A 72,089-nucleotide genomic window follows, 5' to 3' on the forward strand; every position below is an offset into this window, starting at 1 on the left:
TAAAATTTAGTTCAGTTGAATATTAAGTTCCTTAGCAAATGTTTTATGTCTACGATACTTTAGCAAAATGCTTTCTTGACAACTCAGAGAGGAAAAATCTATCAACAGCCATCATCAACACTCAACAGCAAGGAATCTGCTTAGCACGTGGCTGCTTAACCAGTTTGGCACCCTCTTTTTTCCCCAAATGATTATTTTTCTGTTGTTTTGTCACACATGTAACCAGCCCTTAGCTGTATACTTGTAAGCACCATCTAGAGTTAACAGGAATACTAAATGTGACGGCCCAGGGCAAGGTCAAAGCAGTGTTTGCTTTTCTGTTTCCTTATCCCTTCTCCTTTAAGTCCCATACTTTCCCCCTATCAGCAAAGCCTGGTCATGCTGAAAAATGGACAACCAACTGGACAACACTGATCATTTGTTTTCCCTTCTTTACTTCCTGTAATTTCACCACTGTTACCAATTTCTAAATACCAAAAACTAAAACACTAAGTGAAAGTTTGAAGTGAAAGAAATTAGAAGGAAAAAACTCTGGCCATTCAATAGCTTGTCCAAGGTGTGTACTGGATTCCTAGAGAAGCAATGCATTATGTGAGAGGAACTGAGAGGTAGGGCACAATCGACCGCTCCAGTAAACAAAATTCCATCCTCGTCAAAAGCAACACAAGGTTTCAGCCAACCTCAAAGGACCCTCTCAGCAGTGCTCCTACGTACAGAGCAACTATGCGCTCATCAGTATTCATATTTTTTTTGTTCTCTCACAGACATTTGTGTTGAACAAACATCCATTTCTCCCAGCAGTAAGTGAGCTGGAATCCCCGCCGCCCAGCTCCAGAGGACATCAGACAGTGCCCTTTTATATGGCCAGAGCTGGGTGGACAGATGTGGCTTTGTTTTGGTGGACAGAGAAGTTCCCGCCATTGTGGTCTGCGACAATCATATTTTATTCAACAGGCTGCTGACTCTTTCGGACTGCAGGGGACATGATCTTCACCACCCGCTCTACAGACCACTTTGTCAGCGCGACAGCAGTTGGCCAGCTGGGACAGCCTCGCTTATTTCAGCTGACACACTCCACACGTGCGGCCAGAACCCTGCACCACTGGCTGGGTGTTGCGCTTGATACGGCCGCCGCGCGGGTTCATGGTGTCGTCATGGCTGTGTGTGGACAGGTTTAACTGTGCGCCAGTAGTAGGAGGCGGAAATGAAAAACCTGCGTCCCTGGCTTACATCACCCGGGTCAGTCCCTATGACGTCTCTGTGTGGTTGTGGCAAGGCTAAGGGCTGATGAATACTGCCGCCACATCACAGAGGATGCAGTGACTTTAGGAACTGATCTAAGGCATTTCTCCTATCATAAGGTCTAATCAATTATGTTATACTAAATGTAAAAGGAATAACAAATCTTTTATACATTATGCATGCCAAATGGTACAACCCTGTTTCCAATTAAGTTAGGACGCTATAAAATGTAAATAAAAACAGAATGAGATCATTTGCAAATCTCATAAACCTATATTTAGTTACAAAAATGGAAATCATACTAAATGTGGAAACTGACCAGTTTGTCTCTCTCATGTGAAATGATATGCTCATTTTGAATTTGATGCCAGCAACATGTCTCAAAAAAATGTGACAAGGGCAACAACAGGCAGGAAAAGTTGTGTACTGCTAAAAAAACACAAGGAGGAACATTGCCCAACTAATTGGGTTAACTGGCAGCGTGATTAGAAAAAGCATCCCAGAGTCTCTCAGAAGTAAAGATATGAAGATATTCATCACTCTGTAAAAATAATGCAAAAATATAAGAATAGAGCTCCTCAATGTGAAATTGTGAATACTTTGGAGATTTAACCATCTATAGTACATAATTTAATTTAATTTAAATTCAGAAATTCAATTCAATTATTCAGAAATCTTTGTAAACAAAGGACGTGGCTGCAAAACAGTATTGGATGGCGGTGATCTTCAACCTCAGATAGCACTGCATTACAAACAGACCTGTTTCTGTACAGAGAATGCAAAGAGAAGCCATATTTAGATATTATCTAGACATGCCGCCATCTTATGTGGGCCCAGGCTCTTAAGATGGACCGAGGCAAAGTAGAAAACTGTCCTGTAATTACCAATCAAAATGTGTAATTGTTTTTAAAAATCAGGGATTCTGCATATTCCAGGCTAGAAAGAGAGGGACCATCCAGCTTGCTCAAAAGCCAGCATTTATGGTATGAGGGAACATTAGTGCCTATGGCATGGGTAGGTGGCACATTTGGAAAGGCACAGTGAACACTAAATTATATAAATATATTCTGTGATCCAGATATCTTTTTCAGGGAAGACCTTGAATATTTCAGGAAGGTTATGTCTGACTGCATTCCAGAATCCAGGTGCTGAAATGGCATGCCTGCAGTCCAGACCTGTCCCATTGGGAACATCATGGAGAGAACATGATTATGAAGATACTGCTGAGCAGCTGAAATCCTTTATCAGGCAAGGATGGGACATTTCATTCTCAACATTTCTGTAACTGGTCTTGTTAATTCCCATACACAGGTCAAAGCATTGGGTTTATAGGGTTTACATGATTTGCAACTCATAGCATTCTGTTTTTATTTAAATTTTTACACAGAACCCAACGGGAAACAGGGTTGTTCATCATGGTAAAGCATAGTTACTTTATATAGTTTTGATGGATTCCAACTATCCCTTTCCACTGTTGCTGGTAGACTAAGAGCAAATTATGCCCGTCTCCTGTTTGCAGCTTGCGACAGCACTGAAATTGAGTTTTCAAAAAATAATGCTTTCAGTATCACCAAGGACGCTTGGGCCAGCCCATCATTAGCTCTACCCAACATGCAATACACCCACTAGTACTTAGCTCAACAGTGGCCTGACATTTGAAAATGTAATAGAGGGCCTTCACCCCCAGTCAGTAGAGGACGTCTACAGTGAATCACAGGGGAAATGCACACTTGTCATAGGCCCATTTTGTCACATGGTGCATCCAATAAAAGAAGACGAGGTGGACCATGCACTTGAAAACAGGCATAAAGTTTACTGAGTGCGCTCATTTAGTAAGAAATTTATTTCAATGTATCAGAAAATAATTGCAGTGTGTAACTCAGCTACACTTTTAAAAGCAAAACTCTAGTCTGATGCTGTTGGCATAATATTCAGTTTAAAACCGAGGCAAATTGCAAAATTATTAAGACAGGAATTATTTTAAGATTACATAGTGTACAACTGACATAAATGTATAGGGATTCTCCTCTGAAAACAAAAAAGTCTATTACAAAGATGAACATTATTACCATAATATTTTCTTCTGTGAAAAATACACCTATTAGTGAGATAAAATGTAGGTTTGTAAAGAAAACAGGAGTACAAAAGCAATGCACTTTTTATATCAGAGAAAATAGTTATGGTAATACAATTTATTACAATAAAATATAATAAAAAGCAGTATTAGAATTGCACCAACTCCATGTTCAGATGTATATCCTTTGTTAAAACAGAGTTTCTGAAGCACAAAAGGTATTTAATCTATATTAAGTAAAATTCATCTTTGAGAGAATGTACTGACAAAAAGCTTTCTTTACACAATGTACAGTATTATTTATAAATGTGGCACTCCATTGTAATAATGGATGTCTTACATATATATATTTTATGTATAGATCTACTCATTTACTAATCATCCCAACCTTTTTTTTTTAAAAGTTGCTGACATCTGATTGGAAGTGTTCAAAAGTCCTATGCAATTTTCTTTGTATCTAGTGCATGCTTATCAGTCCTGGTCCATCACAATTAAGCCAAAACGAAAACAAGAAAAAAACATTTGTGTGTACAAAATGTCAAACTAGAAGCAGCTTAGCTAGCTGTAAAACAAATAACGTAACAAGCTACGTTCAAATAACGTAACAAGCTATGTAGAAAATAACGTAACAAGCTACGTTCAAGAAGTGAAAGTCAGTCTGTGTGTTCTGTTTGTTTGTGCCGCATTTCTAGACGGCCTCTCCAAAAAAGAAAAAGCCAGGTCTGAACTGCTAAGAGCGCCGTCCCACTCATGCAACTCAACCCTGTTCTCCATCCGTGTCTAGTGCTTTAAAGGCAGGGAGCAGGGACGCTAATAGACCCCCACCCCATCCCACCCCACCATCCCAGTCGTCTGGCCCAGATCCCATCCAGAGGCCCATGGTCGCTTTTCCCTCCACCCCCTGCTGTCTTGGCTATAGGCAGGCCTGCTGCACCTGTGTCAGGAGCTCCCCAAAGCGGTCAAAGAGGCCCTCCACCCAGGCCCTGTTGCCGAGGCAGGTCTGCACCGTCTCCTCCTGCCCGAGGTCCTCCTCTCGAGAGCGCAGAGAAGTTATCTGCAAGGGAAGGAGGAGCAAAGCTATGACTACCTAGACTGCATACATACACATTTGAACAGATTCCTGTTGGCTGATTAAAGCATATTTCTATTAAAGGTGCATTCAGCGATCGTACGCAATTTCAAGCCCATAACACCTTTTTGTTATATTCAGCAAAGAAATCCATCACGACCGCTAGCTGCCCATTCTGTGAGTACACTGTAAAAACGGTCTCTGTAGGCAGCCCAGGCTCTGAAAACTGGAAACAAACAAAGTGGAGGCAGCCTGTCCCCAAAACAAAAATGAAACCCTGTGTAGTTTCTCTGGGAATACTGAAGGTAGGGGTGAGTTACCTCTCTGGCATGTTTTGTTTGGTCCTTGATTAAAAAATAATATGTGTTGTTTTGGACAAAAGTGTCTGCTAATACATTTAAATATAAACATAAACACAGACAAACACGACAAAAGCACAATCGCTGACTGCACCTTTAAGCAATCAAAAATGGAATTAGATGTTCTCTACACATTATTAACACTGCTGTTACGGAAAACCAACGTACAGGCGGCCATTGTATATCTGGGTGGACTGAATAACTGGACAAAGCTCGAGTCTACATAGTACTGATGGAATGGCATCCACTCTCAGTCCATACATAGTGTTCCCACAGATGCATGCGTGTTCAGTTTGTCACCAGGAGACCCTTAACCATTTTACAAACAAACATGTGGATGCATGTGGAAGCTGCTATTCTCTCTTACCTCATCCTTACACATAAGGTATGTATGGTACTTGTAGTGCTGAAGTGAGTGATAGAGAGAGAACCACTGTGTCTTGTGCTGATCCACTGTGTACTCCTATAAAAGAGACGAGAGAGGGGATAGAGTCAGTTCTCCACATTCATTAGTTTTCACTGAACTCTCTGTGAATTATACTGGTGAATTATAATAGTGAAAACAACTGACTGTGACATACAAGCCTGGACTGCTGATAAGATAACAAAAGATGGTTACCATCTAGAACAACATAAATAAGGAGAGGACAATGTGTACAGAGTACACCCCACACATTTACGTGTGGGGAAAATAAAGGTAGGAATTGCCATCTAGTGGTCAAGTTCTGAAGTGCTCTTTCCTGCCTTTAAGCAGTACAGCAATTTGATTTACCCCATGGCGTCAATTTTCAACATTTTTCAATATGCAGAGTTCCGTAAAAGCCTACTGGACAGCCCTGCACTTTGGACAATGCTGCTAAAGGGGTACCGAGTGCGTCACAAAGGAATAAAGGTCATGTTCCGGTACAGGGATATTACAGTATAGTTTACATCCCCCTTATAATCTACTGCATCATGTGTTCTGGAATCCTTCAAAACTGACCAAAAGTGGGTGTAAGGCATCGTTTCCCAACCTTGGGGCCGGGACCCCATGTGGGGTCGCCTGAAATTCAAATGGGGTTGGCTGAGATACTGGGTCTCACAATTGAACATTACATTGCAAAAAAATATACATAAATTAACCTTAAAATAAAATCATTAAAAAGCCCATGATATCCAGGTTAAGTAACAGATCATTCATTACAATCTAGCTAAGTAAAAATAAACTTAGACAGCGCGCATGAGACGTTTGATTGACGGAATTATGCTTGATCAATGTTCGAAACAAAGTAGCAAAACAACCAGGCACGCAAGGACATTTGGGGAAAATCAAAGTACCGCTCTCATCTGGATGTTACAGCAGAGATAAGTTGAGCTATCTCTCGCAATATGTGAATGATTGGGGTCGCCAACGTTTTGTGACATCAAAATAGGGTCACCTGCCAAAAAAGGTTGGGAACCACTGGTGTAAGGTGTACACATAATGGAAATCAGATCCTTTCCTTACCAATGGCAATTTGCTTGGGGATTTGGAAGGTTTCATCGTTTTCTTGTTGTAAGCCTTTCCACCTAGACGCACTTTAAAAGAAGGAGTCTCTCCATCTTTTTTCAGCTCCGTCACCACAGAGATCTCAGGAAAGCTGTCCAGGGCAGTCTGCAGGGACAACAGAGAGAAAAAGGTTGCAGAGTTGAGTCAAGCTTCCCATTCCATCACAGCCTTCTTCTCTTCACCCAATGAACATTTTAAACAATGAAACACACAAAGGAATTTACCACAGTGTGGAATTCTGTAGTTGTCTAGTAGGGGTCTAAGATGTGTTGTGTACAAATTGTATTCTAATGTATTCTTCTCAGTCTAGAACTTTCAATCATCAAAATCTGTATTGATATTATGGGGGTAATGTGTATATCAAAACTATGCCTAGGTACATGTAAGTCCCTCCTGTATTGTGTGATCTTGCTTTTTCAGGAATGCGTGCAAATATTTGCCTTGTCTAAATATTTCCTCACCTGCAAAAATCAAAACAAACCCTTTCAAGATCCTGCAGGGATAGGATGCCCTACATCATGGTACTGGACATACACATATGGTCCTAATCTGACATGAACACACACATGCACAGCATACACACACGCTGTCTACTCATATAGCCTCTATAACACTATTTACATATTGGAGGCACCTTTTTTTATTTATTAATTCAATAATTAATTCTCAGTTAAAGGTGCTCTAAGTGATGTTACACGGTTTTTAAGCCAAAACCTTTTTTGTTACATACAGAAAACATCACCTCACCATCCGCTAGCTGCCTGTGCCCTGAATACTCTGTTAAAAAAACGCGATCTCTGTGGACGGCCCAGGCTCCAAAAACAGCAACAAAAACAACCTGGTCCAGCCTGGACCATAAAAACATAAACTGTTTCAGCCAATTACGATGAGATGCACATTTAAGAGAGTTTTAATTGCACAGGAGGCAAGGTGAGGGAGTAGCGAGCTAGCTCTCTGTTTTGTCTGAATGTCAACAGAAGTGACGTTACCCAACATCGCTTAGAGCACCTTAAGACAGAGTTTCTTTAGTAGCAGTGTCTTTAGCAAACTGCATACATCAAGTCATAGAAAAATCTACCACAATGGTAAATTATTTGTAACCTTTTAAAATGACAACAATGTTTTTTAATTTCTAGTAGTGAAAACTCATTTTGCTGGTGGTATTCATTAATCTTCATTAACAACGGTCACAATAATCCATGTTGATTCTTCAAACAGCATTATATTGAACTATAAACACCCTATAAATGTATCTTAAAGTTAAACCCTAACTGATTCGCAGTATAATAGCTAATACTGAGTTAGAAATCACATCACTTAAATCTAAATTGGGGTAAGTAGACAATTATTTCAGTCCATCAATTGGGAAGCAAATTTAAGACTGATTTAAGCAATTCTTGTTCTTGTGACCAGTTTTTTTTTTTTTTTTTTATATATATTTTTTGGGCTTTTTATGCCTTTAATTATAGGACAGTGGAGATTGACAGGAAGTGAATGGGAGAGAGAGCAGGGGTGGGATCCGGAAAGGACCACGGGGCGGGAATCGAACCCGGGTCGCCGGCGTACAATGCAGGTGCCCCAGCCAGTTGCGCCACAGCTGGGGCCCTTGTGACCAGGTTTAATCCATCAGCAGGACACCTCTATAAAATTCGAATAACCTGATTATGAACCACTAACAGGTAAGGCTACCTTGAACAACTGTCCCATGCGCAGTTTGGGGAGTAATCTTCTTCTATTGTCTGTGATCATCCCATCCACTCTTTTCATGTGAGGCAGCAAAAGCTCATCTGATGAGGGTTAAAAAAAGACCAATTTTCAGTTCCAAGGTCATACATGTTTATATATGCAATTATAAATGAATTCATTTCACACAAACATGAATATTCCACAGCAAATATTTGTCATATTTATGCTGCTTTATGCAAAACTCTGAGGACAATTGAAGTGATTAATCATATTGTGATGTGATGTTGTGATGGGTCTCAGTCATTTAGCATCTTCCTGCTATACATAAAAAATGCAACGATTATATACTCATACATAACATCAGACGTACTGCTACTCTCATAATTAAACTTATGACAATGGCATGGTTCAGGATAGTCCAGGTTAATCTGTGGGTTTAACATGCTTGCGTGCTTTAGATTTCATCTCATTTCACACTCACCATTTTCACTCTCCAGAGTGATCATGAGCTCAGCATCCAGGGCCACACTGATGAGCAGCTCCACGTAGCTCCGGAACGTCTCCTTCATCATCCTGGTGTTGAGGAACCGAGAGGCGAACGGAATCGGAGGGGTGAACTCTGAAAAAGAGGAGAGTGACCCTAAGCAAGACAAAAAAAGCAGGCCAATCTGAACGTGTTACTTTCTTAATGTTAGTGGCTATCTACATAGTCTATATGTACAGACTACACATTATTTTAAGATACATAAGTGAAGATAAAAGCCAGATTTTCAGCAGGTGCTATTAGCAAAAGCAACATAGACTCCACTGAGCCACTGGTCTGACACCATAAGAAACTCATCCCCACACCCACGGGGGCATGTCACATCATAATGTCACTGCAAACATATTGCTGATTCGCTCATTGCCCGTCACTTCAAAAGTTGAAATTATTCTAACTGTGTTGTGCACCATTTTGCATTGCCAACGGTTATTTCGCCTGTAATTGCTGAATAACGCTAACATTTCATGGTCTTTCTTGGTAGTCATTTGCTGTCTGAATGGGCTTTAAAGGTCCTCACCATCATCTTCACTGAATGCCTCAGGAGAGGATGCGGAGGGAGAGGTGGCAAACGCCTCTTTCCACTTTTTCCTCTTCTTCGGCGGAGGCTCTGCCTTGGCCTTGGGCTGCTTTGGCCTGGGCCTGGAGAACGCCTTCAGTAAGGAGGGGTCAGACACAGCAGCAGGACCCATCCTGTGGGCAAGCAGGGCCTTCGTCTGAGAGCCTCTGTGAAGGAGCACGCGCAGCAACGTGTGTCAGAGCAACAGGTAGACAATGTAGCATACAGACACAGACTGTCACTACCACACACCGTCTTGTCTCTAGGGTGTGGTAGTAGTAGGTTTTGGTTTAATACCATGGCATCACCTATGGTTATTTCATGGCAAAATGTATTATAAAAATAATAGAACAATATAAAACAAAACAAACAAAAATGACAATGAATTGCAAGACTCTTTAAATCCACGTGCTATAAAATCTAGAACTTTTGTCATGGCTTGAAAGTGTGTGTGTTGAGGCACTGACTATATGCAAACTACAGATGGAACGACATGTTCAGAGTAGTACAGTACCTCATAGAGTGCATCGGCTTGCACCTTGGCTTCCTACTGCAGACCCGCACGTACTCTCTCTTGTTGACCGTGTCAAGGAACTTGACATACACTCTCCGATACATTGTCTTAGCATCTCCAAAGTACCCCAAGTACTAAAATCAAAACAAAAAATACATTTCAAGAGCCTCTCCCACATCATTATTTATTAAAAATAGAAAATATTTTAACCATAAAGGATTATTTCAAGTCTTATTTTCACAACATTTCTAATAAAAGAATAAAATTAAATGCAGTTACGACATAACACATCTTCTAATCCTTACTTTTCAACCAATAAAGATCTGCGTGAGTGCCTGAGTAGTACTAGGCTTAAATAAAATGTATGCTTAGTCAGTATTGTTGTATTAATATGTCATTGCTGGTTTTGGTTGGGCTCCACTCACACTGTTTGTGGCTGAAAACACTCGTCTTCCATCTCTCAGCTCGGGGATAAACTTCTGCAGCAGGGCCTTTTGTACTTTCCAGATGGCTGGAGGTTCCAGGCCCGTTTTCAACGTCACCTAGACCCAAACAAAAACAGAACATGCCACTGAGAAGATCAAACGCTGACACAGACAAAAGGGCTTACACTACAAAGTCACACAGACTGTGCCCATCCCATTCCGAGAGACTGAAGTGACTGGAATGATTCATTACTGTCTGATAGAACTCACCGCTAAAGCCATTTTTGGAGCATTCTAAGAGGATTGCACAACACATCTGTGAAATGCAGTCACTATTTAATATCTCCTAAAGCTGGTGCCTAATGCTGAAACCAATGGGTTGTTTGAAAGCTCTCTGTGGCTTAAGTCTCATGCTGATATTACTAAAAGGAAACAAATGTCTGCCAACAAAAAACAAAACAAAAACAAATCTAAACGAACACAGAGGGCAGACAAGGCAGATGGGGTCACGATTTCCCGAATATGAGAGTTTACCTTCAGGCTCTCAATGTCCTCATTTTTCACCACAAACTCGTCCCGCTCACGATACATCCCCTCGCCGCCACTGTCTGACAGCTCCTCGTCGGTCAGGCCCTCGATGGCAACGGTGACCAGCTGCACAGCCAACTGGTCAGGGGGGACGCCCTTAAGAAGTTCCTCTGTATTAAGTTCCTGCGGCGCCGCTGACTGCTGTTCCTGTGGCTTTACAGCTGATGACTGGGCACTCGTGCTCGTAGAGTGCTCCTGTTTTCCCACTGCACTTGTAGATCTATTGTCTGTGTGTGCGAGAATGTACAAAACTTCTATTATTATTAGATAATACAAAATACTTTTAATGAAATGCGAACATTACAAAGTACTCTGCACCAAGTTCAGTGAGGATATATTTGAACGGATAACTGATTTAATCTTTAGTCAAACTTAAATTGCCATTACTTGTCATTAACGGCCATTGTACGCAGCAAAATGATGAACAGAGATGTTATCAAAACCTTTTATACCTAATTTCTGTTTCTTGTCTGATTGCTCATCGAGACATGAGAGTGCAGAGCTGATGCTCTTCTGAAGGTCTTGGTTCCTTCCAGCTGCTTCATCCTCGTCGGACGAGAACGACGGAAGGGTTTCCAGGTTTTTGTGTAGCTCTTCATCCAGCCGCTTTGCTGAGCTCCCAGGGTGTGCACCCTGCGATATCATTGGAGCAGGGGGGTGTGGGAGTTTTGGCATAGCCAGTGGACAGGGGGGTCTCCTGGAGGATGTGGGGGGCTTCCTTGTGCGATTAGGGGTTCTGACTGGAGGAGAAGAATAATTCTGCTTTGGACCAGACTTGAGAAAATCTAGAAAGGACCCGATGAACCCAGTTTTGACCTCTGGTTGTTTTTCCTCAACTTCCCTTATCTTTTGACGCATCCTCTCCTGCTGTTGGTAGCTGTCAAGACAGCCCTCAGAGGCCGAGGGCGAACTCGTATCACTGCCTTTAGAGTTTTGACGCTTGGCTTGGCTGCTTCGTCTCTGAGACCTGGGCTGACCGTTTTCATCGTCAACGACCAGCTTGGAGGAACCTTTTGACCTATATTTTTTCTTTGGGAGACCATCAGCAATACATTCCACAAGACCATTTTCCATTTTGATGCCCATCCCTCCCTCAGAACAGGCCATATCTCTACCCTTGTGTAAGAGCCCTGATTGAGAACATTCCTGGCCAGCCAGGTGAAAGTTGGAAGGACCTCTACTGTCCATATTGCTATTTCCACTGGAGTTCAGAGATGCACCGTTCATGGGATTCCCAGCGTGCCCTTTGGGTAACATGCTTCTGTCAAGTGCCTCACGGACGACACCTCCTGCATTTCTGAGGACATTCGCTTCTTCACCAATTTCCTGTTGGGGGTTAATCATACCAGTGTTGTGTTGCATGTGTGAGTTTGCTAATGTAAATGCTTGATGCCCCCCGATTGCATCTTTGGGGTATCTATGAATGTCTGTTGTCAGTTGACTACCATTTACCGCCAGTGTCATAGACTGAGCGTTGGCCACAACTGTATGTTGCGATGAATAATTTGAAGATTCATGCCTGCTCTCATTTGACTGGTAGTGGCACTTGGAGTCTGTGGGGTTGGCTATTGAAGGCATGTCCCCTTCCGAGGAAGTGGCTTTCACGAAGTCTTGTGGGGTCACTCCACAGGCAGCCACCGTCGCGGCCAAAATGTCATCCACATTGGACAGGATGTTCCTCTCGTCTGCCAGCAGCATAGACTCGGGGAAGCAGATGGAGCTGAGGGTAAAATGTTGCTTTGCATCCTGCTGGTTTGATTGGCTGAAACTATCTTTTGGTGACAGGTGCTGCTTGGAGGCCTCTCCCGTGTCAGATCCTTGGTGCAGTACAACCTGCTGCTGATTTTGGCTGTCCACACCAAGATTAATCCCATTATTCATATGGAGATACTGGACTGGCTGCATTTGGTTTGCCACTTTGGCCGAATTCTGTCCTGTCTGAGATGGCGCTTGCTGGAGGAAGATCATCTGGGAGGGTTCTAGAAGGATTTGTGCCCCAGGAACGCGGACAAACTGCGCTTGACCTTGTGGGGACTGACAATGATCTTGCTGTATTCTAATGGTCTGGGTCTGATGGTTCTGTTGCTGTGACGATGGCACCTTCAGCAGGAGAGTGTGCTGTTTGAGTTCCTCTGCGTTCATGGGGGCGTGGGAAGACTGCATTAATGTTGAACTGCTCTTTGGGTCAGGCGTTTGGGTCCTCACATTGGCACTGTTTATAAGTTGCCCATGTTGGTTCAGGGACCCCATTCTCCCATTTTTCATGGGTTCCATGTTGGAGATCCCCATCACCTGATCCTCAGTTCGGGAATTGCTCCGAATGACACTCTGGGTGTTGTGTCTGTCGTCCATTTTGGAGACCACATACACCACGTTGTTCTGCGCTCCAACCTCGCCACTTGCCATGTGTGAGGATGTCTCCAGAGAGGCCTGCTGCAACGCTTGCACATCCTGAATCGGAAGCTCTCCACAATCCTCTTTGGAAGTGAGAAAGGAGTTCTCGTCTGGTTTGCCTTTGCCATATGCTGGCTTTAATTCCACTGAGGGTCTGTTGTTCTGTAAGGCTTGGGCATGAGAGGCCGTGGAAGAGGGCGGCGACTGAACCGGCAGCATGTACTTCTGAGGCTGCTGTAACAGTGCATCCTCTGCTTTACCACTGGGGGCAGGCTGTATGAGGCCGCAGTCCTGGGAGGAGTTTGAGTTTGGTAAACTTGAAGTGTGGTTGGAGGAGAACGAAGAGCTTTGAGTCACAGATTGTCCTGTCGCGTAGCTCTGTGAGGAACTGGCAGTAGCTGGCCCTTGGGCATAGTAGCTAACACTTGGCAGACCCTGAGAGAGGCTGGAGGAGTAGTTCTGAGAGGGGTTACCTATGCAGAGTCCCTGCACCTGGGCATCAAACCCTTCACTGTGCGCCACTGAGGGCAGTGCCTGCTGTTGTGGACTGGGAGAGCAAACTAATGACTGGCTGACAGACGTCACGTCATTCGTCTGGCTAGCAAACGAAGACAGCGTCTTGTAAATGGAAGGCAGTTTCTCCGTCTGACTGGAAGAGAAGGCCTGTGAATGGCTGATGGTGCTGGAGAGGGCTTGGGATGTGATGTAGGTCTGTGAGGGGCTGATGGACATCAGGCTGGGCAGCTGGGTGGATGTGAACGGCTGAGAGTGGGTGGCGATCACAGAGCTCTGCTTCGACAAAGGAGATGAGTAGCTCTGCTGTTGAATGTCGGGCGAGTCCGTCTGTGGCTGGGGTTCAGCCACCGGACCGTCGGCAGGGTGTGGGGTGATTTTGGAAGCGCAGTCTTTAGCTTTCGCTCCGGAGGCGGGTGAAAACCCAGGGGATGAAGGGTAGGCCTGAGATTGCGACAATGCGGGTTGAGATGCTATTTTTTGCTGTGCTCCACCGTTGAGTGAGTGAGCCGAGTCTCCAGCAGGGTTGCAGGGCACGGGGGTTTGGCGTGAAGGCTCTTGCTGGAAGGACACATCGCTCTCGCCAGCCAGGTAGCCCTGTAAAGAATGCTGCCCGCCGCCAGGCAGCTGCTCCTGACCTGACTGGGCGCTGGAAGGCCGCTGGTGGTGCTTGATCACACTACATTCACGCTGAAGTGCTCTCTCAATGGAGCCCGAGAAAACCGGGGCGCCGTAAGGCTGGGGGGCCTGCTGGGGGTTCCCAAGGGCCGAATGCAGCAGGCTGAACTGAGGTTGCAGGAGGTGTGGGGCAGACTCCTGGGCCGAGCGATATGTGGAGGACTGGGGAGGGAGGCCAGCTCCCCCTAACGAGGAGCCGCCGAGGCGATCGAAGGCCAGAACGGTAGGCACAGTACCTTGGGAAGATTTGATTTGGATGAGGGGGTCAGTGGAGGGCAGCAGGCCGTTGGAAGAGCTATAAGTGACATCCTGCACGGTCAGTGAGGGCGTGGTGGTGTAGCTGCGGGAGGGGAAGGCAGTGGGATGCTGGTAGGAGGAGAGGGCTGCGGTGGGGAACGTTCCAGATGAAGACAAGGCTCCAGTGAGAAACAGTTCTGTAGTTGAGGAGTTTGCAGCTATTAATGAAACACACACACAAACACAATCAACAAGCAATACATTATATAAACATCAACACTTCAATATTGTAGTATTATGTGTATAAATGTGTATAAATGTGTATATTGTGTGTATAAAAGAAAACAAGTTATATGTGAAAGTAAAACAGTTCTATGTCTGCACAGACAATAAACCACAGAACAAGTCATCCCAACATGCATGGTATAATAAGTAAACAACAAACTAGACTTCCTCAATATACCTGTCTGCCATGAGGGAGTCCTAAACTGGGGAAGGAGAGAAGCAGTAACAGGTCCAGCCTGAAGGCTTCGGGACTCGATGGCAGGAAGAAAGTTCATGACCGAGGATTCAGTAGTGTTACCACCAGAAGTATGCAAACTCGTTTCAAAGACCCCAGACAGACCTAAATTGTCAAACAAAGACATAAAGAAAATGGTGAGAAACACACATTTCCATGTATTTCCATTGGAATTGCATGCTCAACTGCTTTGTTCTAACCTGCTGGATGGTGTGTGGTGGTGTAGGATGGGATTTGGCTGGAAGCATACGTTTGCCGCTGGAGAAGTTCCGACTCCAAGTGTGTGGCAGCATAACTGGAACTAATCAAAGAAAAACAAAACAAAATGTACACTGGTGTAATAGGTTTCAATCTGTATCCACATTCAACTTTTAGGCCTGTATGGAAAAAGTGCTTAAACAGCACTTAACTAAAACTTAATGTATCTACTTTTGGAAACAATAATGTCAATCTAATGTCTATCATGCCTCATCAAATGCCGATTATTGATTTTTAAGCTTTTTGATGGTGCATCCCTCTGCTACATAGCTGTTTCCATGAGGATCTGACCACAATAATAATATTCATGAAAAAAAAACTCCTAAAGCAATACATATCAAACGAGCATAATGTGCACAGCTTAATTAGGGTTGTGCCAACTTTCAACACAAAATCAGCTCCTTGTTTACAATTGAAAGAAGGGCTCCAAACCAAACCCCAAAGCCCATGAAGGAAGATGGTTGCTTGGTACATGTGGTAATAAAGGTGATGCAAATTGAAGACAGCATGTTAGCAACCACTTTTACTTATACATTAGGTCATGTAATTACAACTGCATAACTAGGGCCTTCCTATGAAACTGTGAATAGCTGTGGATGCAAAGCTGTGGATGCCACTGTTCATGGCCAGGACGTTCCCTAACCCATATGCTCATAAATATTCTGCTGCTACATGACATTTAAACAGCCCTGGGATTCATTGTGAATTAGCTTAATTATTAATGACGAGAAACCTGTGAAATATGAAGGTGAGGTTAGACTCTCTCTCTCTCTCTCTCTCTCTCTCTCTCTCTCTCTCTCTCTCATTAGTCTTGCTATCAGATAATAGATTTGTGTAATTTTAAAAATCTGTTGTGTTCACCAGTGCACAAACAGATGTTGATTAAAGGCGGTGAGAAGAACTGCTCTATTCCAAAAAGGCATGTTGGGGTGTGTGAGCGGAAGGGATGTAAAACTGCCCATTCAGTGATGAAGGATTCTGGACTAGCACTAGAACGATACGCCGTATTGCACTGTATAGTCCTAACATTTTCTAATCGTGTTATCTACAGTACATTCACAGTCCTAGCTTTGCACACACAATACATGCATGTATGCACCTAACTTAAAATTTGTATAAAATCTAAATTCTCTAAAAGTAGGGGAAACAACTGAATGACCCTGGGGCACTATATGACTTGTAGAACATTAGTCAGTGTACTATTACCAAGTAAATCCAACTCAAAACACAATAAGGCCTGTATTTAAAGAACCTTTTAAAGGCTTTTTTCATTTCCTAAAATTTGAGGAACCAGACTTGCATACACTGAGAGTGAAAGTGGAAAACCACAACCAGATGACGATCACTGACAGTAACAAGAGGAACACACTGTCTGGACAACAACTCAACACTATGTGTAGTAGGTCATTAAATTTTTTCACCTGTAAGCAAGCCCAAAGTTCTTTAATAAATTTCAACAGCAAATGGTGTACATGTTTGGACTAAATATGACCTACAATGCTGGGTCATTACGTGTCAAACCAGACAAAATACAGGAAAATGGTTGCTGCACCGCCTCAGATTTTGCTCAAAGTTTGTCTTTTTAGGTCCCAAAAACTAAGACCGGTGAAATATTTTGTTAAATTCCAATGTTTTCACTCATGATTTTTATATCATTTTTACACTCAGAAATGCCTTATCTTTGAGGCCATGTTTGGGCATTAATATATTGAAAAGTATTATTCCTGGAAGACAGACATGTTCTCAGTATGATTGGACCATTAAAAGTTTGTACTACTGTCTGTAAACTCAATTTTATTTTTATTAATATTGAGCTAATATTTGAGGCCTCTGCAACAAATGCACTTGATTTGAAGGATAAAACAAAGTGTGATTGCATTTTTTGGTAATGTTCATAGGACTAAAATGGCATGTTGGGTAGCTAGTAGGAACACAAAAAACAGTGTGGGAATAGCTCTGTTTATAGTCATTTTGTGTAGAAAGTGCCAATGATGTACCATGTTTTATTCATACATAAATACATTTACTTGGTTACATTGTATACCTGGGTGATTCTCCAACTATGGTACTTTTTGGACCTGAACATTTTCAGAAAATGAAACATTTTTAATTAAAATATTACTGGCATAATTTGTTTCCCCAGTATGCCTAGATACCTGCCCTGAAGTTGGCTGTGCTGATTTTTATGGAATAATATGTATTTTTTGACATTTTTCCAGACAATGGCAAAAGCAATGGTCATTTCCACAACCGAACAAAAACAAGCCAACCTGTCTACCTATCACTACCATGGAGACAGATGTGGAAAAGACGGTCGTGGAAATGACATTTTCCCACTTTCCCTCTAATATCTCAAGTTTGACTAGCCTGTTAGTGTTAGTTTTAGAGTTAGCATTAAATAATCTCAAATTACACCTAATGAAATTGTAAAAATCCAGAATTTTTCCCATCGGAATGAATTATGAGCGGTTCAGAAATGACGTACAATAAACATACTCGCGGTATTTCTCATATTTACCTTGATATATCTCCTATGTATTAACCTCTGCTGGGATCATTCTTTCATTCAGCCATGTGGATCCCTCTGGAGTGTCAGTTGCTATGGTTACTGAGTATACAAATCTAGAATACTGAGCCTGGGATTGCATTTTATGCAGAGGTGTGGAAATGACGGTGAACCCAAGGGACAAGTGTTTAACATGTTTAAAATATGCCAAATCGAAAAGAAATATAAAAACAAATAGTAGATTTGAATGAATTGGGTTATAATGCATACTTTCTGTTTGAATTTTAAATTATATCAGTATTAGATTTTAAGTGAGATAAGGTCGAAGACCCAAAGTCTGGCCTAGGGACAGAGGAAAAATAGTAAAAAACGCATATAAAATGTCTTATATTTTATAAAAAACAACATAATTGAACAATGATTTTTTATATATAGGTTCCCCTAAATATGTAGTAAAGGGGAAAAAAATAAAAAAGTGGAAATGTTTTTTATTTTTTTAAATATATGTCAAGGACAGAAAAAGTACCACAGTTGGAGAATCACCCACCTATGTGTTTTCATTCTTGGCCCAGAGGCAAAACAATGATTTTGACTCCATTTATCTATCTATGGTACAACATTGGCACTTTATACACTAAATGCCCATACACTGAGCTACTTTCATAGTTTTTCAAGTGCCTACAACCTACCCCATATACCGTTTTAATTATATGAAAATGAAATGACAGAAAAACACAACTTCCCCTTGTTTAATCCTTAAAATCTTCAAGCCCATTATATGTGGAGAGCTGAAATATCGGTACAACATTAATAAAATATAGTATGTAAAGAAAAAAAATAATGATTGACAAAAATAAGTTTATACTACCCTTAATCTCACTCTTTTTGCACTTTTTTCCAAAAAAGGGCCTTGTAGAAAATCAATGGGCATACAGTACAAACTTGTAATGGTTCAGTCATACTGAGAACATGTTTGTTTCCAGCCTACAAAGTTTGGGCTGCCTATGTATCATATGTTTTATTATTAATGCCCAAACATTGCTTCCCAGATAATGTGATTTTCAGGCTGTGAAATTAAAGTAATTTCAAGGGCTTAAAATAATATAAAGACATAGGTTTTGAACAGAAATATTTTACAGGCCATAGTTTTGCGACCCATTCTTGATATAGACAAGGTTTGAACAAAATCTGAGACGATGCAGCAAAAACCTTATCTGATGACACGGAAAGACCCATACTGCTTTCCCAAGTAGGCTTATTACTCATATCACTCAGACTACCTTGCCCAAAATGATTGGAGACATAATTCAGGTGTAGGATTCAGTATACCAACTGACTGGCATTTTATTGTTTTATTGTCAGAGAGAATAACCGTAAAATGACTGCACACACACATCTTTCTCAATTGTGTGGTATCAGAAACAACTTCATAGGCCTTACTTGTCACCTCTAACCTCAAAAACATTTGCTTAAGGACTTAGCAAAGTTCACAGGACACTGCATCAACCATGTACAGCATTTCAAAGGGATGCAGGGGTGAACATTCTTCTAGAGGGGGGTTCAGGGGGCAAATAACTGATCTAAATGGATGATATAGGCTCTATGTCCCAAATATTTTAATGGTCCTTATGACACCATGTTGCTGATGGGAATTTTGATTCTAATAAACAGAAAAAGTTTCAGGCTGTCTAATGGACTACATCCCATGAGTAGTAGTTGTTCACTTAGACAGACTAACACAACATTACTGCATACATTCTCCGATTCAGTTAGCCTCAGGAGGACTACTGTAAATAATCAATGTTTATAGCTTGATCATGGAAGGAGATTTGACACACAAAACAATAGCCTACAGCAAATCAAACTGTATTGTAGAGGACTATTCCGCCCTTGAAATATTACACATTTGGCATTTTGACAAACATACACAAGTAAATATAGAATGCCCAAGTAATGAGACTTGTACACACTGAGAATCAAGTTAAATATCAGATGTTGAGTAGGCTATTGAGAATTCAATGAATGATTTGAATTGTCCTCTGTTGGAATCAAGCTGCTGAGACCATTAGCAGACCATATGACAAAACTTTCAGGTCTGGAAAACTTTTTTCAGACACTATAAGCTAATCATTAAACAAATAGCCTATTTGGAGACATAACAGACAGGCTCATCTGTCACATAACGTTACATTTTGATACGGTAGCAGCCTACGAGTTACTGCAGGATGACAAGTAGGTCACGTTAAAAATGATTGAATCATATAAGCACTTTCAAATGTGCATCGCACGTTGCTTCGAATTAGCCGACTTCCATGTTGCTAAACCGCAAAGTTCATTGACTTTTGTTTAGTAAACTGTGGTTTGAGTGCACGACGGGAACAATACAGCACTTAAATTCGTACTCTTCGTGTGCACGATTAACAGTTTTTGACCAGGTATCCCGCATGACACGTCGCCCCATGTAACACTGATTATGTCTGTCATATTATCGGGAAACAATTTTCGAATAAACCAAACACATCGTTTAAAATAGTCTAGATATGCAGGAGGAGTAAATTGTAGTTAGACTGCCTACACTTAAGTCGTCTGCTTGCAACATAAACATCTCCATAAATCGAGAGAACGTGATCCTTGTTTTTCCAAATGCACACATAGGCTATGCAGATAATCCATTGTGCTTAATGGCAATTAACGTGCAACAGTGCAGTAGCCTACGCATTGTAGCCCAAGTGACGGCCAGTGTTTTGTAGATGTCTCGGATTCAGGAAAATAATACTCTACTGATACTTTGTTAAGTCCAAAACTATTTCAAATAAACAGTGAATTGTGTGGTAAAACGACGCGCGCTAACTTTAAAATGCCCGTCACGTTTATGTTTGTTATGCTAGGCCTTCCATCACCGGAATTTTCTTTGGAAGGTGACCCGCCCTCCCCTTCATCTCTTACCTTGGTTTAATGCATGCGGTGCTACGCTCGTAGGCCCAAGCTGCGGTCTGTGGTGGAGGGGCAAGCGAGTCTGCGAAGCTTGGAGTCGGGTAATTCCTGTCCATCATCCGGTCGAGATTGGGAGTGATGCACTTCCCCGATATAGCTTTGTGGAGTAGGCACACATTCAAGTAAGAGGCCGGTTGAAACAATCACATTTTCTCGATGCATACATCAGAGGCGCCGACGAGTTGAGATACCGGTGTATCTGCGGCAGTGACTTCTAGCGAGAGATTAATGTATGATGATTATCACTGTGCATGTCCCCTGAATCAAACATCGTCCTGGCTGTGCATGGTGGTACGGTACTTGGATCGGATCCTCATGTTGGTTTATTTCCCAAGATGCACTTCCGACTAGTTGGAGTTGGAAGTTTTCAGTCTTGATGCGTTCTTCAATGAGCATAGTGCATGTTTAGGTATACTTTTTACGCCGCGTGCATATAATTTAAAACTAGTCTAGGCCTATAAAAAACATTTGTATGAATGATTATCTGTATTAGGCTACATGTTACCTAGATTCTAAACATTTACATTTTGCATAATAAATATATTTGGTAATTTCTGCAATAACTCAAGACAGGTAGGCCAACAATATTAGATTCACCTTTGCTGTGCCACTTTTCATGCAAGCTTCTTTACATACCTCATTAGGCTACTATAAAATAGGCTGTTTATATTTTCAGATTAAATACATGGCCTAATTGTATTTCTTTCAATATAGAATTCTTAACTTTTAAAACATTGACATAAATCCTACTTTGGCTTTGTTATTGAAGTGCAGTTAACTTAGCCTATTGCCTAGCTCTTATGCTCTTGCAAACATGAGACAGGAAGTATAATAAAACTTAAAAAGTTTATTGTAAAACAATCACAGTATTAAGATGATATGGTAGCCTATGGGACAGAGTGACAGATACCTTCAGCTAGAACTAAGACATTCTAACCCTTGGTTTCTTGGCCATAGGCCTACACACTGAGGGATGATGAAATCACAAAGGTGTTTTGAAGTGTCAATATTCACAAGACAAATGTGTTCACCCTGGCAGAGCAAGACGTCCTGTAGCCAATTCTTAAATGAATCAAACTGTGCAGGTATAGACTGACATGCTGCACATCGTAAAAGTCTTTGTATGTCCACATCAGTGAAATAGGCCTAAGTTACAGCTCTTGTCTAGTCAGTGTGACAAACACATGACATCATTTTAGCTTCTTGTAGAAGCAAAAAGTTGAGGGCTATTTCCAAAAATATTTGCCAACATACAAATGATTAAATATACATACACATTCACATACTTTCCTGAAAAATACACATAAGGAATAAATAGCCTCTCACCAGATAAAAGTGCATAGACAACTTCAACTTTGATATCTATGTGTTTACCAGCAGTTTTCAGTTCGGTCAATGGTATGTTGACTGAGGTTTGGAAGTGAAGAATAATTCAAAGGTCAACACAATATTTCTTCTCATATTCCCTGTAGTGCTTTCTAGTAAAATTAATAAGTAATTTACTAATTGATGGTAAAGTTATGTTAACTGCCTTCCATACAACAGGTAAATACCACTACTGCAAACAGTGCTTAAAGACCATAATGGTCTGTTTGTGTTCAGCATAAAGCCTTCAAGTACTGAAAGTCAAGTGTTCTCTTCTTTGGAGCTTTAGTTTCAGAAAACAAATGTTTGTAAAGGTAAATAATTGTCCTCAGTTAAGTCAGTGTCAAACATACTCTATGTTGTCCATTTCCAAAAACATCCACTTCATATAAAATTATCACAGTTATACTGCCTTCCAAACATAGTTAATTTAAGTTACCTAGTCTCTTCATTCAGTCCCTAAAGTGCTATATTTCAAGCAAGCACCAAATATTTCATGTTTGCCAAAGAATGTTCCTTATGTGATTCAAACTGAAATCAATGGAAAACTAAAGCCAAATCTCACTCATCAATACAACAACCAAACATGAAATCAACAGCACAAAGCAGAACAAATGATCACATTGGATGCAAACTTGAAGCAGGTCACTCTGAAACCATGGAGCATCTATAACTCCAGCCATATGATTTCCTTCATAAAATCTTCCCCCAGAGTTCCTACAAATTGATGCTACCGTCGAATGGTGCCTGGCCTTGACCTATGGAGAGTCAAAAAGTGGCATTAATGAATGCTCAAAATACAAGACACATCTTAACATGCATTTTTACAAATGGATGTTATGACCACCAGAATGTCTTCTTTATAGCTACAGTTAATTAGCATATGTGAAAGATATACGGGTAGAGACAAATTGTGCAAACCATACCCTGGATATGGAGGAGGGGGAGCATCATGTGGTCCTGCGCCTGCTATTGCCTGCTCATAGGAGGGCAAGCCAGGGGCGTCCAGATCCTCTGGAGATCCTTGTGGCTGCATTGGCTGAAGAGAAATCTCCTCCAGTCTCCGAATGATCAGAGAGGCATTACTCCTCCTGGAGCGTGTGCGGTGAGGTCTGGTGGTGATAAGAAACATTACTAATACAGACTGCCACAGCAACATGGAGTACACAAACTACTGTCACTGAAAAAGGTCTTTATTTCTAAAGAAAACCACAATTTAATAATTTACTGTGGTAGTTACATAGCAGTTCATTAACAGTTATTTGAGAGTTTATTAGCGGGATAAATCCCTTTACATTAATAATCTTGTTTTCAAGGGGGTCCTTATTATGGCTGATATTTATTGAGGCGTATTTTTACTCCATGTTTTTGTGAGGCTACTCTATTCTGCTACCAAGAAACGGAATATATTTTGTGTGCACATGCACAACAAACAACACAGAACACGGCACACTGTCTCTAGAATAGAAAAGAAAGAGAATGGGCAGGCCCACAGATGCACAATACTGTGCAAGAGGATACAAATATCACTGTAGTTTGAATACCAGATGCCTCACACATCCTCATTTGCCCGAATCATGACAACAATGCCAAGAAAAACGCCTGTCTCATCTTTAACAGACACAGAGACTGACCTTTGAAGAATAAGCTATATCTGACACTGGCCAATGCAGGGACAAGATTCAAATGCACAAAAAGCATGATATGTACGGCTTGAAATAGATTGGCCAGCACAATCACAGGATCTCAACCATATTTAGCTGTTGTGTAAACAACCTGACTAAAGAAAGAACTCAAGCTAATTCAACCTGTGGTCACTCATCAGGCAAATTCACATGCTTCAGAGATCATGGGGTGACATTTCTGCAACAAATGATGGCAATAGTAAGAACCACTAATTGATGCAAATATGGGATTCATTGATGAAAGTGAAGATTAAAGCACAGAATCATTTCAAATGGAATTCATCATTTCTAACCATATGAATGTCTCAACTATAAATTTTCTCATTCATGCCAGTAATTTGATTAATGGAAAAAGTGACATTCTGATGTATTCTAAACTTTCAATCAATTGTTTAATAGTAGTAGTAGTAGTACTGACTTCACAATGGTTGGCATGAGTTCAGATCATGCACTATTAATTGGAGATGAAACAGACTAAATACTGGTTCAGTGATACATTCCCACAGGAGGAGGTGGATAGCATTGATAAGCTTTACAATAAAATGTATATGTTGCACCATGTGTCTGCAGTTTCAGTTCTCACCCTGGAGGTCCGCCACCGCCCTTGAACCTTCTCTGACAGGCATACCAGATGAGCAGGCACACTATAACAAGTGCAACTCCACCTGCTATGAGTCCCACCAATAATGCAGTCACGTCAAAGCGTGATGGATGTTGCTCCTGGCCTATCAGTATTAAACACAGTAATAAACAGAGATAACAGTGTGAGTCATTTCACAATTGAGACGGAAATAGCATTACCAAGGAACTAATCAAACCTTTAAGTATTTAATATTAAGACTTAAAATTCACAATGAACTTACACGTTAATGAGTGAGTGAATATCTGGTAATATCTGAACAGTTAAAAAAGTAACTACCCAAAAATACCAACATCAGACTTACCAGTGTATGCAGTCCAAAATGCATCCTGTAAAAGACACTGTATTAGAACTTTCACCCCATTCACAGGGCTTAAGCTTCTCAGAAAAGAAGGCTTGGTGTGCCGGATAAACCTGGTTCACAGGAGCTGTCTTACAGAACTGGAAAAAATACTCAACTGTATCTGGAATGTTTTCGAAGACCTCTCGTGCCTCCTCGTAATTACACACTTCCTCATTACATTCCCTCTCCAAATTACCAGGAGTAAAGATTTCAAAATCGAAACGATTAAGCAGCAGATGGCGCTTAAAGAATTTGTTTGCATTTTCCTCATCAACAAACACTGCGGAAAAATAACCATAGACAAAAATGCAAAAGATTAATCAATTAGCTATTAAAAACACGTAGCCTAGGCTACGTCATCAAATTAGCTTTCATGTAGCCTAGGATAACATATCATATCGCAGAACATAGAGGCCCATATGCAGCCTATTTACCTGTTTTGGAAATATCTTCAGTATCATGTGTGTGTTCCAACTTTTTCGTACATGCAGTCAGTCCATATGGCACAAGGTGGAAGAGTAGAAACCAAACTTTATACATCGCCATTCCACTGAAAAGCGAAACAATCCAACTTGACTTAGCTTGGCAAACAAGTTATTTTTGAAGCTCAAGTAGCCTACAAACACCCGCACAGTTTTATCAGGTGGGAGCCTACGCACTTTGACCTTTGATATTTAGGCTACTTTGTAACGTTACAGGTGAACTAAAACTAAAAAGGTAACAAGGTATCAAGTTTAGGCGTCACCTAAAAGCGCCAACCAATGTCTTAGTGTTGGGAAAGCAGTTAGATATAGCCTACCTGGAGAACATTAAATACATTGAGATGAAGACTACACTACTTGACAAACGCGAGTCATCTCAGCGTAGGTAAATAACCGCAGAAGTAGAAAGCCTTGATCATTGAACAGTAAAATCCAGGAAATGATTTCGGTTTCTGTGTTTGTCTCAACTTGCCACTCCTGTTTAGTCTACCTGGCTGCCAGACCCAATAAATCGATCGGATCACCTGGAAAGGACCATTTAAAAGCGAATGCCAGAGGGCGATGAATCAAGATGAATATGGTGGAAATCTTGAGTCAGTATCAGTTTCAGATTGATGGAGTAGTCGCTGGCCCTCGATGTAGAGACAAGTGCACATGACCCTCTGTCACTGATCTTGCCCTTTTGTTTTTAGTAAAACCACAAGAGGGCAACCTGTAACACGTTTCAATTGTATGTTTATGTAAATATCTCTGGAAATGAAAAGAAAACCTGTCAGTGTGTTGAGATATGTTGGGGAAAAATCTTTAACTGGACCTGTTGGTTCTGGTGTAAATTGTAAGCCTATTCAGGACTCAACTCTTTTGGTTTGGAAACACAGGAGATATGTATCCAGTGGAAAGACTGGCACATATAATGAAAAATGTTGTTTCCTTTAGATTGATATAGTATAGTATAGTATAGTACCCTTTACTGATCAATGGTCAATTTTCCAGCTACATTAAATTTCCCCAGAGTTCTGGAGATGTATTATTTTATTATGTTTGAGCAGATGTCCAAACATAAATTTCCCCATGCAATGTAACAACGATACAATTAAGTTAGTATTTTACATTTGTGTTGTTATTCCTGTTGTAGACATAAAACAAGATCTCCCTCATTCAGGAGATTAGCTCACTACATCTCACACAATGTAGCCCATTTATCAAATTATCACATGCCATTTTATTAATAGGACTACTTACCAGATGTGTTCATGGAAATCAAAGGTTGAAAGGTTAAAAGTTGAAAAGACTCAGGACAAATAAAAATTCTCCACTTAAACATGTTTACAGACTACCTTAATCATGTACAGAAACTACAAATCTGGTCAGATTTGCAGAGGTTGTGCAAGCTTTGGTAATGAGGCTATTTTTCAGTTCAGGACTTGAGAATCATTAAAAATAAAGACATGAGACGCAACCTACACAAACTGGTAGAATTACTGTATTGTCTGCTCAGATAAGCAGTGTATTGCTACTTCCAATCCGAGGTCACAGACCTTTCATCCAGATTACGAAATGGACTTGTCATTGCCAAGAGCTGGAGAATTTCAACCACACACTATCAGAGTGTGAACTGCTAACCTGGGCGTTGAGTGTTGCAGGAGAGAAGGGGGTGGTGTGTGCATACTAGTGTGTGGCGTCAGCAGTCAGATTGTTTTTTCAGAGTGTTTGTCATGCTCTTTTGTAATGGGTCTAAGCGCTGTGCGACATGTGCAGCAAAAATTGTCTTTACCTCACAGGGAAAGTTGGGTAGGAATTATGTAGACCAACTGGTCAATTTAATCAAGTGCTTTAGTTGAGGTTCAATTAATCTGACAATTGTTGTGATGAAATATAGCCTAGTGTTGTGTGTGAGTAGGCTTTGTTTGGACTTCAAACAAAGTGTTTGAGTTATTTTGCTAAAATCCTAGGCCATGGGTATGGGAAAGTTTACACAAGAGAAAACCTACTCCTTTTATGTGCATCAGTCTATTGCATATCTTAATGCACTATAGATTGATGTGCGAGATGAGACTTTTATGGACTGAGAAGTTAAACAGCAGCACATTATACTCACTACTACAGTGACATCTCTCACATACACAAAGAAAGCATGCATGTCTGGAATTCCATTCTGGCTGTATCCAAAGTGCATTTCACCCTAACTTTCTATTTGTCATCCCAATTCCACTTGTAATTACAGGGATTGCTGATATGAAATGTTAAATGTATACAGTTGTGCTTTCCTTGTTTCTGGAGATATGGACCAGGCAATGGAATGTTATCATATTAGTATCTTTTGTCTCATCATATTACGCAAAAAGCAGAGAAGAGCATGCTGAACTGACCTCCATAGTAACACTAGTACTACTGATTTAGACACATTTGTGCTTCATCAGATACATTCTCACAATTTTTGTGACTTATGTAGTTGATGAGAAAGCAACTTTTGTATACACAAATCAGTTATGGGGATGTGGGGTGTTACGACAGTATGTGTATCCCCCATAATAAGGGGCCATTGTCATAATTGCGCCTTCATTAGGATGAAACCTCTGCGCTTAATAGATCTTTAGGATTTCTGGGTGAAGGAGACAAATTGCTGCTCTGCATGTTATTATTTAGGGTTTTATCTTTGCAATAAACAGCATTTTTATTAGAAGATAAAAGGTACCCATCAGTGGGATATTTCAAAATGCAACAAGTGTATAATACCTGGGAAAACCCTAAGTTTGATACAAAAAACTAACAGGAAATGGTCTTCATTAACTTTTATTGTTGGATAAAAAAAATCGGTAGACACAGCTGATGTTTGGGTGGGTGAGGGGTTAGCTTAAGAGGAGGTGGAGAGGGCTTGAAGGCTGGTCTTCACGGTGGCCAGGTTTTGCTTCCAGGAGCTGAGGCTGTCATACAGCTGCTGCCACTGCTGCTTGCCAAAGGTGCGATGTGTACTGTGGCTGCAACATAGAACCCAAAAGTGAATGGTGTGAAAATAGACTTGAATTCAGATTTTCTCCATAAACAACTGTATACACCTCATTACACATACCTCATTACACATATTACATTGTAATTGAGTTTTTGGTCAGCTATTTCAAAAATGTGTGAAGAACACGAATGCATAATTGTAATCCTAATTGCTGAACTAGGACTTACCTCACAACAACTTTTCGCTGTGTCTGGTCAATTTTGCAATAAACCATCTTGGTCCGAACGGCTACAAACAATTACAAGTGCAAGTTATAAATGCAATGACCAGTGGACAGTTTGTACAACATATTTAACTTAAATTACTCTTTCAAATTCTTTAAATACAGGCATGAACATTACCATCAATGACAAAGGCCTCCACATCCTCAGCACCGATCTGCAGCTCTTGCTGCATGGTATCAAAGGAGATATCCTTAAACTCCACCGCCATACCCATGAAGGTGAGCAGACGCATCTTCGCCATGTTCTGATCATGTGACAGGCCTACAGAGACAGAGACCACGTTGTGAAAATTATCATCATTCAACAGGGCTGTAACTAACAGATATTTCCATACTCGACTGAAAAGCCCAAAGGTTTTATCTTCAAATGCATTGATTTGTCATGACACATGAAACATATTTGGTTTACGCTCATGGAGAAGTAAGTAAAGCAGAACAAATTAAGAGAAGCAAAAATCAGTGAATTTTGAAGCATTTCCTTACCAAAAGGACCCAAACTAATTAACAAAATAGTTGACAAGTGAAATAGGCTCTGCTAACTCTTCCATTTTGTCAATAGCAAACAAGATGAAGACATATACAACTGTAGGTATGTAAAAGGGAATTCAGTAAACATAAGCAAACAGAAACACTTGTGTACTATAAGCAAACGCTCCTTAAAGAGGATGCACATGATGTGTCTGTAGTATCTTTAGTATTGGTTTCATGATGAATTGCTCATCACTGTCCTTCCGTACTTCCCTTTAGAGGCTACACAAGTCACCCGACAAGTTCATTGACAGTGCACAAAAGTTCCCTTTTGACCACTATGAATCAGGAGAGAATGGGAGGGTCCACTGTTAATTAGCACTTCTGTCCCAGGCCTGGCGAAAACGCTCAGACTGCTGACACTCGCATTCCTGATGCCTGCCAGCCTGACGGCTCCATATATTAGCTACTCAGTCCACTGTGTCCGTTCCTGCACCCAACAGTTCCATTTACTTTGACCTGAACAGTCTGAGTGAGTCATGCTTTGACATCTCTTCAAATCTAGATCTAGTGAGCATTGGTGTTCATACAGATTATATACAGTAGTTAGGCACAGAAGATGTACTTACCGAGAGAATCGATGAAATCTTTATTGCTCTGGTAGAATTTCACATATGCTATAAGCTTTGCACTGACGAAAATGGTGAGCAGCTAAGAGAGACAGGAATAGTTAAGTAAATCAACAGCAACAACCTTGCATTTCTGCATCTGTGTGAGGCTACAGAAATGAAGCAAAATAGGCACTTTGGTACAACTCTCTATACTCACATCGTGGATGAGTTCCCCCTCCAGAAAGCGTACAGGTTTTAGAGCCAGGAGATGGTCGAACAGGAAGGTGTTTGGGTCTTTCAGAGCGCGGACAATGCACCTGGAGAGGAAGGAGGGCAGGATTTAATGCCACACATATAGCCGCTGAATGTGGATGCAAGCTGGCACAAGAGGATTTTGGCCCTACCTGTGAGCATCAACACGGGCTTGTGAGGCATTGTCCTCTGTGTAACTGCCTAAAAGTTCCACCATCACCTTGGCTGCAGCTTCACTGTAAGAGGTGAAACATAACAAGGGATTGAAGTGAGACATTCACATGATATTACCAGCTCATCCTTGTCAGACAGTAGATGAACAAACACAGGGTACCTCTTCTTGCAGTCCACCAGGGCTTCATAAACAAGCCTCAACATAGTGTGCTTCTTCTCTGTAGTCAGATTCCAGTCAATGATCCACTTCCGAACCTTGAGTTAAATAAATATATATAATAGGGAATGACTAAGAGAAGTATAATAATTGTTTTTTAGAATACAGGTAATTGTATGTTCTGGGGCCATATTCACAAAGCATTTTATCTTATCGTGAAGAGTACTCCTAAATCTCTAAACGTTTTTAACTAAAAGTTTTCTCTTAAACCTAGGGGTGGTGGTAGCTTAGTGGTTAAAGAGCTGGGCTAGCTTGCAGTAGCCAGAAAAGTTGTGGGTTCAATTCCCAGCTTCCACCGTTGTGCCCTTGAGCAAGGCACTTAACCCCCGAGTTGCTCCAGGGACAATGTAACACTGCCCTTGTAATATAATTGTCATATTTTGTTGTTGTCATATTGTCATAAGTCACTTTGGGAAAAAAGTGCTACAAAGTGACAACTTGAAAGATACTACAAAGTGAATACTTGTAGTAGGGAAAAATGCCATTTCACATGGGAAGCCCCATAATATGTATAAAATGTCTAAACTGTATAATGAAAATCAACACACCTGATCAAGTTCTGTTGGTATGAAGGCAATGGCATTGCAGGTTGCTGCCACCTTAATGAGTCCACAATACACAGTGTACCTCACTGGTGTGTTCTCGTCCATTCCATGGAACAGGTTACTGAGGCTAAGCAAAAACACAGCACATTTAACAATTAGGGCCCCATGTAGGTTACACCAATGCATACATTTTCAATTTTGTATCAAAGAAGCAAGTTTGTCACAGACTGGATAACAATGTGCATTCAGGACTCACAGCTGCATCCTGAGGGAAGGACGTTCTCCCTCACGGAACTTCACCAGCTTCTCACACAGGCTTTCAATTAAGGCCTCCTGTTTCTCAGTCTCCAAAATTAAGAGAAGAGAAACGATGCTGTTCATCACACTCTCCACATCTGTAACAGGAAGATAAGAGAAAGCCAAACTGAGAAAAGAAGAATGTGATAAGGGTACCTTGGTAGCCAAGAGGCTTATATGAGGCTCACACACACACACCCACTTGAGAGTTTTAAGGACTGATTTCCCTTCACTCATCCCATCACTCAACTGCTATTACAGGAGAGTGACATGTCAAACCAATGGCTGCCCTGAGACTGTTGAGTCAACAGCAGTACATACCTTTGTCATCATCCTTGAGGCAGACGTCGCAGGCTTCAATGATCTGGGCCAAGTCAACATGCAGCCCACCCTCGGAGTTTTCCTCTGAGATCTCAGCTCCTTTAGCCTTGATGTAAGCTCTTAGCTCAGACGCCTGGAAGCGCGATACAACAGCTTATTCACTCAGTGGCTATTTCACGTACCAGCTGGTTACATACTACATTAGCTAAATCGACACAACAAAGTCACAAAGTGGATAATACATATTTAACAACGACAACCGCATAGGCCATTTTAAACTCCACTCCACTGACACGAAGTATTGTTGTCTAAGGTGGGCCCTGTATGCTAAAATCTCCTAGCATTAGCGGTAAGCTAAGGCCTCTCCAGAGCTGTCTTGCTAATGGGTTAAGGGTGCTAACTGGCAAGCTAACGGTTCATTTAGGCTACTCGTGAAAATGGGTCATGATAACGTTAAATGTGGACAAAGAAATTGCTAAGGCTTTACCTGATCCTCCTCTGTTATGTCGATAAAAGCAGGGACACTCATTTTTATGTATTTTACCGAGCCCAGATGTAATCCACGCTCAACCCACGGCTCCACGACCGGAAAAGAGGTTGTGCCGACAGTAGAGATTGTATTTCCGGGTTATCATTTTAAAGTGCCAGTGATCTATTTTGTCTGTGCCTGAGGTCCCTTGAAGCAGTGTCTTAGGCCTACTGTCATAATTATGTTGATTTTTCCTAAGTAGGCTAAAAGCTGACACCAGTGTAGGCCATTCTCTTGCACAACCATAATTGTAAGTGAAAGCAACAGTATTTAACTATAACCCTGTTATTTGCAATATAGCTTAGTTTCCTGGTTCAGACATAACAGGCCATCCGAATAGGAACAGCTCAATCAATCAATCAGTCAATCAACCAATCAATCAAGAAAGTGTGCAAATAAATAAACAAACAAACAAACTACAGTGGTACATGATACGACCACCGCTGTTACAGTTTTTTCTGAATGCTTAAACCCTAACCGTGATTCTTATAGCACAACTATTAATACTTATAGCAAAACCACTCTCTGAGTTTGCAAAACTAAAAGTACAAACACTGCACTCAGTTTGCAATTTTGTAACACACACTTTGCAAAACTGTAGGTACAATTCATTGCACAGCACTCTTTTTGCAGAACTGTAAACACAACTCACTGCTTTACACTCAATTTCCAAATAATCAACACATCACAAAACTACACACATGTATGGCTATTATTTACACTATTTTGCCAACTGTCTGGCACACTGTCACATGTGAAAACTATTTTAGATAATTAGTTCACTTTGCAATCAGCCTAAGCACTATACATAAGTAAATTGCAAATAATTCCATAAGGCTACGAGAAATACAGCAGTGCATAAGTAAGGGATAATGTATAGAGCGCCGGTCATTATTGGGAAAGTAAGTCCCGACAGGGCGAACCGGACGGGTCTTGTTACGCCCTGAAGGGACTTATTTCCCCAATAATGACCGGAGTTCTATACATTATCCCGCTTATTACACGGCTACTTGCCAAACCGAAACAATAAACTCCCCACGATATGACTCGTTAGCCTACATAGCCTAGGCTATAGCCTATTTGTTACTGTCATCGTGGCTTTTGCTGAGAACTAGTTCGCAACAGCACAAGCTGAACTTGAATCAAACATTAGAACACAGCTGATCAACCGTCTGCTTTCACTTTTGAATGAAGTTCCAGTCCTTGCCTAGTGATATGAAAGACGTGAAATAGAAGCACAAAGCCCATTTTCCTTGACAGCGGTCTGTTATACTTAGCAGCGGTCTGTTATTGAGAATTAGCAGACCACCGAACGTTGGGAAGGCCCATTCAAGTGAATTAAGCATTCTGCAGCACTCTGAAGAGCCGTGTAATAATTGAGGATGAAACCACCTTCCAAAACATACACAATGTGAGCATTTCTGTATTATGTTGTGTAGGCTACTTGCCCGCAACAGAATCCGAAAGAAACAAATCTACAGAGTCCCTTTTGAAAGAAACAGTGAACGTGTAAAACAACTGTGAGAGTGATGGAGCTAGAGGCAGAAGCCATGGGTCATGTGCTGCTTTTTGTGGATGAGGTAGGTTTTACAGTAACTTCACTAAAACAAGGAGACGTGGCAGGAACATTACAAGGATACAAGGAAGATTATTGTCACATGCATATAGTTACTGGAAGTAAGAAATGCAGTGAAATTATGTCTGGTGTCAGCCTATTTGTGCATTTATGGGGGGGGGGGGGGGGTCAAATCAGATTCCAAAAATAATTCCGTGAAAATGCATGGATTCCAGTTGCTGCTACTGGAAGCAACTGAATCAATGCATTTCCACTGAATTATTTTTGGAATCTGATCCCTTATCATACCTGTTCGTTTGTACTCGTCGCTCGACTTCAAGATGGCGTCGAACGGTAATATTCCTTAAGGTACTGTCTGTATAAATCGTCTTGTAAATAAACTACCAGTGCTTTTTCAAAGTTCTCCATGTCTCGTTTTAAATGTCAAGGCCCTTGGAAGTCTACCAATAAAGTATGGAGCTACTTTGAGCCTCATAAATGGTGTAAACCGGTGATTCATTTGCATGGCTAGGCCGATGCCCGAGGTACCACAACGAAACACTGTGTTGGTAGCATTGGCTAACTAGCGCCAGATTTCTGAGTGCAGGGGACAAGCCAAGGTGAGCTATGAGACATACGTTCACACTCGGTATCATGTTTCAACACACTTTAGGTCAATATCACACCGGAATTCTCCTTTAAGCAAGGTTTATTAGCTTTTGCAAGAGAGCTACAATGTTTTGCTGATTTGGTGAGAGGTTTTCTTATTTGTGTGTAGAGTTTTGCAAAAATAGCCAATAGTTACAAAAAATGTGCTTAAGCAATCAGAAAAAACTGTAAGTCTTGATAAGCGACACAAAGCAATACAACAATATACACACTGTGAACTGCTTGAACTAGCCTACAAAACAAAATTTAAGAAGTTAAATGTACCAAATTGCACCATGGTGTTTGTGTGTGTGTGCCGGTGTGCAAACTTGGGTGCACTGCTTCACTAAGGTAAATGTGCAACAAATGACAGTATATACTTTTGTGACACCCAAATGTCCATCTGTTTTCATATTGTATATACTTACGTGTGTATGTGTTTGTGTTGATGTCAAAAAAGCCACATTATCCAATAATCTAACTTTGACAAAACCAATATGCTTCCCCAGTGCTGGTCATAATATACTGTTCTTACTGTAACTGTTTCTTGTCTTGACAACACGGCTTTCTTGTTATGTGCATCTTACCTTCTCAATAACCTGGCCCTAGCCAGATGGGTTAGCTCCGCTTAGCTTCGCCTAGCTTCATTCACATCCATCTGGAACCTCTTCCATTGAGAGTGATTTCTCCAACCAACTTTATGGTTTAGCCAATCAGGACGCAGGGCGGGAGTTTCATAGATGTGACATAGCGTAGAAGCGACTGTGAGACTGTTATCAGCGTCACGGGTTGGCTTCGATGAGAGTGGTTGAAGTAGCACGTCAATAGATGACGGACAAGTGGCTTATTCAATCATATGCAAGCATTTTTTGATTAGGTCCAGCCTTCTGAAGCAACACTTCAATGGATCGGTTCCAGATGGATGAGTGGAGCTAGGCGGAGCGAAATTCATCTGGCTAGGGCCAGGTTACCTTCTCAATGCATCAAATTAACATTAGAGCCTAGAATAGACACAAGATATACCCTCACAAAGTAAAGGCCAAGGCGTTCGTCATTCTCAACCATATAGGCTATGGCACTTAGGGCAGTCACAACTTTTCTTTCTCTGTTTCATATCTGGACCATTGCTGTTAAGAAAAGAGGTCACTGCAAAATTTGGTAGGTTAAGGGAAGTCAACAAGTACCTTGGAATAAAGTAAGAGGACAGACAGTTCCTTTTGCCATTTTAGACAGTTGAAAATGTATCGAGTTGTTTGGGTCATGGGTGTGGTCTTTCAACACTGATGAAAACATTCCTCAAAGAATTCAGCAGAGACGCTACATTTAACTATAGTTATCAGATGAACTAAATTGTCTAGTTATGTTTTGTGTCCTTAGTGATGAATGCTTACTGAAGATGTGTAGTTCTGAGATTTATGCCTGTTATCTTTATGGTCCTCTTCAGTATTAGGTCATTGAGGGGATTCATGCGCGTTGTTTCACAGATGACTTGTTCGAGTGATAGATAACCTTAAACTATGTAGTGTCATAGAGGTTACACAGAGTTTAAAGTGTATGATTCACATAATTTGTCTGTCCTCCAGTGAGGCCAGGATTACGATTTGTATACCTCTCTGCCCTATTGTTAACTTTTTAACAATGACTATGACAACTAAGCCCTTATGAAAATTAACATGGTTTTACTATTGTTTTTTGGTTTCATGGGTTTTTGGGTAACCATGGTTTATCACTATAGTTCAGTGGTTCTCAAACTTTTTTTGTCATTCCCCACTTTGGAGGTGGGGGATTTTCAAGCCCCACCTGACCCCATCACCCTGGCAAAATGGTAACGTTAAAATATTATTTTTCCATTTTGGTTCCACGTTACGGTCCGCAGGATCTGATGTTTCATTGTCGGTCTGTTTATGACTCCTATGTTTGTGTGTGGCTATTTTGTTTTGAATCTATGATCTTCTTTGTCAAAAAAGAAAACTATGACCATGGTTTATCACTATAGTTGATAAAAAGTACCGTGCCCCATGTGAGGATCGAACTCACAACCTTCAAATTATGATGCGCTAATGAGGCTTCAGCTGCAGATGTTAGTACAGAGAGCTCATGGTTTATCACTTTAGTTGTATCATGGTTTCACTGCAGTTAACCCCTAACATTACCATGGTCATTAACCATGGTTTTCTTCAGAAGGTATAAACCATGGTTTTCCTCAGAAGGTATAAACCATGTTTTTTCCTAACCAAACTTTGTAACATCATCAACTGTTTAAAAAAAACATAGTAGTGGGGGCAAGGCCACTTGGCCTTCAGTTGGGCATATTTGGTGGGGGGCACAAAGGCCACATGTCAGGGCACCAAGGCCAAAGTTAACTATACAGTAGTAGGCTATAAAAATGATCAAAGTTGTATTTAGCCTATTCACTGCAGTAGACCTGCATCACTGTATGAAACATTACAAAAACATGAAACATGACATATTACATAGAACTGTAAATCATCTGATCAACTAATATTTACAGATATCTAGGCTATATACAACATTTATTTTATATTTGGCCTGTTATGAAATCATGTATTGAACAATTTAAGCACAGCTCAGCTTTAAGAAACTCAAATAGCCTAGATGCATGCTTAGCATTTTGTGATCATTAAGGCTACTTTCACAAACTCTTAGTCAGCTGTCCTCTGATTTACCAATATCTAGGCGATATTTGTAACATTTATTTTGTATTTGGCCCGTTATGAAATGATGTGGAACAATTTAAACACATTGTAAAACTTAAAGCCCAAATTTGGAGACATCCATGTCTCTTAACTGCAAATTCAGAACTGGATTACTCTGGAACGGCTAACTGTACAGGGGACTGCTTTACATCTTTGTGTTCGGTAAGGTCTCCTGTTTATTCTGATATATGGTTTGTCATGTGTTAAAAGAAGGGTTCATAAAGTATTCCACCGAGATGAATGGGTAGGGAGATCATGGGACGCAAAACCTTCAGTAGAATGTATGATTAAATTGAATTATATTATTTACTTTTCTCGCGAACCGTTCAACACAGCAATTGTCGGCTAACATCGTTTAAAAGCTGAGAAAAAGCTCTTTCATGTGATTCTTGTGATGTCTGTGTGATGAATAGGCTACTTCGCAAATAGTTCAACTGAGAATGGGTGAATTTGGACGCACTTTCTTTCTTGCGCTGTCACTTTCTCCACTGCGTAAAAAACTAAATTAATTTGCGCTGTGAATGCTAAGATTATTTTGACAGGCCACAGGCTAAATAAAAATCGCTATTACGCAAAGCAGAATATTGAAAGAAGGGGGCACCAAGGCCACCGTGGCCTGTAAACCTCTGATTTTCAAAGGGGCCTCACGGCCAACGCCGTGAAATTCCTACCCTGGTAGTTACACAGAATGTTAAAACCAGTGGTGCAATAGGGGAACCATTGTGGTACCAAAGCTAAGCAAAGTTGTTTTAAAAAGGCTACGTTGTTTGTTGCTGCTACCCACGTTATCTCCAGTGGTGACTGTTTAACTTACACAGATGCGCACACACAAGAATGAGCGCTCACACCACTACACCACACCACCTAATGCTATGCCTCTTTGATAATCAATACATTAAGAAATGTTTCCTATTCTGGGAAATGTTTAGGTTCTTTTTCTTTCGGCCGCGGTTCAATGATACCGTTTAATTGTGCCAGAAATGATCCGCGGACCAGTAATCGCCTCGTCGAGGAGGCCCTAACCCTGCAGATGATCATAGACAGAGAACGCATAGGCCTACTGTATGCTTTGGGTAAAGAACACTTTATGTCCAGTGTACACGGAGAATGACAGTGTCTTGGAGCGGCCGCACCCCCCGCAACTCCACTTCCAATGTCAATGATTCCGACAGATACGCCCGACACTTCTGCTTTTTATCTGGTGGTGGTGGAGTTGACCGGACATCTGAGGCTTCAGATGTTACCAATTTATCATCATCCATCGCGTCTGGCCTCTGAAAAAACTTTTAAGGCTAGTCTGCCTGGGCCTGGCCATGTTTGAACCGCCTCACTCATTTGTTCGTTGTTGGACGTTTTAAGCGTGCGCTTCCTATTTTTGAAATGCAGCATAGGCTATGCATGTTGTTTAATAGCTTACTTTTCAAACGGTAGAGCCTGTTCGTTTAAAAACATAGCCAGAGGACGTATAATATAGGCCATATTAAGGCTTATTCTCAAATTCAGATTGCGTTAGGGGACGGGATTATTAGCCAATTTCAATCGGACAATTTGACCGGAGAGATTTAATTTTGTCGGACATTTCATTTTTTTTCCGGCCAATGTCCGGTAATTACCGGACAACGGAAACCCTGGTACCATGGTAAAACCATAGTAACTGCATTAAAACCAGAGGAAACCATAGTGAATTTTCGTAAGGGAGCAGACACCAATGCATTCCAATTAAACATAAAAGAGCTACACTCTAGGGGCATGGTAATGAGCCCCTATGTTTATGCCCCCAAAATGTAGCACTGTAGCTGTCTGTCTACTTAAGCTTTTGGCTGCAAGAACTCGAGCGAGAAAAACAGTGCAGAGTACGTACATGTAAGGGAATAATATATAGTAATATATATACTGTATACTATACTCCATATTTAACTATAGTTAAATATGGAGTATGGTATACAGTATGTTCAGATAGTGCAGTATGAATACAGATATACAGTTAAATATGGAGTATGCTATAGTATTCAGTGAGGATACTACAACTAGGGGGGCCCCCTGAACCTGCTTGTTTGGGTACGGCGAGACCTGTGGCACTTACAGTTCTTGATGATGCTGTGCTCCTTTCGCAGACATCTCTCGCTCTAGACAGCCTCGATGGAGGGGAGTGAGGAACATGTGATGTGTTGGGCAGTTTTCACCACCCTCTGCTGTGCTTTCTGGTCAGAGACAGAGCGGTTGCCATACCATACTGTGACACAGTTGGTAAGGATGCTCTCGATGGTGCAGAGGTAGAAGTTCACCAGAATCTAAGGAGACAGATGGACCTTTAGTCTCCTCTCAACGCTGGTGAGCCTTCTTTATCAGGGTAGAGGTGTTGAGGGTCCAAGAGAGGTCCTCGGAGATGTGGACTGCACACCCAGAAACTTGAAGCTGGTGACACGCTCAACCTCCATCCCGTTGATAAGGATGGGGGTGTGTGTGTGTTTCTGTAGTCCACAATGAGCTCCTTGGTCTGTTTGGTGTTGAGAGCCAGGTTATTGTCGGTGCACCTCGCTGGTGCACCTCGCGGATAGGCCGACTCATTGTTTTTGCTGATGAATCCAATCACCGTTGTATCGTATGCAAACATAATGATGTTTGAACCATGTACAGGTGTGCAGTCATAGGTAAAGAAGGAGTAAAGGAGAGGACTCAGTACACAACTCTGTGGAATGCTGGTGTTCAGGGTGAGGGTTGAGAAGGTGGTGCAGAGGGAGGTATGGATGAAAATATGTTACAAAACATATTTGTCTTAAACATGTGTGGAATTTTCATGGTGGTTTCTATTATATCTACATTTTCAACTGTGCCTCTGCTTATTTTATTTACCTAGCGCTTCACCTAAAATGACCCACAACTGTTTAAACTAGATGTACCGCAGAGCGGTACAAAATATGACCGCCGCCCAGTCCAGCACATTTTTTCCACAAAAATAAATCACGCTGAAAGGCCTATATGATTCTAACTGTATCACTAAATTGCATTATCCACACTCAATTCTCACTGATATCTGCTAGACAACAAGTACCAAAACATGATTAGTTCATAGATTTCACATGTAAAATTCATTTCATACAACCCCACCTCCATCTTGCCTGTTCATAATTTTGAGAAATTCTTGAATTGTGTGCATGTACTAGCCTGGCGAGCCAGACCCACATTAACATGTAGGGTCTGGACACTCACCGTTCGCAGTGCTCAGCCTGGGGCGGGATAATCAGTTGTCTTTCAAATTCCCTCTGCACGCAATAGGACAGCGGCAGCGCTATGAGTCCCATGCGTTTCCCACCAGCGGAGCTAGTTGGCTAGTTCAAACGTTTGCCAACTTAATTAAAGCTTAACTCGTGTCACACTGTTCGCCAACAGCAACATCCATCTTATTTGTTTTCAAGTAGCAGGGAATTCAAGCCAAACCGTTGCAACTCTGCCATCAATCATTATGTTAAGCCCACCTAACGACTCTATACACGATTTCATTGGCCCGGAGAAGTTTCGATATCTGGAGCTCACAAGCCAACGGAGAGTTGCTAGACTAGCCCTGGCAGCAAATGTAATTTGCTGCCGCTAGGGGCGCGTCTAGATTTCTAGGCTATGCATGTACATGTTTATGTTATGTGTGTGTGTGTGTGTGTGTGTGTGTGTGCGTGCTTGTGTGTGTGCCTGTGTATGTGCCTGTGCATGCAAGCGTACATATGTCTACTGTGTGAGTATGTGTCATACGTATGATTACTGTGAATGTATGTGTGTGTGTGTGTATCTGTTTGTGCACATGGGTGCACATGAAATGGGTTAACATGACCCCTGGAGGCAAACGTACGGAAAAAAATGGTCATCCTAGTCCCTACGGTTCTCAAGTTATTCACAGAGAACTGTGTCTGCCCTACCCTCCTTTCGGGGGGTCCAGTCCAGCGGGGGGGCTACAGATCAAAACGAAAAACGACGGATCCATGCTATCCATGTGGGGTTTACATGCCCACCAAGTTTTGTGTACCCCGGTCTTTCAGTGTCCCGGGAATCCTTGTTGGTGTACGTCACTAAATGTACACATACATTATTTTATTGTAAGGCCCCCCATGAACGAAAATACACAAAACTTGGCATGCATTCGGAGGGTGTCATAATGATCCTACACTTTTAATTTCGTGCAGTTTTGACCTTGTCAGCCAGAGATATTGTGATGAAAACACCTAATTTTTTGCTTTTTAATTTTTAACTAGGTGGCGCTATACATGAAATAAGTGGTAATGGGATGGGTTGACATGCCCCCTTAAGACCAACATACATTAAAAAGGTGGACCTCCTAGGCCTTACGGTTCTCGAGATATTCACAGAAAACTGTCTCCGGCCACCTACAGGCCAGTTGGTGTATAGTAACATAAATTAATTTATTGTGTGGCCCCCCATGAACGGAATTCCACGAAACTTGGCGTGCATACAGAGGGTGTCATAATGATCCTACACTTCCAATTTTGTGCAGTTTTGACTATGTTAGGTCACAGATACCTGCGATTACAACACCTCATTTTTACTTTTTTGTGTTTAACTAGGTGGCGCTATAAATGAAATGAGTGGTTATGGAATGGGTTGACATGGCCCCTTGAGATCAACATACAAAAAAAATGGTCCTCCTAAACCCTACGGTTCTCGAGATATTCACAGAAAACTGTGTCTGCCCTACCCTCCTTTCGGGGTGTCCAGTCCAGCGGGGGGGCTACAGATCAAAACGAAAAACGATGGTTCCATGCTATCCATGTGGGGTTACATGCCCACCAAGCTTCGTGTACCCCGGTCTTTCAGTGTCCCGGGAATCATTGACGGAAATTTGGGCATGCGAAAAAAAAAAAAAAAATCTGACTAAACCTATATGACCGCTGCTTCGCTGCGCGGCGGTCATAATAATGCTTAATACAGTGGCACCTATCTCAGTCCTATGAGACACCCCCAAAAATGTGATGCCTTTGTCTAGCAGGTCCCTAAAAAGTTGTTATGCTACCTCTCAATTTCATCTGTGAGTCATAAGGAAGTAAATAGTGTGGAGGAGGGAAACATGTTATATGCGTTAATTCATGCCGGGCCGTGTACAATAACAATATCTTTCAAAAATCTGTTAGATATATGGTAGACCTAAAGATCATCAAAGGCGTGTAATATAAATGTTGTTGTTTGTAGGTTTTTATTATGACCGCCGCTAGCGAAGCGGTCATATAATGATTGTCAAAGTTTTTTTTTTTTTTTTTTTCGTCATCTACTTCCTGAATTTTTGGTCAACGATACCCGGGACACCGAAACACCAGGGCACATGAAATTTGGTGGGTATGTAGCCTCACTAGACTTTTACGGAAAAATTTTGTTTGGTCCCCGGGGGCCACTCCCCCTCCGTGCTGGGCCCCCTGAAACCCAAAAAAAGTTTTTCCTAAATAACTACCTGAACCGTGGCACCGAGGATTAAGAATTTTTTATGGCATGTTGGTCTCAAGGGCCCATATCAACCTAGCCCATAATCACTCATTTGTGATTTGCACCCCCCCGGTAAAAAATGTAAATGCAATATTCATTCATCATTCTGCTTTAATCGCCCCTCTCTTCAGTTAAGATGTTCAGAACTGCACCCAATTGTATGTGTATGATTAACCTGCCATTCTCTGGTGGTATGCCAAGTTTCTTAGAATTTCATACATGGTGGGGTCTAAAAAAATGTAAGTTATGTGTACATTTAGTGACTGTACACTCATTGGCCTGTAGATGGTGGTGCACACATATACACACGCACACACACACACAGGCACGCACATACTATCGGTATCGGCAATTACAACGGCCGATACATATACAAATTCAGTAGGATTAAAGGAAAACCAAATATTCATCATCATCATCGTCATGGCTGCATTTCCAGTATTGGCGATACATAGTCGTTTGTCCACCAAATGGCGCATCGTTGCAGTGAGACGTAATTTTGTTGGAAGTTAAGCTAAAGTGGGTTGGAAAAACAATGGATGCTTCCTACAAGGACTGTAGTTTACTGCAGAGAACGTCTAATAAGGATAGGACAATTTTCACATGTCTTCTTGAAGCCGAAATAAATCTGAGAATGTTTATCGGACATGCTTGGTTTTTACTGCAGGTACGTTAATCTTATAATATCAATAACTATAGGACCTAGGTACAATAATGTTACCGTTGGTAAGCATTGGTTGAGTGATGGAGGCCAATTTGATTGCATTTGTAGAAAACTATGCGGTTATACCAAGCAAATTGATAGCAAGACTAATTGTTTAATTTCGACTGTCATCTCATTTGCTTATGACCATAACCTAGGCTACTAACAGGAGCTAAGTGAGTTAGCCACAACACGTTCGCTACGTGATGTTTTTTTAATGGAAAATATATAGGCTACCTGAAAGATAACCTGTCTATGATGCATCCTAAACACTGGGCTGGGACATTTCTGCTCAAAGTCTCAAAAAGCATCTGAGTCAACGTATATTCCCAAACACCCATATAGGCTACTATATCATCTATTTTCATGTATGTATCCAGGGCAGGGCTGTACCTACACATATTTGTTGCACGTGCTACAAAAATCATTCTTTGCGATGGATGATTTAGTACCACCGTTACGTTACAGTTACACCGGTCCGATACAGTTTTGCCTATGGCTACCGCGAGACTGAGATGCTTTTTGTTTGTTCGAAGTGCGTGTTTAGGGTGTGAGAGGGGAGTCAATGTGCTTTGATTCCAGCTTGGTAGTTGTAGTCTATGCGATTAAAAAACACGTGTGTGAAGTATCTAAACAATGATAACGCTTTCATTATGGCTGCTTTAGCCACAGACCTTGAGCTACTGTACAGTGGGTTGGGTTCCATTTAGAAGTGTCCACTTCATTCGCGCTTTCCGTGATTAACACAGCTGCGTGAAATGTATTACTATTGATATGCAAAACGATTAACTTTTCAGCCTATTATTTGCACGAACAATAACGGACGGTAGCTCTTCAACTTGGCCCTTTAAAATGTGTATGAACAGTCTAGCAACGCATTTCATGAAGGCCCTTTTGGACATGTCAGTTATTTGCACCACTGGGTAAAACTACATTTTGTTTTAGACTACTGGTATTTAATTTGTGCATTGACAATAAAGCTGAATATCATATGAACTAGATGACTAAACTTATGCATATGTAGAAGAAGAAACATTCGCAAAAATCCATGATTTGACCTCTCTTCTAGAAAACTGCATGGAACTGACAGGGATTGTTTTGTTTAATAATAAATAAATACATAAATAAATACATGCTGCTACCTTCTGCTTTTCCCAAATACAATGTAGCTTACAGGTGTACCTTTCATCAGTCCAGTTGCAATGGATGGACTGTGATGAACTGCCCTACTTGTGATTGTTTAGAGATTTTAAAAGTTTTATAACAATGCTACAAATTTTTTGGCAAGTGCTACAAATCTACTCACCTTTGCAGCGCCAGTAGGCGACTTTGTGTGCGGCCCGCACACACACATTCCAAACAAGCTTACACAAAAGTTGGGGATGGAGTAGAAGATGGAGACAAATTCATTAATATGATTTATTTTCGCGGAATGGATGTACAGGACTGAGCGGCGGTCATATTTTGTACCGCTATGCGGTACATCTAGTGTCAGACAGATTGTAGAAGATAAATACAATAGACAAGATGCCGAATTAAAGATTTTCACTGTATCCTCCCAAAGACCAAAGCAACTTGTCAAATATTCCATTCATACAGCAGGTACAGTTTGTGGTATGCTTTACAGTGTGGCTCATTGACAGGGCCGGCTCCAGGCAGGGGCCAGAGAGGGCTAAGCCCACCCAAGCACTGTGTATTGCCCACCCAAAGCAACACAAGCTATAGGTATTACCTATTTTTTTGTTTTTGTGTTTTGTGTTTATGTACAATTTGATCAAATTTGACTGCTTTGCTATGTTGCCCACCCAACATTTCTACCAGTCCACCCAAATGTAGAGGCTAGAACCGGCCATGCTCATTGATGTTATCCATAGAACCTAGGCAGTGAGTACATGGTACCAAAATCTCCTTGTACTCATGTAATGTGTCTCTAAGGGAAATGCCAGTGTTGCTCTGAAACTTTCTTTCAGCTGATTAACAGTTACTGTCAGGCACCCCACCCACTCTTTCCTCACGCCAGACATTGGTTTTCTCCTTTTTAGTTCCTTAGTGATGGTTGTTAAGAGAAAGCCAGACAGTTGCACAAATCAATTTCCTGACTTATTGCAGTGCAGGAGGTGTGTAATGGAATACCTTGATAATAGTGTCTTCAGATGAGATACAGTACTATATTCACTTAGCAATACTAACTGTTGTACATTCATATTGGTGTCCAACAGCACCAGGTTTCCAACAGTGTGATTCCCACAGTGTTCTCCCATTACAATGACTGCTCTCATCTATCACCTGGGTCAGTGACCTCATCAGAAAGCGCCTTGCCTGAATGAATGTGTCCTGGGTGAGTGATGTCTAGGCTGAAGACCCAAAGGATTTTGGGAGGAGAGTGGCTCATGTTTTGGGGAGTGCAAGTAAAGATAATAGGAAGTCAACAATCTTGTGGTTTTAGTAATAAATAGTAAACAGGGACGTGCACAGAGATTTTGGGGGGCAAGGGCTCAAGTAATAGGCTAGCAAATGTCTGACAAACTGTTTATTACCCTCAGACTATATCATGTATTGATGAAGATCTATTGGCAAAGAACCAATAGCAGAATGAATAGGCCTAGTTATCGGGTAAGGAGCCTACAATCAAAATGATGCAGTTATTTTGCAGGACACTACAGGCATAACATTTCCCCATGTGGCTATTGGTCAGTTTTGAGATTTTGGTTTACTGTGTTCTTTCTATGGAAGCCCATTTCAACCACTTAAAAAATAGACATAAAGTGAAAATAATAAGAAAAAAGTAAAAATTTCGAGATTTAAAGTCAAAATAATGAAAAAAGTCAGATTTTTGTCATACAAAGTTGAAATAAACTGAGCAACATCCTAGTAGACAGCAGCATCACTTCCTGTGAGGCACTAGACTTATGACAATCAGCACAACTCCATGCACTTCAACCAACAAAGCCAAAATTTCATTGTTTGTAATATTTGTAAAATATTACACAAACCAACCTGTGTTCCTTCTGCTGTTATCCTAGGGGGATATATTTTAACGTTTAAAGGTTGTATCAGCGATGGCGGTGTAACTTCACTTCTGTTGATGTTCAAACAAAACAGAGAGCTAGCTCGCTACTCCCTCCCCCTCCCTCCCGTGCAATTTGATCTCTCCTGAATGAGCATCTCGTCGGTTATTGGTTGGAACACTTTATTTTGCTTTTGAGTGGTTGGCAACACTTGATGTCAGAAATTGTTTTTGTGTGAAGATCTCAGAGCCTAGGCTGCCTACAGAGATGCGTTTTTTTTACGGCCCACTTATGGGGTGGGCAGCTAGCGGATCGTTAGGACAGATTAGATGAAAGTGATCATTTATGTTTAGGCCTTTTTTGTGCCGGATACAACCTTTAAACACATCAATCTGGTGCACTTTGAAAAGAAATTTAGAGGTTAGACTTGCTTATTTTTATCTATGGATGGGAATATTTCTGCTGCAAACACAGGTGGAATAGTTATGATGATACTGCAATAAGTTTACAATCATGTGCTGAGTTTCACAGGTCAAGAATAGTGTATTTTAGCACTTCATTAAATTATGCAGAAGTGGTCACCTGTGTTGTCCAGCTAGTTAATCTAATTGTAATGTAATGACCATCTATACCTTTTTCAGGATCTGGGCTACCCATATCTTGGAAAGTATGATGTGATAATATTTGCATGTCTTGCTTTATATCAAGAAAATGATTTGTGTCTCATTATTGTTTTTCTTTCTATGTTTGCATTATGACAGTAGAAATATTCATAGCTGTGTAAGTGGGATTGTCTGGAATCTGGCAATATAAGAACCATGATGGTGGGATACTCTATGGCTAAGCAGTTTACAAAAATGTATGTACTGACATACATAGTTTAGAATACAATATACTGTAATTTCGTCCCAAAGTTGGAGACCATGTAGAAATTTGATGCAATTTTAAAACCAGATTACTTGGGAACCGCTTATTGGCATGCTTTATATCCTTGTATTCGGTAAGGTCTGCTGTTTATTGTGACAAAAGGCATTGCCATATGTTGAGTGAAGAGTTTGTGAGATTTCAACAAGGGTAATGGGTGTGCAGAGCTGTTTGCAGAATGCAAATATTTCATGAGCTTATATTTTGCTCGTTCACGTGATATGCTGTATGAGGAGTAGGTTACTCTGTGATAAATTTAGGTTAATTGAACCTGGACTTCAGATTTTACTGGGGCACAGCAGTTTAGTAGGCCTACTGGGGCAGGGGCCGAGTAAAAAGGGTCTAATAACGGCCCTGCTAAGGTAGAACAAAATCCCGGATGACTTGAAATTCCGGCCTCACACATTTTTTAGGTCTCAAAAAGAGGACATGTCTGGGGAAAAGAGTCACCTACTGGTCACCTACTAAAGGTGTGAGAGAGGGAGCTACATTTTAGCTATTATATTGTAGCCTAGCTCATTTAGGCTATACTTTAGCAGGATTTAAGTTCACTAGGCTACGTTTGTATTCGTCTTGGCAAGTAAGCTAGCCTGGGAACACCCAGTCCTTCACAATTGTATAATTGGGAGTGGGTCTAGAAAAGGTCCATTGACTTACGACTTCCAGCAGGGGCGTAACTAACAGTGAAATTAAACTTAAATTAGTACATTAAACTCTTACCAAATCGTTTCAAAAGTATAGCAATGTTGTAAATGAAGGTTTTAAATGCAGTTGTTTACTCAATTCCAAAGTACATACAAATACATGTCAATGCCGGTGTTCCAGTTTAGCTGGTGAGCAGGTTAACTTGTGATATTTGCATAAAATCCGTGAATATTCAACAAGACCCTGCCTACTTGTTAACACCGCTTTGCTCTGCCTCCGTCCTTCGAGTGCTGGAGATTCACATTTTCACAAAGCCACAGTGGTGACAGAATATGAAGCAAGATCTTGCCAAAAAAACACGCGGAAATTACCAGTTCATGTATAATGCATGTCTGCTTAAGCATCCACACAAAATGCTGTGCAAACAGGAAATGTGTCAAAGTAAAACAATAAAGGTTTTGTTGGGTTTCGAACATGAGTCTCACGGAGGCAAAATGTTAGATGAAGTCCGCACTAACCACTACACCACAGAGAGCATCTTCAGTCTAGTAGACAAGTCTACTAGCTGATGTTCATGTTAACCCTCTAACCGCCCATGTCGCAATATTACGACAAGCGTCATTACTGAATAAAACAGACGATAGACGCGAGTACAGTGTAAAATCTCATTTGTACTCTTGACCACTAGTTGGCAGACACCCAGAGCTTCGATTCAAGCTCAACTTTTTTTTTCAAAGTTTTCAGGAAGCTCGCGAAAACACGCGAGAAACACACAAAGAAGACGTGCATTTCCTCCATAACGCGGAAGCGATGCGGGCCTTAGTTTTGCACAAATTGAAGCAGAAATACACCAAATGTTGAAAAAAAAATTCACGTGTGATGAAGTCTTGGATCTGTTATTCACCTATTCTGATTCTGAAGGAGAATATCTGCCTTTTGGAGAATATGATCGATCGTCTATTGACTGATAGTCACGGTGCGTCTCTGAATGGAGGTACGTCTTTGCGACAGTGTCCACTAAGCATACCATGCTTATTTCGACCCTTTGCCCAACATAGCTGGAGGTGCCAGTGGCAATAATGATGATAGTGTCCGTAATGGACGTGGTATAGACAGCAGGGGTTGTAAAAATAGGGCTCTGAAGAACTACAAAGTCACCCGCGATATGGAACTGATTTGACCAGGCTACTTTATTGTATAGTAGCATAGGGTTTGTGATTATAGTAATAGTTTACTATTGTTGGTTTACATGTGACTGTATTCCTGTTCATTTGTTATGTCGGTGAAATGACAAAAAAATAAAGTATAACTGCTCAAATATGTTCAACATCTAGTATTTACTGAAATGTACATAATTCACGGTGGTTACCATCCAGTGACGTCATAATATGCAAATTAGATGAGTAAATTTACCCCCTTCATAAACTTCTGTTCATACTAAATGATTTTCACATTTACAGTAGGACTTTATCTCTGACCACTTGCAAGCCATGGCCTTTTGAAATTTTGATGTACAAATCCAATTTATTCTTTTTAAACCCTGGCGGCTAAAGGGTTAAAGCAACACCAAAGAGTTTTTTGTACCTTAAAATAATGTTTCCAAAATCGTTTCAGTGGTTCATCAACTTGTAACAGGGTGAACGGCACTTCTGCATTCGCTTCACAGCCCTCTATCGGCTATAACCGCACTATGTAAGTTTGCCAGATCGGGTAGCGGATCTGTAGTTCGATGGAATGAGACATAAGAAACTACAAATTTGACTTGCATCTGATGTCGCAAAACATCATACTTTCATAAATCGTGCAACATATTCTACCTTGTCTATGGACATCGTTATTTGCAAAGCCGGTGCTGGATAAACAGATAGCATGCGTGCGACAGAGGGAAAGTTTTTTGGTGTTGCTTTAACTGGTGATAGCCCATGACATGAGCAAACACAGTGAATGCATGCCTTGAATAATGCAGATGAATTTTGCCTCACCAGTAATTTTGCATCACAAACAGTAACAAACTAGCACATTGGTCCCCAAACTTTTTCTTCCGAGGGCCAGCTCACTATGCCTGGCTCTAAGAGAGGGCCAGAGATTCGGAGTATATTAGTAAACATAAATAGCTTAGTGCTGTGAACAACAGCAGTCTACCTTAGTTGAATATTCCATTACATTTAATCATAGGCTACTGCAATTTAATACCATTATTAGCTGTGTTTATATTGCCATCATGCCATATCAGTGTAAAATGTAGCTCAAATGAAATAATACTAATAAAAAGACTTTAACATTCCCAAAAGTATTAGCAGGGAGTCCCAAAATAAATTGTATCCAAAATGTGTGAACTCTGAACAAATAATTTGAAGTTCTCAAACTATGAGAGTTTTATGAAGTGCAGGCAAAAACATTTGAAATGACCACTTTCACTCACCTGATGAGAACTTGTGAATTTGTATGAACATTTGAACGAGTGAATAAAAAATAGAAATAATTATCCCAGAAAGTCCCAGAAATATGACTTGACTTAGTTAGTTATTTAAAATTAATTGATACACTTCTAGAATACTTTGAGCACTAATGCAGTCAGCATAGGCCTCTTGCAGTGTTTGCAGGTAGGCCTACGTTTCATTCCGTTTTCGATGGCAAACGCAAAACAGCGCCAAAACAGTTATAGTTTGACGATGTCGTACTCCCATGCGGGCCGGATCCTATATACCGCGGACGTGTTTTGGGGGGCCATCCAAAATGAGGTGGCGGGCCGTAGTTTGGGGACCACTGAACTAGCATGACCCCATCAGACATTGTTCGTTTTTTGTGCAGAAACACACATCGTGATTATAATGCGCAAAAATTATGAAGCTCATTTGTGGGCCTCGAACTGCTCACTAAAATGACAAGCTAGAAGCTACATACCCTGGCTAACCAGTTAAGCCACCAATTCGAGATTCATGTTTAATGTCATTTTGTGTATCTACAATAGCCTTCGGTCTTCCCATTAAATCAATGCGTATGTTGTCTTGTGACAGCTTCTTTGTTAATCGACCAAGATATTCGGTAACACTTTACTTGACAGGATCGACATAAGAGTGACATGACACGGTCATGAACACATAAACCTAACCCTAACCCTAACTTGTTATGACAAAAACCAAATGTCACTTCATAACAGAAGCGTTATTTCATATATTTTTCACATATGTTAACCTGGGTTAAGTTAGATTAAAAGTCCAATATATAGATACTAGAAATCGTGAAATATTTTCAGCTGTTTGTAGTGTAGTGGTATGGAAGATGTGGTAGCAATCTTCTCACCTCTTTTGTCAATGACATCCAAGGTTCAAATCCCAGCTAGATCTCAGGTTGTTTTGTTTGATTTTTTTCCGTTCATACAGTATGTGTCGTATTTGTGTAGATAATGTGTACATAAACTGGTGATGTTTTCAGCGATTTCCGTTATGTATCTATCTCACTTGCAAATACAATATCACTTGGGAGTACTTCGACTTAGCGTAGTAATATTAATTAACACCTAATTGTAGATCCCAGCCATGCTTTCCGCCGTTTGCAGCAAAGCAGAATTCTATGAAACATGAAATCACTATAATACTTCTGCTTGTTATCACAACCCTTCACAATGCATGTTATAACCATGCTTGTTCACAATCTGTCAGCTCAAACTAAAGCCAGCAGGGCAGGTTTTCTCTATTTAGGGAAATGACTGTGTGTGTGCCTCGGAGGGGGAGGAGGAGGCTGAGGGGTCGGCTGAACTCTGTGGTGGATAGGATCTACAATTAGGTGTTAATTAATATTACTATGCTAGTTCGAAGTACTCCCAAATGCTATTGAGCCACACATTGTAGTTCTCCTGTTTATTCGCTTGGAAAATCGCCACGTTTCATGTTGTGTGATCTTACACATTTTTATCAACTACTCGTGCAACTGTATTTAAGTAGGGAAAACGTGGATGTTTTTGATTACTGCTATCTTCCTCCCTCTATGGCTACGTCTGAGCCCGCTAGCATAGCAACATGCTAACACATTCGCGCCGTGCACCAGAGCGTTTGAGTGCACGTACCAACACGGGAGAGGTATGACTCAACTCGTGAAAGTTAAGGTAAGAACATATATTACTACTGACATTGGGTGGCGTGTTCCTTTAAGAAGTAGGCAGGGTCTTGTTGAATATTCACTGATTTTATGCAAATATCACCAGTTAACATGCTCACCAGCTAAACTGAAACACCGGATTAGCGATTGTATTTGCATGCCCCTGTTTTAGGGACATTGGAAACGGGCTTCAATGGCCTCTTGGCCAGACGGACCTGCAGAGCAAATTCCAAATTTGCCGAAAGGTCATATGGGTATTTCCCAGGATATAAGTAAGCTGTAGGTAGCCTACTTTAGTTACCCGTTCATCACCACTCACATCCACACAAACCAAGAAACACCACAGTAGACCTCTGTTCGCCTACAAAAAGGAACCATCTTTGACCATCTAAGGAGATACGTGTGTTAAAAGCGGTGGTGTCTAGAAGGGATACAGCTAAGGGTTAGGGTTAGGATTAGGGTTAGGTTACTTCCTGTCCTGATACTGTTTATTTCTATGGAGATTTCACTGGAGATTTCACTATCTGTTACGTGACTTCCGTTGTTAGCTGTATCCCATCTAGCCACAACCGTTAAAAGCCCTATGCAGGTCTGGTTATTCCTTCGCTGTTTCTGGGTTTTTGCCTGATTTGGGCTTGCATTTTTCACGACATAGCTCCCCCTGCAGCTTCGGTAGCAAGTGACTGCTACGCTAAACCCCCACTAGCTAGCAAGCTAGCCATCAAAAAACCAAGCTAAACACATACAGGGCTCACAATAAAGTGGTCGAGCAAACACATTGTTCAAGAGACTATCAAACCACATTACAAAAACGAAGTTCACCCAAGGGTAGGCTACTTACAATTTCAACAGCAACAAAGCCAAGTCGGCGTCCGTTTTGCAGTCTTCTTAGAAACTACAATCTGACTACATTTTGAGGCGCGATTGGATACTTCTGCTGAGTCATATCCGGATTTATCCGGTCCGGGTTCAGAAAGTTGCATATTCGTTTTTTCTGCGGAGAAGCGATAGAGGGAGACGAAGCACCCACCAAACAACCCAGAAAGTGTTGTAGAACCATCAGAACGACTCTCAACCTGCATAATTAAGGTAATTTTTGCTAAAATTGTTGCATAGGGCTTCTTTAATTGAAGCTAAGCAGCTATGGCAAGTTGCATTGCAAGTTAGCTCTGGGGTAGCAAAAATCAAAGGTTGCCGTCTTAACATAGACTACCGAAGGTCACAGTATCCACTAGAAGGCAGAGGGCAAAAGTGTATAGAGCAAAACGTCTGCATTTCTGATTTCTTCGTCCCCATGAGAGTTTATCAGGTGTGATAATTTAAAATCCCCATGTTATTTTCCCATAGGAAAAAACACAAGATACCGGATCTCCTTATATGGGCAAAGTTGATAGCTTTTTTGTAGGCTGAGCACTGAGAGGGGCTGCCTGTATGCCTGACATGACGCCTAGCTATGACTGCGTGTGCTCAGCGTTGCGCCAAGAGACGTGGACGGAGGGAGGTAGAGAGGGCACTGAACGCAACAAGTCTTTTTTTTTAAGTATATTTTTTGGGCTTTTTATGCCTTTAATTAGATAGGACAGTGGAGATTGACAGGAAGTGAGTGGGAGAGAGAGTCGGGGTGGGATCCAGAAAGGACCACGGGGCGGGAATCGAACCCGGGTCGCCGGCGTACGGTGCAGGTGCCCCAGCCAGTCGCGCCACTGCTGGGGCCAGAACGCAACAAGTCTAATCTCCTGACTTCATATTTAGGTTTTTAGTTAAATCAATAAACAGGAATATGTATAGTCATTTTTTAAATCACTTCAGAAAAAGGGCACTTTCTCTCCTGGAAGGAGAAGAGCAGGAGCTCAAGCCCCCTTTGATGTCTAAACAAATGTTTACTGGTTTATTGACCCTTTAGCAAATGACAGGTTCATGAAGACAATTGACACTATTTTGCTGGTACAGCAAAACATTAAGTAAACTGTCTATAAATTGTCATATAATCCTAAAACAGATTGTACATACAGTACATTTAATTTGACATTAAAGAGCTTTCTAATTTATTTATTTAGTCAGAAAAACAATTGGATTACAGCTTGGTTCAAGTAAAATCCTGAAACACAACAGAAGACCTGTGGTCCAAAACTCAATAGCATATTTAGGACATTAATGAGCCAAGTCATCCATCACTGTTAGGATGTAGGCATGTGAGATACCATAGCTGTAAATTTTCCCACAGAGGTATGTGCCCTCAGTTTTAAATTAACCAGAGGGACGAAAACGCATAGTGCCCAGGAATCCTTCCATTCAGAGGGGAACAACCATGTTCAGGGATGATGAATGACCTTCCCATTAGCGGAGAGTCTTGAAAGTTAACAGAAGCACTCATTGCATGGTCTTTTGAGCCATGTTTTGTTCATGGAAGTATACAAGCCATGCCAAACCGTTAAAATGACTATCACCTCACAAACTACAATTGACTGTGAACTCAAGCTGCCACACATGAAGTCAGACACACTGTAAAAAATAACATTACATCTTACTGCAGTAACACAAGTATACTTTACTTACTATAGGCTGAACTAGTGTTCTTACTAGAGTAACATTAGTAATGTGCCGAACTTGCATCAATGGGGTCTAAAACTTGAGATACACGAGTAAGCTTCACAACTCAGACCTGAGTAAACTGAACTCACGCAGTGCACACGCGCACAGTCAGCAGAGGGAGCATTCTGGATTCCACAGCCAACGGTCGGCAGTGTTACGGTGTGGCTGACTTTTGGGATGGGAGTGTAACACAGCTTCACCAGTGACTTTCTCTGTCCGGTAAGTTTACAGTATGTATTAATGTGTCAAATGTTTACAGTATAGGTTGAACTAACAGCATTTGTGCAAAACTGTACATTCGGTTTCATTAACAGCTGGGGTAATGTTAAGTTCAACTTGCTAAGTGGCCGATATATGCGCTAGCTGCTAACAGTTTGCAGCTAACTGATAGCAGCTATGCGAGTTAACATTGCCTCAGACCATGCAGAGCAGAAAACAAATATTCTAGGTATTCAAGCCCTTTGATATTTTTTGTTATCGAAGTTATGATGAAGTGGTGGCGCCTGGGGTCTAGAACTAGGCTGTATAAATTTGCCAATAGCAGTTGTCTTCATGAGCTCTTAATGACGTTTAGTTCTAACGTTTCTCATGAAACGCTTGCTAGCATGCTAAGTTGATTCAAAACGTGTAAAGATTAAACTGTGTATGGTTTACGTCGATATTCCTACTGTATTGATAAAACAATTAGGATAATTGGACTCATAACCTTACTGACTGAGAAAGCCATGGTCTTTTATCTAAAATCTTTCGTTGTGATTTAGCAAGAGGACTTAGGTTGCAGTGTGTGGAATTTAAACGAATGTGCCGTTATTGAGGTGCAAAATGGCGTCATATAATTCCAACCTATGATTGACATTTTAAATTCTATTGTGATAAATGTACTAGGCCTGAAGCAATAGAGAAAATTCAGTTGCCAAATCATAATATTTTTAGCTTAACAGTATTAATTAGGTCTCTGGAGAAATAATTTAAATGAACATTTAATGTGATAAACTTAATCAGCTGTTTTAGTTAAACATGGCCAATAGATGCATATTGATAATCATTTTGCCCTCTTTTTCTTTCTGCAGTTGGAAAGCTGAAAATGCAGAGCAATGAACTGGACATGTAAGTTGTGCTTGTTTGAATGTGAAGTCAGAGGTCAGTTGCTCAAACACTACAGATTGAAACATGAAGGTTACACCAGAATACGACCGAAAAAAATTGCAGAGGGTGGTGAAAACTGGCCAACGCATCACCGGTTCCTCACTCCCCTCCATCAAGGCCATCCAGGGCAAGTGATGCTTGCGTAAGGCGCGCAGCATCATCAAAGACTGTTCTCACCTCAACCACAGACTGTTCACCCCACTCCCCTCTGGGAGGCGTTACAGGTCTCTCTGCACCCGAACCAGCAGGTTCAGAGGAAGCTTCTTCCCTGCGGCTGTCACCCTACTGAACTCTAGCTCTGCATCCCGGTGACAACCAACCAACTAAGCCCCCGCCCGATGCCTCCTTGCCTGTGCCTGTTGAGGTGTCCACCATGACCATGGAAACCTTGACGGGGGACACCCACCCCCGCAGACAATTGCACTATTCTATCCCACCCATAGTGTTCTATTTATTTACAAATGTACATACTGTAATTACACTTATACATGGCATTTTCTACTGCTCTTCATACTATTCATCCTGCACATACACATATTTTTACTACTGTTATAATGTTACTGTTTCTGTACTACAGTACTGTTACCACACAGCACATAGCTGTATACTGTACATATATGTCTATATGGTTCATACCGAATATCCATATTTATTCTGCTAATACACTGCACATATTTATACCTAATTTATATTACTCTAAACCACCTTGTGTAAACCAACTGTATACTACTGTTTACACCGCATATTTCTTATCCTGTCTGTCTTTGTATATCACATTGCATTTTTCTGCTTTTTTTTCACTTCTAGTTAGACGCAAACTGCATTTTGTTGTCTTTGTACTTGTACTCTGCAAAATGACAATAAAGTTATCTAATCTAATAGTGCCAACTATTTGTGTACATTCTGCAAGTAAACTTTACTATCCAACATAAAGTACCCTTTACAACTCAAAGTAAGGGTAACTCATTTAACAGTAGTAAATACAACTTTGTTTTTAAGTAAGCTTTACTCGAGGGCATGAAGTAAACTTTACTAGTTGGAAGTAAGTAACCAGAACTTTAAAGTCTTAAGTAAGGATAACTTCTTCTAAGTAAGCATTACTTGTAGACATCAAGTAAACATAACTTGGAAGAGAAAAGTTTTGTTTACTTAACTTATTTAAGGCAACGAGTTTCCACCCTTTTTTCAAGTAACCATTACTTATTATTTTTTACAGTGCACAAGGGGTGCCATTCCTTCATTCTCTGCCTTTTTCTAGAACTTTTATTTTATTGCTTATTATGACTGTTGCTAGCGTAGCTTTTTCCCCCCATCAACTTCCTGAATCTTTGGTCAACGATTCCCAGGACACGAAACACCGGGGCACATGAAACTTGGTATGCATGTAGCCCACTAGACTTTTCCAGAAACTTTGTTTGGTCCCTGTGAGCCACTAAACAACTTAACCTGACATCTGAGGGTATGCCAGTTTCGTGGAATTTCAACCATGGGGGGCATAAAATAAATTAATTTGTGTGTGCATTTAATGACTGTACACCCATTGGCCTGTAGATGGTGGTGTTGAGAGAAGGGTTGCTGGTAGAGGATGATGAGGATGCATAACCACATCATTTCAGTCTAGATTCAGCATTTTAAGTCATAACACACCCTAGACTCATTCATTCTCATGGGTATGCTCTTCTTCACTTTCAAACACACACACACACACACACACACACGCACACACACATGCATGATGCACGCATACACACACACACGCATGCACACACACATACATCCACACGCATAGACCCACACATGGAGTAGGAGATGCAGACAAATTGACAAGTGTGATTTATTTTTGCGGAGAGGATTTACAGGACTGAGCGGCGGTCATATTTTGTACCACTATGCGGTACATCTAGTTTATTTAATCTTTTATATTTTTTCTTTTATTATTATTATTATTACTCTTGATGATCTCAGTTTCTGTATATTCTGTTAAGTTTTGTCCCTACATGACTCATGAGCTCAGAAAAAAATGAATATAAGAGAGATGTGTGTGTGTGTGTGTGTGTGTGTGTGTGTGTTTGAGAGTGAAAAAGAGCCTAAGAATAAATGAGTCTAGGGTGTGTTCTGACTTGAATAATGTGGTCATGCACATGGTTATTTTAACACACTGTGAAATGTGTTTAGCTCACTAAACCTGATTCAGAATTCACCTCACCTGCACCTTCACAAGTGCAATATTATAGCTCGACTCGGGGTGTTTAAGCATAGTGTTAAGAACAAACATACGTACATCTTTACAAGTGACATTGTTAGAGTACTAACATTGTTGGAGTACTAACTATATCCTATCCGAGTTTTTTTTAATCTCTTTTTATTCAAATATCTGTCACCATTTATTGCCACTAATCAATGAACTAATGAAAACGCATGAGGCATATGTCACTACAAATTCCCCTCACCAATTCACCTCATTTGCATCAGTTATAACCTCTCAATACTGATGTGGTGGAGATAGGCGGAAATAATGCATATTTCAAAATATAACAAAACATACAATATGATAACATCACAAAACATGCAATATGTTGGAATATAAGTCAATATGTTGGACAAGCAGAGTTGTACAAAAATATATAATGTAGGCTATAGTATAGTGGATACATCTTACAATATTGTATAAAGGATATATCTGTGTCTATATAAAAGGGTATATTGTATAAAGGATATATCTGTGTCTATATAAAAGGGTATATTGTATAAAGGATATATCTGTGTCTATATAAAAGGTTATAGTGTATAAAGGATATATCTGTATCTATATAAAAGGGTATGGTGTATAAAGTGTGTAAGTGTATGGTATGCCTCTGATGCCTGGGTGTGGCAGAGTGAAGATGCTGAGCACTTTTCTGGTAAATGTGCTGATCGCCTCGCCTCTCTGTGGAGTGACTCACCAGCACCTGCTGTGCATAGACATACGATGGCCAATGTGAGCAAAGGGAGTTGGAGTGGGGGAAAACCACAACAGGATTCCAGAAACACAGCCACAAATTGCACATCACCACTCTCACGGCCTTGATGTTGGAGAACACGTTCATTTATTTTCAACTCAACTGTCCACATCCAAGCATGTTTTGTTTCAACGATGAGAGGTCTCTCACATTCATGCTTCCTTTGGATAGATTTGTGCCTCACATTATAAAGACACAAGATGTTCTCAAGACCCTCACTGTCAGGAGATAAGTGGCTGGGGCTCTGATTTGTGTTTGTGCTCCATGAGTCCTTTCATCTGCTTCTAACAGTGTTCAGAACCAGCGATTATGAGAAGATAAGAACCTTTTGTCCGATGAACCGGGGCCAGATCCACAAGCTGCCATGAATAGATGGTGAGACTCAAGCGTCGTCTCGACAAGCAGGGCATAAATCTCGCCTCTGAAGGGAACACAACATTACGGCTCACAAAAAAATTAGCTTTTCCAGGACTGTCAGGCACAGTCGCTCACCACCATAACATACTTAGATGTGTTATCATTCACATTCATGCTTTTACCGGAATTGCCCGTTTTCCAACCAGTACAAATTCTCCCACATGCAGCTCAAGGACATATAGAAAGGCAAAGTGAAAGAAGACACCATGGGCTGGCTGTTTGACAGAAATGCTATCTACATCTTCTGAAGTGCAGCCAAACAGTTCTGAGTGCTATCTCCTATATTTGTATCATTTGCAAAGAAAATATGTTTTGGTGAAGTACTGTGTTGGATAGAATGTGTATCAGCAATTGTTTAATAGCACTGATGTTTACATTTGCAGTATGGTGATGTATAGGACACACACTGGTGTCTTTAGAAACCCTCTGTCTCCTCATTGCCCTGTTCACTTTCATGTTTGGGAAAAGGAGATAGTGTTTTGTCAGTAATCACCAGCTAGGGCAAGTTGTGTATTTCTGCTTAGGAAGAGCAAAAACGGATGTAGATAAACATTCCAGTGCCTGAATGACTTGGCTTTTCACATGAGTCTTGTTGTGCATTGCATGCAACTTAGATTAGTCTGTAGCTGATAATGTATGACTAAGATGACCACAAATCCTGTGCTGCTGATGAAGCTTAACTGGTTTATTTTCACACTCCATTGCATATGCGTTATCAGCCTGCCTTCTTGGCCATTTTATCATGATTGATATGATGTTACATATCTTTTAACGCTTAAACTCTAAAAAAGTTTAAAACAAATTGAAACAATATCTTCAGCATCTGTGAAAGAACCTTTGAATAACTCTTGGAGCGTCTGCCATGGATAAGTAGCATTGCCCTTTTCTCCTCTTCCTTCTGTAACAACGTTGTTGCTTTAAATCATGTGTTCGGTCATCAGAGAGTGGAAACTGATAAGGGGAATGGAATGGACAGCCGTCCCATCAGTTCTCACTATCATGGAGTCCGAAACAGTTCTCTTGTCTCCTCACACTGGAACCACTGATGTGTGGCCTATATGTCTTTAGGGGGAAAAGCAGTTATAGAACTGAATAATGTTGACATAAATATGACCTAAGACTGCTGGACTCGGAGCAATTATTTGGATGTCTGTGATCCTGAGGGATAAACCCTCTAATATCAGTTTAAGAATGAAAACAGGATTGTAAGGATCCTCACACAATTCTGATTCTCACAGAACTAATAGTGATTCATGTTGTTTCCAGAGATTTTAATCAGAATCATAATTAAAATGATAATTATTTAAAAAAAAAAACTACTTTAGAAACATGTCTGTTGGTTAATTATTTGATATATACAGATATTTCTATGAAGCAATCAAATCATTATAGTACGTAATATAACACACATAAACTTTCCATAACTAGTCCTCAAACTAATGAATTCAAAGTCAAGAACCCATGATGATGAATACTAAACAATGCGGAAAAAATCATACCGTATTATGAAATTCTATGAAATTGATAAGAGTAACTACTGCAAATCATATGTAGGAATTCATGCATTTCCATGTCTCATGCACAGCATCTGTAATTGTGAGTACTAGTAGAGGGTCTGGACTAAATATTACATTGAATGACATAGATGGTTTGATCACAATTTCTGACCACTCCTAAATTATATATCCAACAGTTCTTGTCAGTAAATGTGATGTGTCTTTTCCCTTTCTGCAGAGCTACTGACTGTAATTCCAGATGTGGCGAGGAGGAGAGCCCATTCAGAAATCTCACAGGGGCATTTGAGGGGAAACATCCCAGCTCCTGGGATCCCCCTAGTTGCTGTTTCACCCCTGAAGCTTGAGCTCAGCACAAATTGAGATAGAGCCTCCTTAACTGAATCCAGCAGATCACAGACCACGTATGTAGAGGATCAAGTGGACTCATTTCGGTAGTGCAAAGCATAGTTAAATAGCTGTCATCTCTACTCACTATAGTGGCCAATTTCAAACAAGCACAACATGACCATTTTCTGGGAGGAAAATGAAATAAGCTATAACCAGCCTGGATCACTGTTTACGTAGTCCTGCATGCCAATGCCTTGTGACTGAGTCAAGAGAGAAATAGATACATGATTACATTCACATTTCACCTCTGCATACCATATGGGAACATGTGTCTATGACCAAATCTGTTGGAATGACTGTACTGTTCTGGTAACTGAAGCTTTCTGATGAGGTCAAAGATGCTATGTCAGTTCAAGAGTTCAGTTCACCAACATGATCTGAACGGTGGTTGTTGGTATATTGTATGTATCGTCTGTCACATCAAGAGGCCTGACAACAGCAGAAATGTTGATGATACAGCAGGAAAAATGATGGATCATAAGAGGAGAAAGTTTCAAGGGCATACAACAGTGTTTGTTTTTATTGTAAGTGCCCAGTTTCACTACAATATAACCAATCGATTGCTGATTTGTGTTCTTTTTTAGTGGTATTTTAAATGGCAGAGACAAGTACTCCCGCTACTCATTAGGGTTTCAAATGTTCCAGATTTTCCTGAGAACTTGTGGCGAAGCTTCCAAATCTATGACAGGGCTTTCCCTGAGGAGAACAGGGGAGTGTTGCATCAGCCATGGGATACCTTTGGCTTAATAAAGAAAATGTCGGAACTGGTTGTGTTCCATGAAACCGAGGCAGTTTTGTTGGTTTGTTAGTTCCAGCACATGTTAATGTCATCATTTGCTTTACAGACTAATGAAAAAATAATAAGTCTCACAGTTGAGATACATTTGTCAGTGGCAGGGGCTTGACAAATGAGATCTGTGGTATATCAGATATATCAAATATATGAACAAGCAACAATCAATCTCTGACCAGCTCTATTGATAAGAGGCTCATTATAACAACTCAAAATAACGTCTACAGTCAGTTAATTATTATTAGGATATTTGACTTGGTCATCATGATAATCATGTTTAGTGCTCCTCATGAAATATTATATATTTATGCAAACTATTTTACAAACTCAAATGATCTGTGATATTATTTAATCAAATAAGATCTGTTCTATCATGATCCCTGTCATCAGCGTTTGTGTGTGAAGATGTACTGTTGACCCGTGGCCTCGTGTAATACACACCCACTTAAAGGGATTCAGCCAGTCTGTTGACATTACTTGTGAGGTCAGCCGGTGTTGCTTAAGCCCATAAGTAAAACTAAAGGACTCATCATTTCTCCACAGTCGCTGCAGACTCCTCCTCCTCCAAGCTTGGCTGTTGGGGCTGTATTAGACACTTCAGGGGAGCCTCCTGCAGATCCACACTCAGTAGGAAAGGACAGCCACTGCACTCCCACTCCTGCCCATCGTCCGCTCGGTTCTGTGGGGCTCGCCACTCCCTTGTGACTCTAGTGTGCGCTGCGTTCTTTTATCAGACCTCAGGTGGCGAAGACGCGCTTTTTATGGAAGACAAGGGAGACAGGACTTAAACAAAATTTAGATTTTTTTTTACGCAATTTTGGTTAAAAGAGTCTCTCTCTCCTCTGTTTAGCGTTGTTTGGCCACATATTCCTTCTTCTGAGGCCATTGTGTAGAACGTTCCTCAAATTTTTTGGAAAGCGCCATTTTCAGGACTGCGTGTCCTGTCTGTGTGTGTGTGTTTTTGGAGAAGACAGACGACTGTTTATCAATGCTGACAGAATCTAGTGGGCTGATGGGGTCAGACCTCCGAGACCTGGCTGCCTTGTTGCCCGCGGTGCCCACCCTGCCAGGTGGGGGTGGTGGTTGCTCGCTGCCCGTCGCTGGCACTCCCCAGTGGAGCCCCATGCTGGACTTCCACCCCAGCTCGCCCTATGGCTCCCTGCCCACCCACTCCCTCATCAAACAGGAGCCCGGCTGGGGGCCCACAGACCTCCACGAGGACCCCCACTGTGGCCTGGGAGCGTTTACCGTGCACTTCTCTGGGCAGCTGACAGGCCCGGGAGGCTACAGGCACGGGGCATTCACGGACACCCCCGGCAGCCAGGCGAGGATGTTTCCCAGTGGGTCCTACCTGCCAGGCTGTATGGAGAGCCCAGCAGCCCCTAAAAACCAGGGTAAGTCTCAGCGACCCATCACCTACTCTTCCTCACTGTCCAAAACACCAGAATAACTCTGTGTTACCCATGGCCGAGTCTTCCTTTGCGGACAATCATGCTCAACAAATGAAGGAGAAATTATTATGTGTGTATAAAGTGGGCTTTTATGGCTTTATTTCATGTGCTTGCAGTAACATTAATTGATTCAAGTCTCACATTAAGTTTTTAATACTTGTCAGCGTATTTGTGGTTCACAGCATGTACCCTCACTGAAGGAGAATGATGAGAAGATATTGCTGTGAAATTCTGTTCAACTCTTTAAAATGTATTTATTATTCTAATTTACTATCCCCTACATGCTGACCAATATTGAATGAGCCACAATTGAATAAATTATTTAAATATTCCCAAATCATCATCATATGTCTTTTAACTACAAAAATACACATTGACATTAGACATTATTATAGATTAGTTTTTATACTATCCATGGCTTTTACCAAGAAAAGAAACATTAAACAAATGTCATGTTTTAATGGACGGTGTGTAAATACTTAGTGATGTGTGTACTGTTTGACTGGATAACAAGAAGCTGTGCAAAACATGTCTTTTGATGCAGTTAATTTCTGTTAGGCCAAGTCAGGAAATGCTACTGCTGCAGTCTTCACACTGTAATGACCTCTTACAGAAATGAAATATTTGTATTTGGAGTGTTAGAGTGCATAATATGTTTTCATCATGCATTTACTATTGATAAAAACAATTGTAAGGCTCTGTACGAAGAAAAAATGTATGGTAATTATATTTTTATACTTATTTACTTTTCCTGAATGTTCCTCTCCTACGTTGTTTATTTGACAGTTCTTGATTTGGGTCAGTTACTTTCATAGCCACACAATGATTTAAACAACTAAGCAATAGTTATTTTTAGAGTTATTTTGGTTTTAATTTCCTGGACATGACAAAATCAGTGACTTACAACCTACTATTTGCTTAAGATTACTTAGCCATTTCCATTTACCCATGTTAAAGCTGCTTTTATCATGCTTTATGGGATTATCATAATTCTTCCTCAGTCTCCTGAGGATGTATTGAAGGGGGGATATGATGAGAGGTCAGTATGGATAAACAAACAAAACTTGACCGTTTTGTACTTGATTAAAGATCCTCAAGAAAATGGCTATGGAGGGCCAAGTAGAGGAAACAAGGGTGAAGTCCTAATGGCCAGCTGTGCTGAGTCAGGGTATAGCAATGACGTGCCAGGCCCAGAGACACAGACAGGGCTGAAAACTCTGCTCTTCCAGTACCACTAATCCCAGGGGTCACAGAAGCCAAGTCAGTGCTTCCCCTGAGATTATTCTCTTCTCACCTTCATTCGGAATTGGCTGCTGTGATGGAGAATTATTGTGAGAGATCATAAACTAAACTGTAACAGCAAATTACAATTTTGGACAGTTAACTGAATATCTTATATGGTGCGTGTCATGTCTACAGAAGTTTTGAGATCCATTCCCTTTTTGAGACAGGGGCAAACCTTAGACCTGACAAGCATATTATTTGGAGATTTCTCTAAATTTACATCTAAAATTATTGTTCTGTGGAAGCAAACTGGATGCCAACTTTCCACTGTCTCCACCATGCACCGTGAGCAGTAAATAACGCATTTCTGGGAGATGGATTCAGTGATCCAACCAGGGAATTAGGGATTCAGATGAAGAGAGTCTCAGCACTATTGGAAATAAGCATAGCTACCCTTTCCTCCTTCTGACCCAGGATACAGCACCATGGCCCTGGATGGTGTACCAGCGTATGGCCAGACTCGACCTCATCTCTCCCCACAGCCGCCCAGCCACACATTCAAACATGAAGACTCCATATCACCACCGACAACCATGGGTATGGACATAACATCATAAAGTATCTTTCATTCTCTCTCTCTCTCTCTCTCTCTCTCTCTCTCTGTCTTCTCTCTAATCAGATCCCTCTCTCCTTATACAATATCCTTAGCTTGTTGTGATTTGTATACATACATACATGCATGCATGTGTGTGTGTGTGTTTGTGTGTGCGTGTGGAGCTGTGTGTGTACACTTTCTCGAAGGGTATTGCACATCTGCAAGTGTGTGGGAGGGTGCACACAATTTATCACTGTGGAGTTAAACGTCCATTAACTTCCCCAAGATACTTGAGCCATTTGCTGTGAAGTCACACCGAGGTTAGGTTTTCAAATCAAGACAGTAAATGATGGCAGGTCTCCCTACACAAAGCCATGGGTGACTCGCACTGGTCACTTAGCTGGTGTAAATTTTGTGGAAATGTTCATTTGAGGAAGCGGCGTAGCGAGAGTCTGTTTGGAATGTTATGAGCCACCGGGGGCCAAGTTCCCCACATGAACCGCTGAGAGCGATGGAGGGAGCCTTCACTGGTGTTTTGAATCAGAGGGAAGAGGGACAGGTTTTATGGCACTGGTGGAGACCCTGCTGTTGTGATAACTTAACTAAAGCAAGAGGTTGCACTCTGTGCTTCGTGCTCTTCTAGGGCCCTCTGTTTGTGCTGTTGTAAAATGGCCTGTTTCACATGTAAACACTGCTAAACATCACACACTCCTGTGACCACATTGGGCCATCCAGGAGTGGAGAATTTACTGAGCTGGCCTGAATAAGGTCACTCACTGTAATATTTTATTGTCTTTGTTATCATGACATTCTGAATGAGATAAGCCGTCACAGAGGGTCATGGTTTATTACATGAATATCACCAACATCAGTTCAGTTACTCAACATAGCAGAAAGAGGCTGACTGATGACCTCTATTTCAGTGTGTGTAATTCTAACCAGTTTTGTTTGATCCTCCAGGAGAGCCTCAGTACTCGGCCCCACCACCTATGTATGGCTGCCACACAACCACCGACACCTGTGGAGGAAGTCCTGCTCTTCTCTTAAGAAACACATACAACAGGTACAGTTAACAGTGCACAACCATGTCTGTATACACACAACAAACAAACAAACAAACAACAAACAACATTTGCTGACGACAGAGTAGCTGCTTCAACCAAGTTATATGTCTATCTATCTGACTATCTCTCTAAGTGATGCTATATGCTATGGTATTCTACTGTATGTGTACTGCAGAAGCTGGGGATGGGGATGAGGTGGTCACCACCAACACAGGATGTCCCCTTAGCTGCACTGTATCAGACAGTGACCTTTGACCTTGAGCAGCACATGGGTGTTTCTGTTCAGCATATGCCAAACCTCAAACGGCCCGAATGTCTGGCTACGTATGAATGGGGGGATATTCAACGGATAACAAAAAGAGGAAGTGACTACAGTTAGGGAGGAAATTATTTTTTCCTTCAAAAACTTTAACAAAGTGGAATGCATGTTGGAGATCTGGCACGAATAGTTAAATCCTGACATTTCCTGTTTCACTATAACAGTATAGTTTTTTGATCATTGAAATCTAGTTATACTGTAATAAGAGATTTTTACACCTTCAACTGAAATGAGCAGACATATTGCTGCTTGAATTCACTTCAGTTGCTATTGTTATCTCAGGAAGCTGACCTGGCTGAACATAGACTTTGATTTTGCTTAGTATTTCTACTGGGACAGGACAGCACATCCCTGTCTGGCAGACAGTGGCTCTTCTCCATGGCTCCCCCAGCCTCTCCGTCGCATCCATCAGTGACTCCTGAGTGCAGCGGCAGTGCACTGATGGGTCCGCTCTGGACTGGATGGCCGGTGTAAATCCCCGCTAAGCCAGCAGTGCGCTGGGCTGTCTGCTCATAGGTTAAGAACCGAACAGCAGCCCTCAGCAGGCCAAAATAAACTCACAGTGATGTACTGCCCGCTTCCTCCAGAATTCCTCATCTCGGCCGGGCTTTCCCTAGAGAAACGCAGAGGCCGCCTGGAAACCCAGGAGGAGGAGAAGAGAGAGAGAGGAAGACTGTGATAAAAAAGAGTGAGAGGGAAGAGTGTGAGATGAGGTGAAGAGAGGGAGGAAAAGAGGAGAATAGAGGAGAGGTTAGTCCAAGAGAGTTGGGAGAGACGAGAACAGCATGGTATGATATAAAAACAATAACAAGGCCTTTCTCCATCCTGACTTTTCTGCAAATGAGCTTACATTCCATAAATACTGTTCCCACTTTGTTGTTGAGAGAGGGGGACACAGAGAACCCAAAATAACGGAACTGGCGTTGATAAGAGCAGATAGGCCAGCCCAGCTCGGCAGAAGCCCTCCACCTCATCTTAACTGAAACGCCTTGGCAGCAGGCAGTCGATGGGAACTCTCAAATCACATCGTCCCATCCCGCAGTTACGGCCTGGTACCAGCAGCGTCGGGTGGAGGTGAATGAATGAAAACAACTGCTGAGAGGAGGCTTAAATATCAAAACTGGAACATAGTTTACCCAGCGTCTAAATGGTCATCATCTCTCTGGCTGGGAAAGACTGCCCTGTAAGATAAATATGTCTTGGCCCAGGGGTGAGGTGCTAAATTAAATGGAGTCTTTCATAAGTTATGATCATTCTCAGTATGGCCCTCTGACAGCATAGAGACTTAATTGCAAAACTAGGGTGATTTAAAAACTTTTTCTTAATCCCCTGGAATTGCCGCTTCCTGCGTGTGCTTTACAAACATTATGCTGTCATTTTTTGGACATTTTTGAGTATTTAACAGATGGCTCTCAGAAGACTTCGAGTAAGTTTAGAATTAATAAGGAGTTGTCTTGCGCTCATAATCACTACCCCCCAACCCCACCCCTCCATCCCCCTCTTGAGAACAAACTGTCTCCATCCAAAATTTCCCCTCCTGTTGACACGGCCCAGCAGGGCTGACATCATGCCTCCACCACACGGTACCAGGCGCTGGGCTGCCGGGCACGGAGCGCTCCTAACTTATTGTGACATGGCAGGGCTGTGCTGATGCTCGGCTGTCTGAGGTGACTCCAGGGCTATGAGTTAGTGTAAGCATCTGCCACTCCGATAATGGACAGCCCAAAGATATTGTCTGGCTTTTGTGATATGTGTTTAGCACTTCATACTCTGAATTCCTTTGTGTGTAGAAACAAGGATGAAGTAATTTAGGAGAGGCCAATAAATAGAGAATACACAAAGCAAGCCTTGATATAATAGTGAAGTAAAACTCATGCAGTCATTTACTATGGTTAGTACTTTGTGTAATACAGTACAAATGCCATGCCAACAATGCAAACATTCAACTTGGTATGAACTCTGTTTCATATTATTTGTTTGTTTGACCCTGACAGTGATAATTTATACCAGATGGCCTCACAGCTTGATTGTGTCACCTGGAGTCCAATGAATGCGTTGACATCCAACATCAAGAGGTGGGTATTTGAACACTGTGTATATACATAAGCCAATTGTCTCTTCTGCATCATGTGCTGCAAATCAACCAGGATAAATGGTGCCAAGGTCAAGGTTATGCTGAGTCAGAAATCTCATATACTGTTACAAAGTATATATTACCTGTGCAGCAAGTTGCCTTGAATAAAAGGGTCGGTTTAAATAATAAAAAAAATGAATTGCTCATACCAGACAGACTGGTACTGGTGTTACAACACTGCCTGTTACTGGCACACTATATTTAGTAAGCTGTAAAGCAACATTTCTCAAACTTCCCTTTAGCTTTTCCAGAATCCACCCAAAAACGCCTTGGTTGTCGTCACGTATGACGCGCTGAACGTAGAATAGTCACAGAGTGACATCGCTGCCCACTGCATTTTTGTGCTGATGTGGCCGTGGTGGGTGACGGGCAGAGACAGAACCTATCTTGGCCTTCTTCCCAAGTTTATCACTCTGGAGTTGATTTCAGCAAGTACTCATGGAGAAATGTCCAGCACATTAAACTTGATGTGCTTATATATATTTCTGTCCCACTGCAAAGGTCTCTGCTCTCCCGAGTGTTCTTTTAAGTGGTCACACTCTGTTTGCCTTAGGTGAGGGGGGTGGGGGGGTTTCCTGTGATGTATTTCTGAAACAGTCTGTTGGCCTTGACCGCATTCAAAGACATAATGGCGGAAAGAGGTGTGTGTGTGGGGGGGGGGGGTTGTCTGTCCAGGGCAATGGAGGAAACAGATCACACAAAGAAGGATCAGGTCCAGTTACCCTCAAGTCAGTGGACTCGCAGGACAAACACTGTCCAGAATCCCCTTTCAAAGAGCTGCTTTGGACACCCACGCAGACTCACACGCACAAAGACAGTCACCCCTCCCACACACACACACACACACACACACACACACACACACACAAATAGTGATACATGTACCCAGAATGCATGGAACAAAACATAAAACAGAGATGATTAGTCAACTTATCTACAGTTTAACAAGAGTTTGGGTCTTTTCTCTGTCGGTGCCTGGACTGCTTGCCCCAGATGTGGCTTCTGACCCAGGCTGCGGTGTTGTGCTGGGGGCGGGGGGGTGGTATGCAGTGGTGGGGGATAGATAGTGGGGTACGTGGAGGCCTTGGGAGGGGGATGTTGGGGGGGGGTGGTGTGGGGTGGAAGGGGATGCATGCCAGAATATTTATGCTCGCTGTCGAGATAATCGCCATGGTTCCCAACCCCTCTCGCTCCCAGTTGCCATAACCACTGAGGTGTTTATCTCTTAAATGAATGAATGGATGAACTGCTTGATGACTGGTGTGTGCTAACCAGGACAAAGGGAGCTTTATGGTGTGGCAATCGTTCATCAGGTGCAACCTCCAAGCTCGTAACATCTCTGACCCTGAACTTCTTCTCTCCGGTCGTAATTTATTCTCCCCGTTCAACGCCAGAAACCTCCAGACAGAGAGAATTAAGATCTGTGCATGGATTTTAATTAATGGCACTGTTTTATACTATAATTCACAGCAACATCAATGTTGTGAATCATAAAACTCTAATAAATGCTTATAATTTGTGAGGGTATTATAGAAGTGCTAGTCAATCCTATGAGTTAGGTAAAAAGTGACTGAATTGAAACCACTCTGCATTTTTTACGCCACGGAGATAAGATGTTGCCATGCTGCAGTCACTTAGATGCTTTGTGTGCTGTGCTCTTTGACACTAATTGAAAGCAGGTCTGCTAGCTCTGTCCAATGTGAGAGGAGTAAACATGAGCACCTGTGAGACTGACTCTTGTGCCTCCTGTCTCTCCTCCATCTGTGTTATGGCGTAGCCAAGGCCCAGGATACGAGGCCGAGCCTGCCGCCTCCACTGCCCCCATGGTGTACAGCTGCAGCGCCCAGTATCACATCCACACACACGGCGTCTTCAGAGGGATCCAGGTTTGTACACACACACACACACACACACACACACACACACACACACACACACACACACACACACACACACACACACACACACACACACACACACACACACACACACACACACACAGTGTCTTCAGAGGGATCCAGGTTTATGTCGACACCCTCCTGCCTCCCTAACCACGTACTCTATACTCAGATACAAGGACATACATAGGTAAACACACACACAGACACACACACACACACACACACACACACACACACACACACACACACAGACACACACACACACACACACACACACACACACACAGACACACACACACACACACACACACACACACACACACACACACACAGACACACACACAGACACAGCGTCTTCAGAGGGATCCAGGTTCTTGTCGACACCCTCCTACCTCGTCCACCACATACTGTATACTCAAATACAAGGACATGCACACACACACACACACACACACACACACACACACACACACACACACACACACACACACACACACACACTCCTGTGTGCATCCATAAAGGCACAGAAACACAGAAACACACACAACCTTACGGATGGAGACATATGGTGCACCTGAAGGTCATTAACTCTCACTCCCCTGCTCCATACCAGCCTTGCCAAGTGTTGGTCTAAGGCTGGGAGACGCACGGGACATATGGTATGGCCAAAACAGTAACACACACACTCACACTCACACACACGATTCGCTCAGATCATGCATGGAAGAGTCTCGATAGCCCTCTTGGTTCAACAGCCTTTTCCACACTCACCTCATTCTCTCTCTCTCCAAAGAGCAGAATAACAAACGCCTGCCACATTGGACTCAACGACGCCATTTAATAAAACATGAGCGCGGCCAGAACAGTGGAGGTGTTTTTAAAAAGGGTTATGTCAGAGAGGGGGGGGGGGGCAGAGTAATCACCTCTCACTGAGTCCATTAGCAATAAAGATTGAGTTTCCATGCACGGTCCGAGCCCATGCAGATAAATCATCAGGGCTTAATGAATGTCCGTCAGTGACTTCGAAAGGAGAGATTCTCCAGGGGCCTTGCGTGGGATATTTACTCAAGTTCCTCCTCTCGTCTCTCCTCTGCTGTGGTGGCTGGCTTGGCACGTTAAATGTCAGGTAGACAGAGGGTGCTAGTATAAGTTGTAGAAATGGTTGCTTGGATCCTTTTTATGAACAAAAAAACCCCACAATGTGGACCATACACTATTTTGTCATTTCAGATGTACACAGGGGATGTGTTAAATTCCTAGTGCTACAGGTAGATATTTAGTAAAATGTCAAATGTGGTAATGTCTTCTCTTTAGGATGTTTGTCGGGTTCCAGGCATCACCCCCTCTATAGTAAAGCCACCAGAGAGCAACGAGAAAAGACCGTTTATGTGTAACCATCCAGGCTGCAACAAGAGATACTTCAAACTCTCACATCTCCAGATGCATGGGAGAAAGCACACAGGTAGGAACTACTCTCACAGGAGAATGCTAATGCTAATTCTTGCAGGAATATTTGGCTTATGCGTAGCTGCTAGCTCTTGCCTCTGCTCACCATTCCATGGGGACTCACAAAAGTAGCAGATGCCAGATTTCCTTTTGGTAAACCTTGTACTGGACCAAGTTCTTGGAAATGTGTCTGTGTTGTCTGTACTGGTGCATCGACAGTTGACGTTGGGAAATGTGATTCACAGTCCCTCAGTCACACACACACACACACACACACACACACACACACACACACAAACAGTTCACACTGCGGTCGAGGGTCAATGGGAGGCTGAGCTGTCATAGAGGCTCGACCACAGTGTGTGTGTGTGTGTGTGTGTGTGTGTGTGAGAGATCTTAGAGGTTCGACTGAGGTCACTCACTTTGTAGGCACATCTCAGAAATCACCTGATTACTCAGAGGCTTGTGCAACATGCTC

The 72,089-nt window shown here is 41.5% G+C and overlaps 4 protein-coding genes across 5 annotated transcripts in view; 1 reads left to right on the forward strand and 3 right to left on the reverse strand.

Moving 5' to 3' along the window:
• Window positions 1-3,046: 3,046 nt before the first annotated feature.
• Window positions 3,047-20,990, reverse strand: qser1 (glutamine and serine rich 1). The gene is made up of 13 exons (XM_076287887.1): window positions 20,638-20,990; window positions 15,128-15,228; window positions 14,871-15,032; window positions 11,038-14,625; window positions 10,532-10,812; window positions 9,998-10,114; window positions 9,573-9,706; window positions 9,020-9,225; window positions 8,440-8,577; window positions 7,962-8,059; window positions 6,231-6,377; window positions 5,112-5,207; window positions 3,047-4,370 (listed from the first exon to the last, which is right to left on the reverse strand). Exons 1-13 carry the CDS (start codon window positions 20,742-20,744, stop codon window positions 4,230-4,232), a joined length of 5,316 nt encoding a protein of 1,771 aa, XP_076144002.1. The 5' UTR covers window positions 20,745-20,990; the 3' UTR covers window positions 3,047-4,229.
• Window positions 20,991-21,512: 522 nt separating this feature from the next.
• prrg4 (proline rich Gla (G-carboxyglutamic acid) 4 (transmembrane)) lies at window positions 21,513-25,872 on the reverse strand. 2 transcript variants are annotated; one of them, XM_076287889.1, is made up of 7 exons: window positions 25,725-25,872; window positions 25,153-25,268; window positions 24,835-24,998; window positions 24,680-24,704; window positions 24,319-24,460; window positions 22,977-23,162; window positions 21,513-22,808 (listed from the first exon to the last, which is right to left on the reverse strand). In XM_076287889.1, the coding sequence occupies exons 1-7, from the start codon at window positions 25,736-25,738 to the stop codon at window positions 22,781-22,783; spliced, it is 675 nt and encodes a 224-aa protein (XP_076144004.1). In that variant the 5' UTR covers window positions 25,739-25,872; the 3' UTR covers window positions 21,513-22,780. The 2 variants fall into 2 exon arrangements, with proteins under 2 accessions (XP_076144004.1, XP_076144003.1); XM_076287888.1 differs by having other exon boundaries at window positions 25,518-25,872.
• A 2,105-nt stretch (window positions 25,873-27,977) lies between these two features.
• On the reverse strand, window positions 27,978-31,917 carry eif3m (eukaryotic translation initiation factor 3, subunit M). Its single transcript, XM_076287890.1, has 11 exons — window positions 31,806-31,917; window positions 31,319-31,451; window positions 30,957-31,095; window positions 30,704-30,827; window positions 30,099-30,193; window positions 29,917-30,000; window positions 29,730-29,829; window positions 29,531-29,612; window positions 28,552-28,695; window positions 28,378-28,438; window positions 27,978-28,178 (listed from the first exon to the last, which is right to left on the reverse strand). Exons 1-11 carry the CDS (start codon window positions 31,845-31,847, stop codon window positions 28,055-28,057), a joined length of 1,128 nt encoding a protein of 375 aa, XP_076144005.1. The 5' UTR covers window positions 31,848-31,917; the 3' UTR covers window positions 27,978-28,054.
• A 30,386-nt stretch (window positions 31,918-62,303) lies between these two features.
• The window catches only part of wt1b (WT1 transcription factor b), a 10,901-nt gene continuing 1,115 nt past the window's right edge, over window positions 62,304-72,089 (forward strand). Inside the window, exons 1-6 of the mRNA XM_076288239.1 lie at window positions 62,304-62,871; window positions 64,627-64,749; window positions 65,708-65,810; window positions 68,125-68,205; window positions 70,042-70,150; window positions 71,480-71,627. Of these exons, the coding sequence (XP_076144354.1) occupies window positions 62,466-62,871; window positions 64,627-64,749; window positions 65,708-65,810; window positions 68,125-68,205; window positions 70,042-70,150; window positions 71,480-71,627 (970 nt within the window). The 5' untranslated portion in view covers window positions 62,304-62,465. The remainder of the gene's footprint in view (window positions 62,872-64,626; window positions 64,750-65,707; window positions 65,811-68,124; window positions 68,206-70,041; window positions 70,151-71,479; window positions 71,628-72,089) is intronic.

This window comes from Alosa pseudoharengus, unplaced genomic scaffold, assembly GCF_046254945.1.
Source record: "Alosa pseudoharengus isolate Yale_2024_CS ecotype anadromous, Long Island Sound unplaced genomic scaffold, YU_APseudo_1.1 YU_APseudo_1.1_scf_16, whole genome shotgun sequence".
Classification (NCBI taxonomy): Eukaryota; Metazoa; Chordata; class Actinopteri; order Clupeiformes; family Clupeidae; genus Alosa; species Alosa pseudoharengus.

Coding starts and splice junctions, on each gene's coding strand:
- qser1 (XM_076287887.1), bottom strand. CDS start 20,744: ATGATGGACAGGAATTACCCGACTCCAAGCTTCGCAGACTCGCTTGCC. Junction 10,813..11,037: donor AGACAAGAAACAGAAATTAG/GTATAAAAGGTT, acceptor TCGCACACACAG/ACAATAGATCTACAAGTGCA. Junction 5,208..6,230: donor CCCCAAGCAAATTGCCATTG/GTAAGGAAAGGA, acceptor TCTCTTTTATAG/GAGTACACAGTGGATCAGCA.
- prrg4 (XM_076287888.1), bottom strand. CDS start 25,537: ATGTATTTAATGTTCTCCAG. Junction 23,163..24,318: donor GGCGGTGGCGGACCTCCAGG/GTGAGAACTGAA, acceptor TATCACCACCAG/ACCTCACCGCACACGCTCCA. Junction 22,809..22,976: donor CCCCCTCCTCCATATCCAGG/GTATGGTTTGCA, acceptor GACTCTCCATAG/GTCAAGGCCAGGCACCATTC.
- eif3m (XM_076287890.1), bottom strand. CDS start 31,847: ATGAGTGTCCCTGCTTTTATCGACATAACAGAGGAGGATCAG. Junction 31,096..31,318: donor CCTCAAGGATGATGACAAAG/GTATGTACTGCT, acceptor TTCCTGTTACAG/ATGTGGAGAGTGTGATGAAC. Junction 30,828..30,956: donor CCTTCCCTCAGGATGCAGCT/GTGAGTCCTGAA, acceptor GTTTTTGCTTAG/CCTCAGTAACCTGTTCCATG.